Source organism: Glycine soja, chromosome 3 (genome assembly GCF_004193775.1).
Source record: "Glycine soja cultivar W05 chromosome 3, ASM419377v2, whole genome shotgun sequence".
NCBI lineage: Eukaryota > Viridiplantae > Streptophyta > Magnoliopsida > Fabales > Fabaceae > Glycine > Glycine soja.
The window spans coordinates 25,308,669-25,380,757 of NC_041004.1; the positions used below are offsets into that span (position 1 = coordinate 25,308,669).

The 72,089-nt window shown below is 33.1% G+C and overlaps 2 protein-coding genes across 2 annotated transcripts; one reads left to right on the forward strand and one right to left on the reverse strand.

Moving 5' to 3' along the window:
- The first annotated feature begins 32,222 nt into the window (after positions 1 to 32,222).
- On the forward strand, positions 32,223 to 35,354 carry LOC114406333. Its single transcript, XM_028369021.1, has 2 exons — positions 32,223 to 32,868; positions 34,976 to 35,354. The coding sequence occupies exons 1-2, from the start codon at positions 32,648 to 32,650 to the stop codon at positions 35,064 to 35,066; spliced, it is 312 nt and encodes a 103-aa protein (XP_028224822.1). The 5' UTR covers positions 32,223 to 32,647; the 3' UTR covers positions 35,067 to 35,354.
- Positions 35,355 to 36,258: 904 nt separating this feature from the next.
- Positions 36,259 to 44,534, reverse strand: LOC114406332 (membrane protein of ER body 2-like). The gene is made up of 6 exons (XM_028369020.1): positions 44,353 to 44,534; positions 42,544 to 43,026; positions 41,485 to 41,526; positions 39,357 to 39,563; positions 38,886 to 38,947; positions 36,259 to 37,062 (listed from the first exon to the last, which is right to left on the reverse strand). The coding sequence occupies exons 1-6, from the start codon at positions 44,441 to 44,443 to the stop codon at positions 36,589 to 36,591; spliced, it is 1,359 nt and encodes a 452-aa protein (XP_028224821.1). The 5' UTR covers positions 44,444 to 44,534; the 3' UTR covers positions 36,259 to 36,588.
- Between the last annotated feature and the right edge of the window lie 27,555 nt (positions 44,535 to 72,089).

The window sequence follows — 72,089 nt, forward strand, 5'->3', positions numbered from 1 at the left end:
AGCGACCTGCGGTCCTTGAGATTTCTTTTCAACCTTGTAAAATCCTTTACAAGCAAAGATCCACAAGGGATGTACCCTCCCTTGTTCTCTTTGAACAACCTAGTGGATGTACCCTCCACTAGAACTGATCCACAAGAGATGTACCCTCTCTTGTTCTCAGTCACAACAACCCAAGTAGATGTACCCTCTACTTGTACCACAAAGGATGTACCCTCCAATGTGTTAAGACAAAGTTCTTAGGCGGTTAGTCCTTCGAAACTTTGTGAAGGGGTAACAAAAGAATTCTCAGGCGGTTAGTCCTTTAAAATCTTTTGTTTTAGGGAAAGGAAAGAATCAAAAGAATTCTCAGACTGTGTCGTTTTGAATTCTTTGACAAGGGAGAAAGGAGACACAAAAGAATTCAGGCGGTTAGTCCTTCATTCTTTTGGAAAATGGAGAAGAGAGACACAAAAAGAATTTAGGCGGTTAGTCCTTGGCGAATTCTTTTTGGCAAAGGGAGAAGAGAATAAAAGATATAGCACACTTTTGTTTTCAAGGTTTGGAAAACCATAAAACTTTAGAAAGCTTTTGCAAAAGAAAAAGAAGAAGAAGAAGTTCAAGAAAATGTTCAAAGAGATTCAAAGGTTGTAAAGGAATATGTGGAAAAGTTGTTTGTAAAGGTTGTAAGTCTTTTTCAAATGCAAATCAAGGTCCTGCTTTTATAGAATCTTCAAGTCTGGTCAAGAAAACCATTAGAAGAGTTATAACCTTTAAAAAAAACTGAAAACCATTGGAAGAGTTACATCTTTTGATTTTTGTTCAAAACTTGTCACTGGTAATCGATTACCAAATCCTTGTAATCGATTACACAAAGCATTGTGAAAGGATGTGACTCTTCACAATTGAATTTGAATTTCAACGTTCAAGCACACTGGTAATCGATTACCAATATCCTGTAATTGATTACACCATTTTGAAATTAATTGGAATATTGTAAATTTAGTTGAAAGCTTTTGAAAACAAACTTTGCCACTAGTAATCAATTACAGGAATCTGGTAATCGATTACCAGAGAGTAAAAACTCTGGTAACTTAGAAAATTTTGTGAAAACTTCTTTTGAAAAACAAAAACTGTGCTATGTTTGTTTTTTGAAAAATCTTTTCAATACTTCCCTTGTGAAGTCTTCTTGATTTCTTCTCTTGAATCTTGAATTCATCTTTTCTTAAATCTTGAAATCAAATTTCTCTTGATTCTTGAATTGTTCTTGACTCGATCTTGAAATCATTCTCTTGGGCTTTTTGTCATCATCTTTGTTATCATCAATTTGTTATCATCAAAACAACTTGAATCAATCTGGATTCAACATCATGGAGCTTGCTTCTATACTTTAAGCCTATGCTGATCCCATATGGTTGGAGCATTCTCGCAAAACACCGTGACCCTGACTGGTCTCCCTATGATCTTACCTAGTGAGAGTGACCTGACTTGCTAGTGTGTGATTTGTCTTGTCATGTACTCCTAAGCGCCCGACGTGGTTTTTCACTGACATGGTACCACATTGCATATAAGATTGAGTCTTAGTGTATATGTTGCATAACGCTTGTGTATTGATCGATATTGATTGACTTGATGACATTGTGTTTTGATCCTTGAGTACGTGAATGTTGTGAAAATGAATGAAATGTGTTGTGTGATGATGTGATGTTGGATGACAAAGTGGTGAAATGATGTGAGCTATGTTTAAGTAAGTTTTATTTTGCTTTTATGATATTTATACCTACATTTTGTATCGTTACTCTTCAATAGTTAGGAATGTGATAACTGACTCCCAGTGTGTTATTTGTGTTTGGATCCTGTGATGATCTCGAACCTTATGTTCGTGGGAGCAGATGAATAGGTGGATGACTATGAAGAACCTCATGCTAGAGGACACGGGAACACAATGCTTTGATAGGATGTGACATTAGGGTATAGGTTCTATATTAATGGTATGAAGTTTTGGACGGCCTTATTTTGAGCCAAAGTGAATTTATTATTTATTTAAACAAGTTTTATTATGATGTTAGAAAGGTGAATATGAGCCTTTTACCCTTTTGAAAGGCTTGTATTAAAAAAAATGTTTTAAATACTTTTAATTAATATTTGAATTTTTATTCCTTTTATTATTAATACATATATGTATGGGGTAGAGGGTGTCACAACGTCAACCCATTAGGTTCTTAAACTTTAATTTAAATATAGGATAAATATAACCCATTAGTATTTGGCATATAAAAATTACTCATCATATTTATTACATTAGCATCATTTCAAAATAAATCTCTAAATAACTAATTAAATTATATATAACTAAATTAATTGAAAAATCATAAATAGTTAGTCATTACTCTAAATTGGTAAATAATCAAAGTTTATTCTTTGGGCAATCATATATAATTAAGAAATTATAAAGTAAGTAAACAAATCAGAGCTCAAATTAAATTTTTTTACCAAGTGACAGATCCAGAATATTTGTTTAATAGGGGGAAAAATAAATCATAATATTTTCATAAAAAATTTATAAACCTTTACAAAATATATAATCTCGTGAATAAAAATTCTCAAAGTTTCTAAAAATTACTACTTGCTTCTATGCATATCAATGTTTTTTTTTTCTTTCATCTGTTGTAACTCTTTACTTTCATTTTTTAAAAAATAAATAATTTCCTTATGGGGGCAACACCTATTTTTTTGTTGGAGCAAACTTATTTTTTAGTTAATAAATTTTAAGTAAAAAAAAATTGTTTATGGGGGAAATTGTCTCATAACATCAGCTATACTAAAAGAGGGAACAAAGTCTCACCAATTGAACAAATATATTGTGAGATCATGGTTAACTGATTTGTTAGCACGGGAATTACCTTCCCTAAAAATATGAGAAACCCAAATTGCATATGAGAGGTAAAAAAAGGCAATTGAGCCAACAATTCCTGAGCTTCTAAGGGAGAAGAGCATGTTTAGAGGAAGATTGAACAACTATTGTTGATGAGTCTGTGTCAAGCCAAAATCTAATCCAACCTGTTTGCCAAGTAGTGTCAATGACCAAAATAGCTCCTTGAAATTAAAGCAATTTCAATACCAATGTTAAAACATAAACTTCCCAAAGCTTTTCCCCAAATATCTCTAAAAATGCCTCCACTAGCCATAGGACTAAGGTACCCTTTTGTAGCTCCACTAGAATTCCCTTTTATCCAACCACGAAGAGGCGGGTACTAGAGAATTTGATGGATTTAAGATCATTTGGTAGGACAAAAAATAATATGATTTATTAAGGAAAAAAATTCTTCAATTGAAGGTTTCATTGTGCCTTTGGTTGCATTCCTAGTAATTCATATAGCAGCTGAGATGAGAGGGATGATATTCATGGGCGTAATCTTTTTATCTTGAAATCTAGCTTGATTTCTGACATCCATATTCTCCATATAACATTTGATATCCCAACTAGCCAAAGCAACATCAAGAAGTTGTTTGCTAGAGAAATGATCTCAAGCAGCCAAGAAGGATGTGAATGAGAGAAGGTTGAAACTGTAGTGCATATCACTAGCCAACCATCTCCACAAAAATTTCGCAAACGGCCAATCTAAAAAAAGATTATTAACAATTTCAGGAGAGAAGCAAAGGCTACATTGAGACACTCAGAAACAACCACTGGAAGCAAAGACATCCCCCATAGGCATGGTCTTATGCAGCAACCTCTAAAGGAGAAAAATATTATTATAATGCTAATTGAATACCAAAAATATAAAACTATACATTTAACTAAAAATAAAATTTAATTCTTAAATATATTTATGTCATTTATTCTTTATTTATTTCATATATATTATTTGAATTAGAATGTAATTAATAACTTAGTCTATCATTATTTAAAGTATATGAATAAATATTTTTAAAAAAAAATGTGAAATGGATTCCCCATAACTCGATAAAACCAAAGTGAGATGGATTTAGGTTTCATTTTTCTGCATCCCCTTCTATAAACCTAAACCCGAACCCATCTCAGAATTGAAACACCTAATTAATTTGAAGGATTATATAGTAATTTGAGTAGATTTTTAGCACTTAACAAAATTTTAGAATTCTTGATATTTTGTGCTAATGTTGGTCTTCTATTTACAGGCTTGATAAATTTTGATTGTTGTGGAACTCAGTGCCTTTGAAAGTATTTGCTGTCACACAGTTGTAGATTATGCCACATGACAACTTGAGATGGAGAAAGAACGGGAACAAATAATATTATCCTTCCCATGATGTGTTTCATTACTTATACTGCTAACAATTTGGCACAAAATATGGATTTTGTTGAGTTGTTTCTGTGTACACCTGAAAACAATTAAAAACATTTATGCAAGATATTTATCTCTAATAGGACATTCAAAACGACACAACATATATTGAATCCTAGTTTTCACAATGGGTTGGATGCTTGTTCATTTACAAGATGCTAGTTAGTTCATTGATAAAAATAACTTGCAAGTCATGGTTGGATAAGGATCTCAGGAGCATCCTTGATTGGGATGATATAGTTTTGTTATTACTCCTATGAAATTCATTAGTCCGTCAAAATTTAATGCATTTGTTAACATGAAACCAATAAGATTTTTTATGGACCAAATATCATCCAATGTCTTTGGTGCTAACAGTCTCGTGACCATCAATTGAGCTCAAACATCTCTCAAATTAAAGTTTGAGCACGCTAACTCAAAAGTTAATTATTTGTTTATAATTTTTAGCATATATACTTCTCTAAAATGTTTTCCACAAGTATATGACACATGTGTTTTCATTTGTTATTTATCATAGTAAAAATAGTACGTTTGGTATTTGTTAAAACTAATATCAATTTGCATATTTACAATAATAGAACAAAAATTACTAAAAAAAAGATACCAATACAGGTTTACATCCAAGATGTGTGATATAAATGAGAAAGAGATACAATTGAACATCTACATATGAATGTATATTGTATATAACAAAGACACTCGTCATATAGACAAACATAATAGTACAAGTGAGGGATTAGATCTTTCTTAGACAAACCTTAGACTCCACATTAAATCAATCCTTATTAATAATATTTTTATACTTTAAAAAAATAATACAACAGAAAGGAAAAAAAACACATATGTGTTTCGGTAATGCAAAAAGCATTACAAATCTAATATCATTTGGGAAAAGTATGATATAAGTAAAAAATTTAATTAGTTGTGTTTTCCATGTCGACATCTATGTATTATAGAGCAGCCACGTCTATAAGGGTTGGCAGGAATAGGTTTTGTGTCATTATTTTCATTGAAAAGTTTGCGCCCGATTAGCGCATACATTTTGTTGTGTATGTTTTCTTGATCATCTAGTTTGCCATGGTTGAATGCAACCATGCTAAGAAGAAGAAAACACAAGAACCAAATCTTCATGTTGGAATTTGGCTGGCCCATGAAACCTCAAATGTCGTCTTTGATTCTTTAAGACAAGAATATTGTTGGTCTCTTTTGTGTTGTGTAAATGTATTCATTAATTTCCATATATTTATAGTTTCTAGTTTGATGCTCGTGGTTAGTTGGTTACTTACAACTAGGAATATAACCTTAAATTAGAGAAAAAAAAAATGAGTTAATTTTATGGCTATTTATTTTTAGAAGAAAAAGGTAATGATTATGGTTTACTTAGGTGGTTATTGATGATAAGTAGTTTGAATGTACTCATCTAAATCTATTCTAACATTCTAATATTAATTTGAAATTTTTTTATTTTATCTTCTAACTAGTCATATATGCTTTTTTTTAGCAAATAACTAAACACATATTATCGACTTTTAAAATTGTTATATTTAAGAAATCTTATAAATTTAATAAACATTAAACACATAAATAACCAAACCTAATTTATTTGCCTTGTTCAACCCTAAAAGTAGTTTATATTGGGAAATTATTGTTTAATACTAGTCAAAGAATTATAACGTCCTTATATGAATATATTATAGTAGTTATTTCTTACCAGATATTTCTTATATATAATATGTGTAGTGCATGATTAATTAAGATTTTAACCGAATAGTTTATTATTTATTCATGACTCTCATTATTTTAATTGAAATTTACTCTATTAAAAAGCAATAATACATATTGAATAAATTCTTTTAAAAATATAAAAATATTAAATTTAACTTTTTTTGTCTCTTTTTTATCTTAGGTCAGAAAGCATGAATGTTCCTCAATCCACTGACTTAGAGACAATTCCCCCTTAAGGCGCGTGACTGTCACCAGGCCAAAGAAATTTTGAACACTTTGGGAATCAAACATGAGTTCTTTCGCTAAAAAAATCATTTTCACTCATACAAATGCAATGAACTCTTACACCACTACATCAACCCTTAGGGTTTTTTAAACTTTAATTTAAATACGGGATAAATATAACTCATTAGTATTTAGCATATAAAAATTACTAAAGTTATTTAGTACATTAGCATCTATTCAAAATAAATCTCTAAATAACTAATTAAATAATATATAACTAAATTAATTGAAAAATCATAAATAGTTAGTCATTATTAAATTTGTAAATAATAAAAGTTTATTATTTGGGAAATCATATATAATTAAGAAATTATAAAGTATGTAAACAAGTCAGAGCTCAAATTAAAAAAATTTACCAAGTGACAGATCCAGAAAGTTTGTTTAATAGCGGAAAAAATAAATCATAATATTTTCAGAAAAAAATTTATAATCTCATGAATAAAAATTCTCAAATGTCTATGTTTCTAAAAATTACTACTTCCTTCTATGCATATCAATGCATTTTTTTTTCTTTCATCGCTTGTAACTCCTAAGTTTCATTTTTTTAAACAAATAATTGCCTTATGGGGGCGACAACTATTTTTTTGTGAGAGCAAACTTAATTTTTGGTTAATGAAGTTTAAGTAAAAAAAAAATTGTTTATGGTGGAAATTGCCTCATAACATTTAGCTATACTGAACCACGGAACAAAGTCCCACCAAGTGAACCAATTTATTGTGCGATCATGGATAACTAATTTGTTAGCACAGGAATTACCTTCCCCAAAAATATGAGAAACACAAATTGCATATCAGAGGTAAAAAAAAAAAAGGCAATTGAGCCAACAATTCCTGAGCTTCTATGGGAGAAGAGCATGTTTAGAGGAAGATTGAAAACCTATTGTTGATGAGTCTGTGTCAAGCCATAATCTAGTCCAACCTGTTTGCCAAGTAGTTTCAATGAACAAAAGAGGTCCTTGAAATTCAAGCAAATTCAATACCAATGTTTAATCATAATTTTCCCAAAGCTTTTCCCCAAATATCTCTAAAAATGCCTCCACTAGCCATAGGACTAAGGTACCCTTTCGTTGCTCCACCAGAATTCCCTTTTATCTAACCACGAAGAGGCGGGTACTAGAGAATTTGATGGATTTAAGATCATTTGGTAGGACAAAAAATAATGATTTATTAAGGAAAAACAGTCTTCAATTGAAGGTTTCATTGTGCATGCCTTTGGTTACATTCCTAGTAATTCATATAGCAGCTGAGATGAGAGGGATGATATTCATGCGCATAATCTTTTTATCATGAAATCTGGCTTGATTTCTGACATCCATATTCTCCAAATAACATTTGCTTTCCCAACTAGCCAAAGTAACATCATGAAGTTGTTTGCTAGAGAAATTATCACAAGCAGCCAAGAAGGATGTGAATGAGCCAAGGTTGGAACTGCAGTGCAGATTACTAGCCAACCATGCATCTCCACAAAATTTCACAAAAGACCAATGTAGAAAAAGATTATTAACAACTTCAGGAGAGAAGCAAAGGCTATATTGAGACGCTCAGAAACAACCACTAGAAGCAAAGACATTCCCCGTAGGCATGGTCTTATGCATCAACTTCCAAAGGAGAAAAATAGTATTATAATACAAATTGAATACCAAAAATATAAAACTATACATTTAACTAAAAATATAATTTTATTTTTAAATATCTTTATGTTATTTATTCTTTTTTATTTCTTATACATTATTTGAATTAAAATGAAATTAGTAACTTAATCTATGATGTATCTATCATGTATTATTGTAAATGAATAAATATTTAAAAAAAACTGTGAAATGGGTTCCCCATAACTCGATAAAACCCAAATGAGATGGATTTAGGTTTCATTTTTCTGCATCCCCTTCAATAAACCTAAACCCGAACCCATCTCAAAATTGCAACAATTAATTAATTTATAGGATTATATAGTAATCTGAGTAGATTTTTAGCACTTATCACATTTTTAGAATTCTTGATATATTTGTACTAAGGTTGGTCTTCTATTTATAGGCTTGATGAATTTTGATTGTTGTGGAACTCAGTGCCTTTGAAAGTATTCGATGTCACACAGTTGTAGTGAATGCCACATGACAACTTAAGATGGAGAAAGAACGGGGACAAATAATATTATCCTTTCCATGATGCGTTTCATTACTTATCCTTCTAAGAATTTTGCAGAGAATATGGATTTTGTTGAGTTGTTTCTATGTACACTTGAAAACTATTCAAAACATTTATGCAAGTTATTTATGTCCAATTGGACATTCAAAATGACACAACATATATTGAATGTTGGTTTTCACAATGGGTTGGATGCTTGTTCATTTATAGGATGCTGGTTAGTTCATCGATAAAAATAACTTGTAGGTCATGTTGGACAATAGGATAATGATTTCAATAGCATCCTTGATTAGGATGATTAATTTTGTTATCACTCCAATGAAATTCATTAGTCCATCAAAATTTGATGCAATTGATACCATGAAAACTATAAGATATTTTATGGACCAAATATCATCCAATGCCTTTGCTGCTAACAGTCTCGTGAACATCAATTGAGCTCAAACATTTCTCAAATTAAAATTTGAGCACGCTAACTGAAAAGTTAATTATTTGTTTATACTTTTTTAGCATATATTCTTCTCTATAATGTTTTCTACAAGTATATGACACATGTGTTTTCATTTGTTATTTATCATAGTACAAACAGTTTGTTTGGTATTTGTTAAAACTAATATCAATTTGCATATTTACAATAATAAAAAAATATTAATAAAAAAAAGATACCCATAAAGACTTATAACCAAGATGTGTGATATAAATGAGAAAGAGATACAATTGAACATCCACATGTGAATGTATATTGTATATAACAAAGACACTCGTCATATAGACAAACATAATAGTACAATTGAGGGATTAGATCTTTCTTAGACAAACCTTAGACTCCACATTAAATCAATCCTTATTAACAATATTTTTATAGTTTAAAAATAATACAATAGAAAGGAAAAAAAATACATAAGTGTTTCGGTAATGCAAAAAGCATTACAAAAATAATATCATTTGGGAAGAGTATGATATAAGTAAAAAATTTAATTAGTTGTGTTTTCCATGTCGACATCTATGTATTCATAATTTCCACATATTTATAGTTTCTAGTTTGATGCTTGTGGTTAGTTGGTTACTTACAACTAGGAATATAACCTTAAATTAGAGATAAAAAATGAGTTAATTTTATAGCTATTTATTTTTAGAAGAAAAAGGTAATGATTATGGTTTACTTAGGTGGTTATTGATGATAAGTAGTTTGAATGTACTCATCTAAATTTATTCTAACACTCTAATATTAATTTGGAATTTTTTTATTTTATCTTCTAACTAGTCTTATATGCTTTTTCTTTTTTTTGCAAATAACTAAGCACAAATTATCTACTTTTAAGATTGTTATATTTGAGAAGTCTTATAAAGTTAATAAACATTAAACACATAAATAACCAAACCTAATTCTTTTGCCTTGTTCAACCCTAAAAGTAGTTTATATTGGGAAATTATTGTTTAATACTAGTCAAAGAATTATAATATCCTTATATGAATATATTATAGTAGCCATTTCTTACCAGATATTTCTCTTATATAATATGTGTAGTGCATGATTAATTAAGATTTTAACCGAACAATTTATTATTTATTCATGACTCTCAATATTTAATTGAAATTTACTGTGCTAAAAAGCCAAAATTAATATTGAATAAATTCTTTTAAAAGTATAAAAATATTAAACTCTAACTTTTTTGTGTGTCTTTTTTTGTCTTAGGTCAGAAAGCACGAATGTTCCCCAATCCACTGGGTTAGAGATCAATCCCCCTTAAGGCACGTGACTGTTGCGAGGCCAAAGAAATTTTGAACACTGTGGGAATCAAACAGGAGTTCTTACACTAAAAAAATCATTTTCACTCATACAAATGCAATGAAACCTTACACCACTACATCAACCCTTTGGGTTTCTTAAACTTTAATTTAAATACAGGATAAATATAACTCATTTGTATTTGGCATATAAAAATTACTAATGTTATTTATTACATTAGCATATTTTCAAAATAAGTATCTATATAACTAATTAAATAATATATAACTAAATTAATTGAAAAATCCTAAATAGTTAGTCATTATTAAATTTTTACATAATCAAAGTTTATTATTTGAGCAATCATATATAATTGAGAAATTATAAACTATGTAAACAAATAAAAGCTCAAATTAAAAAAATTTACCAAGTGACAGATCCAGAAAGTTTGTTTAATAGAGGAAAAAATAAATCATAATATTTTCATAAAAAAAATTAAACCTTTAAAAAATTTATAATATCATGAATAAAAATTCTCAAATGTCTATGTTTCTAAAAATTACTACATCCTTCTATGCATATCAATGTATTTTTTTGTCTTTCATCGCTTGTAACTCTTTCGTTTCATTTTTTTAAATAAATAATTGCCTTATGGGGGCGACAACTATTTTTTTTGTGAGAGCAAACTTAATTTTTGGTTAATGAAGTTTAAGTCAAAAAAAATTGTTTATGGGGGAAATTGCCTCATAACATTTAGCTATACTGAACGACGGAACAAAGTCCCACCAAGTGAACCAATTTATTGTCAGATCATGGATAACTAATCTGTTAGTACAAGAATTACCTTCCCTAAAAATATGAGAAACACAAATTGCATATCAGAGGTAAAAAAAAAAGGCAATTGAGCCAACAATTCTTGAGCTTCTAGGGGAGAAGAGCATGTTTAGAGGAAGATTGAAAACCTATTGTTGATGAGTCTGTGTCAAGCCAAAATCTAATCCAACTTGTTTGCCAAGTAGTTTCAATGAACAAAAGAGCTCCTTGAAATTCAAGCAATTTCGATTCCAATGTTAAATCATAATTTTCCCAAAGCTTTTCCCCAAATATCTCTAAAAATGCCTCCACTAGCCATAGGACCAGGGTGCCCTTGTGTAGCTCCATTATAATTCCCTTTTATCCAACCACAAAGAGGCGAGTACTAGAGGATTTGATGGATTTAAGATCATTTGGTAGGATGAAAAATAATATGATATTTTAAGGAAAAAAAGTCTTCAATTGAAGGTTTCATTGTGCCTGTGATTGCATTCGTAGTCATTCATATAGCTGCTGAGATGAGAGGGATGATATTCATGCGCGCAATCTTTTTATCTTGAAATCTAGCTTGATTTCTGACATCCATATTCTCCAAATAACATTTGCTTTCCCAACTAGCCAAAGTAACATCAAGAAGTGGTTTGCTAGAGAAATTATCACAAGTAGCCAAGAAGGATATGAATGAGCCAAGGTTGGAACTGCAGTGCAGATTACTAGCCAACCATGCATCTCCACAAAATTTCACAAAAGGCCAATGTAGAAAATGATTATTAACAATTTTAGGAGAGAAGCAAAGGTTACATTGAGACGCTCAGAAACAACCACTGGAAGCAAAGACATCCCCCGTAGGCATGGTCTTATGCATCAACTTCCAAAGGAGAAAAATAGTATTATAATACTAATTGAATACCAAAAATATAAAACTATACATTTAACTAAAAATATAATTTTATTCTTAAATATCTTTATGTTATTTATTCTTTTTTATTTCTTATATATTATTTGAATTAAAATGAAATTAGTAACTTAATCTATGATGTATCTATCATGTATTATTGTATATGAATAAATATTTTAAAAAAAAAAAACTATGAAATGGGTTTCCCATAACTCGATAAAACCCAAATGAGATGGATTTAGGTTTCATTTTTCTGCATCCCCTTCAATAAACCTAAACCCGAACCCATCTCAAAATTGCAACAATTAATTAATTTATAGGATTATATAGTAATCTGAGTAGATTTTTAGCACTTATCAAATTTTTAGAATTCTTGATATTTTTGTACTAAGGTTGGTCTTCTATTTATAGGCTTGATGAATTTTGATTGTTGTGGAACTCAGTGCCTTTGAAAGTATTCGCTGTCACACAGTTGTAGAGAATGCCACATGACAACTTAAGATGGAGAAAGAACCGGGATACATAATATTATCCTTTCCATGATGCGTTTCATTACTTATCCTTCTAAGAATTTTGCAGAGAATATGGATTTTGTTGAGTTGTTTCTATGTACACTTGAAAACAATTCAAAACATTTATGCAAGTTATTTATCTCCAATTGGACATTCAAAATGACACAACATATATTGAATGTTGGTTTTCACAATGGGTTGGATGCTTGTTCATTTATAGGATGCTGGTTAGTTCATCGATAAAAATAACTTGTAGGTCATGTTGGACAATAGGATAATGATTTCAATAGCATCCTTGATTAGGATGATTAATTTTGTTATTACTCCAATGAAATTCATTAGTCCATCAAAATTTGATGCATTTGATACCATGAAAACTATAAGATATTTTATGGACCAAATATCATCCAATGTCTTTGCTGCTAACAGTCTCGTGAACATCAATTGAGCTCAAACATCTCTCAAATTAAAATTTGAGCACGCTAACTGAAAAGTTAATTATTTGTTTATACTTTTTTAGCATATATTCTTCTCTATAATGTTTTCTACAAGTATATGACACATGTGTTTTCATTTGTTATTTATCATAGTAAAAACAGTTTGTTTGGTATTTGTTAAAACTAATATCAATTTGCATATTTACAATTATAAAACAAAAATTAATAAAAAAAAGATACCCATAAAGACTTATATCCAAGATGTGTGATATAAATGAGAAAGAGATACAATTGAACATCCACATGTGAATGTATATTGTATATAACAAAGACACTCGTCATATAGACAAACATAATAGTACAATTGAGGGATTAGATCTTTCTTAGACAAACCTTAGACTCCACATTAAATCAATCGTTATTAATAATATTTTTATAGTTTAAAAATAATACAATAGAAAGGAAAAAAAATACATAAGTGTTTCGGTAATGCAAAAAGCATTACAAAAATAATATCATTTGGGAAGAGTATGATATAAGTAAAAATTTTAATTAGTTGTGTTTTCCATGTCGACATCTATGTATTATAGAGCAGCCACGTCTATAAGGGTTGGCAGGAATAGGTTTTGTGTCATTATTTTCATTGAAAAGTTTGCGTCCGATCAGCGCATACATGTTGTTGTGTATGTTTTCTTGATCATCTAGTTTGCCATGGTTGAATGCAAGCATGCTAAGGAGAAGAAAACAAAAGAACCAAATCTTCATGTTGGAATTTGGTTGTGCCATGAAACCTCAAATGCCGTCTTTGATTCTTTAAGACAGGAATATTGTTGGTCTCTTTTTTGTTGTGTAAATGTATTCATAATTTCCACATATTTATAGTTTCTGGTTTGATGCTTGTGGTTAGTTGGTTACTTACAACTAGGAATATAACCTTAAATTAGAGATAAAAAATGAGTTAATTTTATAGCTATTTATTTTTAGAAGAAAAAGGTAATGATTATGGTTTACTTAGGTGGTTATTGATGATAAGTAGTTTGAATGTACTCATCTAAATTTATTCTAACACTCTAATATTAATTTGGAATTTTTTTATTTTATCTTCTAATTAGTCTTATATGCTTTTTTTTTTTTTGCAAATAACTAAGCACAAATTATCTACTTTTAAGATTGTTATATTTGACAAATCTTATAAAGTTAATAAACATTAAACACATAAATAACCAAACCTAATTTTTTTGCCTTGTTCAACCCTAAAAGTAGTTTATACTGGGAAATTATTGTTTAATACTAGTCAAAGAATTATAATATCCTTATATGAATATATTATAGTAGCCATTTCTTACCAGATATTTCTCTTATATAATATGTGTAATGCATGATTAATTAAGATTTTAACCGAACAATTTATTATTTATTCATGACTCTCATTATTTAATTGAAATTTACTGTGCTAAAAAGCAAAAATTAATATTGAATAAATTCTTTTAAAAATATAAAAATATTAAACTTTAACTTTTTTGTCTCTTTTTTTGTCTTAGGTCAGAAAGCACGAATGTTCCCCAATCCACTCGGTTAGAGATCAATCCCCCTTAAGGCGCGTGACTATTGCGAGGCCAAAGAAATTTTGCACACTGTGGGAATCAAACATGAGTTCTTACACTAAAAAAATCATTTTCACTCATAGAAATGCAATGAAACCTTACACCACTGAATCAACCCTTTAGGTTTCTTAAACTTTAATTTAAATACAGGATAAATAACTCATTTGTATTTGGAATATAAAAATTACTAATGTTATTTTTTACATTAGCATATTTTCAAAATAAGTATCTAAATAACTAATTAAATAATATATAAGTAAATTAATTGAAAAATCAAAAATAGTTAGTCATTATTAAATTGGTACATAATCAAAGTTCATTATTTGGGCAATCATACATAATTAAGAAATTATAAAGTATGTAAACAAATCAGAGCTCAAATTAAAAAAATTTACTGAGTGATAGATCCAAAAAGTTTGTTTAATAGCGAAAAAAATAAATCATAATATTTTCATTAAAAAAATTAAACCTTTAAAAAATTTATAATCTCATGAATAAAAATTCTCAAATGTCTATGTTTCTAAAAATTACTACTTCCTTCTATGCATATCAATGTATTTTTTTTGTCTTTCATCGCTTGTAACTCTTTAGTTTCATTTTTTTAAATAAATAATTGCCTTATGGGGGGGACAACTATTTTTTTGTGAGAGCAAACTTAATTTTTGGTTAATGAAGCTTAAGTAAAAAAAATTGTTTATGGGGGAAATTGCCTCATAACATTTAGCTATACTGAACGACGGAACAAAGTCCCACCAAGTGAACCAATTTATTGCGAGATCATGGATAACTAATTTGTTAGTACAGAAATTACCTTCCCTAAAAATATGAGAAACACAAATTGCATATCAGAGGTAAAAAAAAAAAAGGCAATTGAGCCAACAATTCTTGAGCTTCTAGGGGAGAAGAGCATGTTTAGAGGAAGATTGAAAACCTATTATTGATGAGTCTGTGTCAAGCCAAAATCTAATCCAACCTATTTGCCAAGTAGTTTCAATGAACAAAAGAGCTCCTTGAAATTCAAGCAATTTCAATTCCAATGTTAAATCATAATTTTCCCAAAGCTTTTCCCCAAATATCTCTAAAAATGCCTCCACTAGCCATAGGACCAGGGTGCCCTTGTGTAGCTCCATTATAATTCCCTTTTATCCAACCACAAAGAGACGGGTACTAGAGGATTTGATGGATTTAAGATCATTTGGTAGGATGAAAAATAATATGATATTTAAAGGGAAAAAAGTCTTCAATTGAAGGTTTCATTGTGCCTTTGATTGCATTCCTAGTCATTCATATAGCTGCTGAGATGAGAGGGATGATATTCATGCGCGTAATCTTTTTATCTTGAAATCTAGCTTGATTTCTGACATCCATATTCTCCAAATAACATTTGCTTTCCCAACTAGCCAAAGTAACATCAAGAAGTGGTTTGCTAGAGAAATTATCACAAGCAGCCAAGAAGGATGTGAATGAGCCAAGGTTGGAACTGCAGTGCAGATTACTAGCCAACCATGCATCTCCACAAAATTTCACAAAAGGCCAATGTAGAAAAAGATTATTAACAATTTCAGGAGAGAAGCCAAGGCTACATTGAGACGCTCAGAAACAACAACCGGAAGCAAAGACATCCCCCGTAGGCATGGTCTTATGCAACAACTTCCAAAGGAGAAACATAGTATTATAATACTAATTGAATACCAAAAATATAAAACTATACATTTAACTAAAAATATAATTTAATTCTTAAATATCTTTATGTTATTTATTCTTTTTTATTTCTTATATATTATTTGAATTAAAATGAAATTAGTAACTTAATCTATGATGTATCTATCATGTATTATTGTATATGAATAAATATTTTTAAAAAAATGTGAAATGGGTTCCCCATAAAACCCAAATGAGATGGATTTAGGTTTCATTTTTCTGCATCCCCTTCTATAAACCTAAACCCGAACCCATCTCAGAATTGCAACAATTAATTAATTTATAGGATTATATAGTAATCTGAGTAGATTTTTAGCACTTAACAAATTTTTAGAATTCTTGACATTTTTGTACTAAGGTTGGTCTTCTATTTATAGGCTTGATGAATTTTGATTGTTGTGGAACTCAATGCCTTTGAAAGTATTCGCTATCACACAATTGTAGAGAATGCCACATGACAACTTGAGATGGAGAAAGAACGGGGATACATAATATTATCCTTTCCATGATGCGTTTCATTACTTATCCTGCGAAGAATTTTGCAAAGAATATAGATTTTGTTGAGTTGTTTCAGTGTACACTTGAAAACAATTCAAAACATTTATGCAAGTTATTTATCTCCAATTGGACATTCAAAACGACACAACATATATTGAATGTTGGTTTTCACAATGGGTTGGATGCTTGTTCATTTATTGGATGTTGGTTAATTCATCGATAAAAATAACTTGTAGGTCATGTTGGACAATAGGATAATGATTTCAATAGCATCCTTGATTGGGATGATTAATTTTGTTATTACTCCAATGAAATTCATTAGTCCATCAAAATTTGAACCATTTGTTACCATGAAAACTATAAGATATTTTATGGACCAAATATCATCCAATGTCTTTGGTGCAAACAGTCTCGTGAAAATTAATTGAGCTCAAACATCTCTCGAATTAAAGTTTGAGCACGCTAACTCAAAAGTTAATTATTTGTTTATACTTTTTTTTGCTTATATTATTCTCTATAATGTTTTCCACAAGTATATGACACATGTGTTTTCATTTGTTATTTACCATAGTAAAAACAGTAAGTTTGGTAATTGTTAAAACTAATATCAATTTGCATATTTACAATTATAAAACAAAAATTAATAAAAAAAAAGATACCCATAAAGACTTATATCCAAGATGTGTGATATAAATGAGAAAGAGATACAATTGAACATCCACATGTGAATGTATATTGTATATAACAAAGACACTCGTCATATAGACAAACATAATAGTACAATTGAGGGATTAGATCTTTCTTAGACAAACCTTAGACTCCACATTAAATCAATCGTTATTAATAATATTTTTATAGTTTAAAAATAATACAATAGAAAGGAAAAAAAATACATAAGTGTTTCGGTAATGCAAAAAGCATTACAAAAATAATATCATTTGGGAAGAGTATGATATAAGTAAAAATTTTAATTAGTTGTGTTTTCCATGTCGACATCTATGTATTATAGAGCAGCCACGTCTATAAGGGTTGGCAGGAATAGGTTTTGTGTCATTAGTTTCATTGAAAAGTTTGCGTCCGATCAGCGCATACATGTTGTTGTGTATGTTTTCTTGATCATCTAGTTTGCCATGGTTGAATGCAAGCATGCTAAGGAGAAGAAAACAAAAGAACCAAATCTTCATGTTGGAATTTGGTTGTGCCATGAAACCTCAAATGTCGTCTTTGATTCTTTAAGACAAGAATATTGTTGGCCTCTTTTGTGCAGTGTAAATGTATTCATTAATTTCCACATATTTATAGTTTCTAGTTTGATGCTCGTGGTTAGTTGGTTACTTACAACTAGGAATAGAACCTTAAATTAGAGATAAAAAATGAGTTAATTTTATAGCTGTTTATTTTTAGAAGAAAAAGGTCATGATTATGGTTTACTTAGGTGGTTATTGATGATAAGTAGTTTGAATGTACTCATCTAAATTTATTCTAACATTATAATATTAATTTGGAATTTTTTTATTTTATCTTCTAACTAGTCTTATATGCTTTTTTTTAGCAAATAACTAAACACATATTATCTACTTTTAAGATTGTTATATTTGAGAAATCTTATAAAGTTAATAAACATTAAACACATAAATAACCAAACCTAATTTTTTTTGCCTTTTTCAACCCTAAAAGTAGTTTATATTGGGAAATTATTGTTTAATACTAGTTAAAGAATTATAATTTCTTTATATGAATATATTATAGCAGCCATTTCTTACCAGATATTTCTCTTATATAATATGTGTAGTGCATGATTAATTAAGATTTTAACCGAACAATTTATTATTTATTCATGGCTCTCATTATTTTCATTGAAATTTACTGTGTTAAAAAGCAAAAGTTCATATTGAATAAATTATTTTAAAAATATAAAAATATTAAACTTTAACATTTTTTAGTCTCTTTTTTTGTCTTAGGTTAAAAAGCACGAATGTTCCCCAATCCATTGGGTTAGAGATCAATCCCCCTTAAGGCGCGTGAATGTCGCGAGGCCAAAAAAATTTTGCACACTGTGGGAATGAAAGATGAGTTCTTTGACTAAAAAAATCATTTTCACTCATACAAATGCAATGAAACCTTACACCACCACGTCAACCCTTTGGGTTTCTTAAACTTTAATTTAAATACAGGATAAATATAACTCATTAGTATTTTGCATATAAAAATTACTACTGTTTTTTATTACATTAGCATATTTTCAAAATAAGTATCTAAATATCTAAATAAATAATATATAACTAAATTAATTGAAAAATCATAAATAGTTAGTCATTATTAAATTGGTAAATAATCAAAGTTTATTATTTGGGCAATCATATATAATTAAGAAATTATAAAGTATGTAAACAAATCAGAGCTCAAATTAAAAAAATTTACCAAGTGACATCCAGAAAATTTGTTTAATAGCAGAAAAAATAAATCATAATATTTTCATAAAAAAAATTATAAACCTTTAAAAAATATATAATATCATGAATAAAAATTCTCAAATGTCTAAGTTTCTAAAAATTACTACTTCCTTCTATGCATATCAATGTATTTTTTTTTTCTTTCATCTCTTGTAACTCTTTAGTTTCATTTTTTTAAAATAAATAATTGCCTTGTGAGGGAAACAACTATTTTTTTGTGGGACCAAACTTAATTTTTGGTTAATGAAGTTTAAGTAAAAAAAAATTGTTTATTGGGGAAATTGTCTCATAACATCAGCTATACTTAAAGGGGAACATAGTCTCACCAATTGAACAAATTTATTGTGAGATCATGGTTAACTGATTTGTTAGCACGGGAACTACCTTCCCTAAAAATATAAGAAACCCAAATTGCATATGAGAGGTAAAAAAAAAGGCAATTGAGCCAACAATTCCTGAGCTTCTAGGGGAGAAGAGCATGTTTAGAGGAAGATTGAACAACTATTGTTGATGAGTCTGTGTCAAGCCAAAATCTAATCCAGCCTATTTGCCAAGTAGTGTCAATGACCAAAATAGCTCCTTGAAATTAAAGCAATTTCAATACCAATGTTAAAACATAAACTTCCCAAAGCTTTTCCCCAAATATCTCTAAAAATGCCTCCACTAGCCATAGGACTAAGGTACCCTTTCGTAGCTCCACCAGAATTCCCTTTTATCCAACCACGAAGAGGCGGGTTCTAGAGAATTTGATGGAAAATAATATGATTTATTAAGGAAAAAAAGTATTCAATTGAAAGACATTCATGGGCGTAATCTTTTTATCTTGAAATCTAGCTTGATTTTTGACATCTTGAAATCTAGCCTTGGCAATTAGGCAAATTGTGCTTTCAGCATAAATTGTATAGTGATAAATTATACAGTCAAGGGCAGACTTAATTCAATGGCCAAGGGCAACATAAATTATACAGTCATGCCCTGCCTAAGTAGTCATCTCAACACATAGACCGTTGGTGCCTGAAAACATTGCAAAATCTGATGATAAGGGTATTCCTCATCGCACTTTTCCTATGATGCATATGAAATACTCTTCCTTTGAGCCTCAGCTGCTGCTAGTTTTGCTCCAAAACACTCATTGTCTTTTGTTATTAATAACATCTTTTATAGATTAGATAAATGATTAAAGATGTAATTTTGATATCAAGCTAGTTAAAAAATAAACTCGTAACTTGAGTCGCATAGCATCTCAAATTAAAGAAAAAAAATAATGAAAGTGGAAAACACACACACACACACACTGTTCTTCAACAAGCCTCAGTTCACCCTCAACTGCAACCTTTGCAGAATCTGCCATCTCTTCATTCCTTAGAGCTATATCAGTTGCAGCTTTTATTTCCTCAATTGCTTTAAGGTTTGCCTCCACCTTTCTGTCCACTTCATTCCTTCTTTTGTTGATTGGTTGAACCTGAGCCATTGTCGTTGTTTTTGTTCTGTCAATCATGTCTTCATCTTCATCTCCTCAATGGCTCTTTGTTATGATGCTTTTGCACCTTCAGTTTGCTTTAGATAAAGCTCTATTTTCTTCTCTAGTTCTTCTGCCACTGCTTTGGATTTTTCAGCTTCTTGCTTCAGCTCTTGTGTTTTGGATCTCATTTCTTCCTCTTCCCTTCTTGCGGTTTCTATCTCAAATGAAAGCTGCTTGATCTTCAATTCTATCTCAATAATTTTATCAGATTCTTTTCCTAAAGGGTTTTTATGGCTTCTTTGATCTCCAAAGTTATTCATCTCACTGAATCCATCTCAGAAGCATGTGCTTCTTTCATTTGCTCTTGGAGAACCTGAATCTCTTCACTTGCTGCTTTCCCAAAGTTAAGAGCTCTTTGGCCAGATATCAGTTCAAGAAGAAGAATTCCAAACCCAAACACATTTGTTTTCTCAGAAGATTGGCCTGTAGAGAGATACTCAGGGGCTATGTTCCCCACAGTGCCTCTCACTACTATTGTCACATGTGAATCCCTATGGTCTAATAGCTTTGCCAACCCAAAATCTCCCACCATAGCCTCACAATAATCATCAAGCAAGATATTTTCTGCCTTCACATCCCTATGAATAATCTTTGGATCACATTGTTCGTGCAAATATAGCAAGCCTCTTCTAGTTCCTAAAGCTATTGTTTTCCTTGTTGGCTAGTCCAAAGCTGGCTTGGTTGTATCATCAAAAGATAAATGAATACCCCTTCTTCATAAACTAAAGGCTTTATTGGGAAACTCAAAACATTTCTTTACTTAGGTTTTATGGAAATTAGAAGTGCATCCAAGTTTGGGATATGTATTAAAAAGTTTCATGTCTATGACAACAGACCCAAGATGGATACATATACAAGCTAACATGCAATTTAGTCCTAGAAAGTGACTATTTTTGGTCCTTGAACGATTTTGTATAGATAAATTAGCCCTCTAAGAGATAAAATTGTTTAGTTCACAAACACACACACACACACACAAAATTTTAGGTTGAAATATGTTGATGAGATGTTTACTTTTCTGAAACTTGGTCAGGTGTGACAATATTTTGTTACTTGTCACAAGATCCAACAAGTTCTTGTGACAGTATTTTGTTAGTTTTCCTGTGAAGTTTCAGAAGATCCAGAAAGTTCTTGTCTCCCGTTAAAATCTTCAATAGGTATGTCTCTTTGTTCAGAATTAACTTGTTGCATGTTATCCATGTTTAGTCCACTGTTTATATCTTCAAGAGGAAGCTGGATTCATAGAACTTTGTTGCCTATTTGCATGTTATGCATGTTCAAAAATTCGCCATATACTTCAAATGGAAACAAGTTGCATGGAATGAGCACAACTAAACAATTCCCAAGCATCCAATAGTTGCTATCAAACTAAATAAACTACAAGTATATTGATCCTCAAAGTACAGGCACTTTAACAAGTCACAAGATTAAAATATAAGCAAAATGTCAAACAACCAAACAATGCACCAAGGCCAAGTGATCAAACATGAAATCATTGCTTAGGTACAGAGCTGGTTCCAAGAGCTAGCCTAACAATCTTTGAATTTGAAATTTTTTTGATCATCTGGATTACCAAAAACAAGTATTGAAACATGAAGAGAAGTTCCATGGTCTATATTGCCTAAGATATCTACAGCTGTATCATCTTCTTCTAATATTGTGTACACTAAATGAAATTAATTGCCCATATTTTCTTCTTATTGATAATTTTTGCAGGCCATACTGATTTTGTTAGTAGGTTTAAATAAATTTGTCATTTCCAAAATTTCATATCCGGTTTTGTGAAAGTTTTGATCCTTGGCTATTTTCTCTCCTTAATCTGAAGCTTCTAAACTGTAGTCCCTTTAATTTAACAACTTTGTGGATGTGCTGTATTTAAGCTGCTTGAACATCTCACAATAACATAAAACATATCCAAGAAGTAAAGCTTATTCCATGTTTGCCCATATCTAAGAAGCTTTAGGATATCTAATTTTATTTTAGAATATCTAAGTTATTTGTTTGTTTTTCCCTTTTATTGCCTTAGTACCATCCTTTTGCATTATCTCATATTTTTTTTTTGTTCCTTCATTTTGTATCAGATTTGACCATGACTGGAAAAAGATTGAAGCATTTGTTGTATCAAAGACAATCATCCAAGTAATTTCAAATGCAAGTTGTGACTGGATATTTACATTAGCTGTTGTTTCTGGGTTGTTAGCCATAAATGTTATGGATTGAATTAGGCATGTTATAGTTTTTGAAGTGTGTTTGATTATGTTACATTAAGGATTTTGGCACTTTCCAAATAAAGAATTGGTTATTGGACATGAAATGCCAAAAAAGAAGAAGATTTCAGGACATGAAGTGCTTCCATTTGTCAATTCACCTATTTTGGTGTCTCTAGGTGGCTATTTTTGTCCCTCTCCTTCTCAACTACAATTTCCACCTTAAAATATCTCTTTTTGGAGCTTTATTATTATGCTCAACACTTAGGTTTCAACCAATTCTTCCCTTTAAGCAAACTTTGCTCCAAGCAATTTTGAAAACTCTTCCTTCCTTTTCCCAATTCTTCCCTTTAAAATTTAAAGAAACTTCAATTACTCTCCTTCTATGGCAATGATCTGCACTAGAATTTATAGGACAGCCACAGGATCTGACAATGCCCCAGTCCAAAGAGCAAAGAAAACAAGGGGTTCGAAATCAGTAATACACAATTTTCAGCTGATAAGCTATTTTTCTTCACCATTTTTGTTCCTCAGGGAAGCAGATATAAAGCTTTCAAGCCACTGTTTGACAAACAAAAATAATAATCAGATGAAACATGAGATGCCATCCTTCAAATTCTGTTAAAAAAAATTTCACTATAATATGAGGAAAAGAAATAAGGTCCTAATGGAGTTCTAAACATCTGACTCACAGAAAATAATAACTTCTTGTAGAGTCGTAAACTACTCTTTCAAGTTGAGAAGCAAACCCAAATGGACCTTTCACCAATTCTGTTGTGATCCATCGATTAGTGAGCTAATCAAACAGGATAAGCTCATCCTATGCCATTCATTAGCTTAAATGTATATAGAAAAGGGAGTTAGGTTAGGAAGAATTATGACAGGATAAACATTTTTTTTCCATATAGATGCACATAGCCAGGCTAGCCCTCTCCAACCCCACTACTAAAAAGCATCCACTCCCCACCACCTCCTCCTAAGAATCCCTACAAGTACCCATCTCCCCCACCTCCAGTGTACACTCACCCTCACCGCCATCCTCATCCACACCCACACCCACTCCCTCCCTATGTCTACCACTCACCACCACCCCCACCAAAGAAAAAACCATACTATTACCACTCTCCACAACCACCTCCTCCAAAAAAGGGTCAAACCAACTAATAATATCAACTTATTTACCATCGATATAAAGAGACAAAGACATGTCTGTTAGGAGCTATTCCCAGCACAACCAGACTTGTCCTGACAAATCAGCCCTCCAAACACCAATCCCACACCAAGTTGGAGGAGAATCACAGAATAAGACATGGATTTGGGGTTTTGGAAGAGAGGGTTCGACTCAACAAACTCCATTGAATCAACAATTTCCAAACAAGATAGTTGCTTCAAGACCGTCCCTCTCTAATCCAAAAGCCTCAGATAACAATGAATCACAGATAAAATGAATCTGTCATACCTCTAACATATTCACCAAAGAAGACACATACCCAACTACAATAATAAAGCATAAGCACCCCTCTAAACCCAGAATTCTAAATTAGTTACATAAAGAACTGTTGATGTCGATATTTGTCTGTAATCGAAATTTACATTTTGTATGTTCTTGTATGTCATGAATGTAATATGCTATACAAACAACTGTTGATGTCGATATTTGTCTGTAATCGAAATTTAGATTTTGTATGTTCTTGCACGTCATCAATGTAATTTTCTATATAAACAATTGTTGTTCATGCTGAGTGAACCTTAGATTCCCGTTTGAGACTGAATGCAATGATTCTTGCGGACAGTTTGCATTAGTCATTGCATTTAGTCTTGAATTGTCCGTTTGGACAGTTTGGGGAGACTGGTATTTTTATGTTAGATTCATTTGTTAAGGTTATTATTATTTTGATTAATTTGATGAAATTTTGGTACAATGCATTTCAAGTTGTTCTCCGAGTGCATACTTGATTATTAGGAAATTAATTTCACCGATGTCATGTCGTGTACTTGGAGACCAATGTGAAATGTTACCGAAATTTAGTCAAAATTTTCAAAATAATGCTAACCCTAACGTATGAAGCTAACATAAAAGATAGTCTTCCTAAATGGGATAAGGCCACACCTATAAATAAAAAAAGTGAGATTTTCGTGCATGGAATTGCTTAGATGGATCGAAGTTGGATGAATCAAAGTCGCATGAGCCTAGAATGAGGATGGCGTCGAGCAGTTCTTGCAATTTGCTTCAGAAAAAGGTCAACCGAATGAAGAAGGAAAATATTATTGTCCTTGCATCAACTATTTGAACGGAAGACGGCAACTACTGGACGACATACGGAAGCATCTATTGGCTGATGGGATTAAGAAGAATTACACGACGTGGATATGGCATGGTGAAGTGACAGACATACAGAGCGGGTCCCAATCTGAACCGTTTGATGTAGAAATGGGAGATTGCTTGGAGGATATGATTTGTGACCTTAGACAAGAGTCTTTTCAGCAAGCACACACCCCTGTGTATGAAGGATTGCAGAGTGATTCAAAGAAGCCTTTGTATACAGGGTACAAGAATTCCTTAACCCTGTTGTCTGCGGTGTTAAGTCTGGTTAATGTGAAGGCCATGTATGGGTGGAGTGACAAAAGTTTTACCTCACTGCTTGAGGTAGTGCACAATCTTCTTCCAGAGGACAACACGCTGCCTAAAAATTACTAAAGGCGAAAAAGATACTGTGTTCAATGGGTATGGAGTATCAGAAGATTCATGCTTGTCCCAATGATTGCATATTGTACAGGCATGAATTCCAAGAAATGTCCAAATTCCCTATATGTGGGACTTCACGGTACAAAGTGAAGGATTAAGAGGAAAGCAGTTCTGATGAAAACTCAAAGAAGGGCCCTCCAGCGAAGGTTTTGTGGTATCTTCCAATCATTCCAAGGTTTAAGTGTCTTTTTGCTAACAAGGATGACACAAAAGACCTTACATGGCATGCAAATGGAAGGATTTCTAATGGAATGGTCTGTCATCCGGCTGATTTCTTGCAGTGGAAGAAGTTGATGGTTTGTATCCGGATTTCGGGAAAGAGCCAAGAAATCTTAGACTTGGACTAGCCAGTGATGGAATGAATCCATATGGCACCTTAAGCACTCAACACAGTTCATGGCTAGTTCTGCTAGTAATTTACAATTTGCCTCCTTGGTTATGCATGAAGCAAAAATACATGATATTGTCTGTGATGATATCGGGCCCGAGACAGCCAGGAAATGACATTGATGTTTATCTAAGTTTTTTGATTGAAGACCTGAGAAAGTTTTGGGACGAGGGGGTTTTAGTGTTTGATGTGTTTCGCAAGGAGACGTTTGAAATGCGTGCAATGCTTTTTTGTACCATTAATGACTTTCCAGCATATGGGAATCTCAGCGGTTACAGTGTTAAGAGTCATCATGCATGCCCCATCTATGAAGAAAACACAAGCTACATACAACTAAAACATGGAAGAAAAATAGTCTACAGTAGGCATCGCCGTTTTCTAACACCTAATCATCCTTACAGTCAAGAGCACGATATTGCGCTGATACCATTGACTGGTGAGCAGGTATACCAGCGGATTCAACACCTGAATACTGTATTTGGAAAGACCTAAAAGAAGGATAAAAGTAAGCCTTACATATGGAAGAAGAGGTCCATTTTCTTTGATCTTTCGTACTGGTCTGATCTGGACATTAGACATTGTATTGATGTTATGCATGTGGAGAAAAATGTATGTGACAGTGTGATTGGGACACTCCTTAACATTTAAGGAAAGACGAAGGATGGCTTGAATACCTGTCAAGATTTAGCTGACATAGGGATACGATCACAGTTGCATCCAAGGTCTGATGGGAAGAAAATTTACTTGCCCCCAGCTTGTCATACTTTGTCCAAAAAGGAGAAGATAAGTTTTTGGTCAGTGTCTTCGTCGGGTGAAGGTTCCAAAGGATACTCTTCAAATATTAAGAGCCTTGTGCAGTTGAAGGAGCTTAAGCTTGTAGGGTTAAAGTCTCACGATTGTCACATGTTGATGCAAAAATTGTTAGCCGTGGCTATACGAGACATCTTGCCAAACAAAGTCAGGTTAGCCTTAACTCGCCTGTGCTTTTTCTTCCATGCCATATGTAGCAAAGTCGTTGATCCTGTCAAGTTTGATGAGCGGGAAAATGATGCCCTAATTATACTGTGCTAGTTAGAGATGTATTTTCCCCCTGTTTTCTTTGACATCATGATTCACTTGATTGTGCATCTAGTTAGAGAAATCAAATGTTGTGGTCCTGTTTATTTGCGGTGGATGTACCCGATTGAGTGATACATGAAGATCTTAAAAGCGTATACAAAGAATCTATATAGTCTAGAAGCATCTATTGTTGAAAGGTACATTGTAGAAGAAACCATTGAATTTTGTTCAGAATACATTGAGAAGGCTAAACCTATTGGTCTCCCTAAGTATCGGCATGATGATAGAGTGGGTGGTAAGGGTTCAAGAGGACTGCATGTGATCACTCCAAGTCTAGAAAATTTGTTACAAGCTCACTTGTATGTCTTGAACAACAGTAATGAAGTTTTGCCATACATACTTAAGCATGAAGCTTTAGTCAAACAGAATAATCCAAAAATGCAAAGAATTGGGTGTTGAAAAAGCATAACAAGACTTTTTGTGATTGGTTTAAAGATACAATCTTTGTAGATGAAAATGCTTCAGAAACATTAAGAAAGCTAGCAAATGGGCCTAAAAGAAATGTTATAACTTGGCAAGGATACGACATAAACAAGTATTCATTTTACACAAAAGCACAAGACGACAAAAGTACAATGCAGAACAACGGGGTCACCCTAAGGGCAGAATCTCAACACTTCGTAAGTGTGCATGATGTCAATCCCTGTGTAGCTTCCATCCCTTACTTTGGGTTCACTGATGAAATTTGGGAGCTTAACTATGTGAAATTTACTGTTTATGCTTTCAAATGTAAATGGGTTGACAGCAACACCGGTGTGTGCACCAATGATATAAGATTTATGTTGGTAGACCTAAAGAAACTTGGTTACCACAATGACCTTTTCATCATGGCAAATTAAGCTAGACAAGTATTTTATGTGCAAGACCCTTGTGATGAAAGGTGGTGCATGGTTCTACAGGGCAAAACAATTGGTGTTAATGTAGAAGATGATGATTCATACATAGACACCTATGTTAGTCCTTTGTCCACACAAATCACTCCTAACTTTGTCGAAGAAGAAGAAGATGACGACGTTCATGCTAATCGTAATGATCATGATGAAGGAGAATTAATTAACATTGTTTAATGTAATTTTCTATTTATATATTTGATTTTGCTAGATTGATTTACATAAGTCATACAATTATTTTTTGTAGTGTTTATTAACCCTGGTTTTTTGTATAAAGGATCATGGCTTTGCCACCTAGCTCGCCTCCTCCTCCTCCTCCTCATTCAGACGCATCAACTTCATCGTCTGCCATGAAGCGGACATGCAAAGCCACACGTCTATGATCGTTGTCTACTAGAACACCTGGTGCTGAGAGACCAGTGGTCCACGTTGATCATGCTACCGGCAAGGACAACGGTCCCCACAGGAAGAAATTAAGAACATATTTGAGGGTTATGATGCGTGATAAGGTGGGCGTCACGTATGAGAACTGGAAGGAGTTCCATATTGCTCAGAAGGACTTGATTTGGGAGGATATTCAGGTATTTTTCTTTTCTTATTTGATGTACTTTAGTTAATAGCCAAAAAATACATTATTGTAACAAATAAACCTTATTTGTTATTGTCAGGCAGAATTTGAAATCCCATAGGCTTCTGACAGTAGGATGAAAAAGAAGTTACTTAAGACTGTCAGCGAGAGATGGAGGCAGTTTAAATCAGACCTCACGAGGAAATGGGCCCTTGCAGCCGATAATGGCGGTGTGGACGACACTGTTTGGGAGAAATACGGCATAAGCCAGTTTTTCCAGACTCGCAGAGACCCTTCTTGGGAGGTATGTACCTTGCCATTTAAGTTGTTTTTCAAAAAACATTAACTTGTTATAGTTCATTCTAGCAATTTGAAAGATTATTGTTTTACTTTTGCAAGATGTGCGGAAAAAGGCACAGGCCATCTAGAAACAGAACATTGCCCCCCACGTTTTGTCTCGTGGGGGTTATGAATATTTGGAGTAGAAGCTCCTGGCTGAGAAGACCAAGAATAAGCTGGAGGAAGCTGCACAGTTAGGAAGCGTGGATGGCATCATCGACCCTCCATCCCCCGTCAGACGCCACGTGAAGTGGAAGATGGCCCGCACAAAGAAAACAGGGGAGATGACGACCGAGGCCGCAAAGAAAATCGTTGACAAGATCATAATTCATTTTCAACTAACCATTAGAATTATATTTCTTTATTTTGTGAATGCCATGTACAAATGTGTCTTTTCTGTGCAGGATTCCTTTGAGAAGTAGGCGTCACAGGGATCCTTCGTCCCCCATAAACGTCAGGATGTTCTCACCGTTGCTATTGGACGTCCAGAGCACCCTGGACGTGTCTATGCTGCTAGAGCCGGTGTCACCATCAAGTAATACTTCGGATCGGCTCCACGGACGTCCCGCGGCTCTTCCTCGCTGTCTCCTGAAGAATTGCAGCAGTTGACCCAGCAAATCAAGGACCAGCTAGAGGAGTCAATCACGGAAAAAGTGACTCAGTAGCTCATGGCATCATTCAGCCAGATGCAGTCCCAGTTGCAGTTGCAGATGCAATCTCAGGGACTTGCACTGCCTCCAGAGCCTTTGGTTGGTCCCTTAGGTCCTCGAGTAAGCACAAAGGAGAGTTGTGTTGATCCCTTAAGAAACGATCCTAAGACGGGTGACTCAGACAGGTGCGGCTTGTACATCGAAGCAAATCCTGCCCGCCTGGTTGCCCTGGGAAGATTTTATGAGGGATCCACTGTTGTTCATAACACTCCTTTGTTGCCTGGCCAAGTAAAGGTGGGTGTGGAGGAGGTTAAAGATCTAGATGCTCCTGTTCCTGTACCCACTGATGAGGTTTCCTTAGTAGGGCAGGCAATTCACACCTTTCTTGCTTGGCTGACACATCTGGTCAAACCTTTATCACAACAAGTACTTTACTCTTACTATATGTTTCTTCTTCTTGAATTAATTCATTCACCGTGCCTCAAATTAGGCCATTTAACTTTGTTTCATGAACAGGCAGTTGTGTCTTTGGCAAAACCAACTCAAACGCTAGATCCGGAGGCCGATGATCCGCTTTATCTGATGACATTGACCATCCCGTAGCTTTTATTGAGGCCTTACCAGGTTACATGGGATGCCACCATGTTCGGGGTCTTTAATCTAGACTTCCCGCTCTACATAAAGCACGAAGACCTCTCCGAAATCGCACACGGTGGTCAATGTCTCAACATATCAGTGTTACAGTTGTGGATTATGTAATTCATTTTAGATTAATTTTAATTACCTAAGTTATTGCTTTCAATTCATAAATATTTAACTTTGACTTAACATAAACAGGCATCTGACTGAAACAAGTATGCGAGTGGAGAATTCTGATCTGTATGGATTCCTTGAGCCATAGTCCATTTAGAGGTCTGGGCAATCGCAGTTTGAGTCTAAAAGTTACATAAAGAGTTGGATGCAGAGTTCAAAACGCGATTTCTACCTTGGAGCCTACCTGAATGGGTAAGTCACACAAAATAATTGAATTTAATTAATGTTTACTAATATACTGACCCAAATTTGTCTCCACTGCAATGGACACTGGCAGATGGTGGTCATCCTGTCCAAGGAATACCTAGTTGTCTGGTTTTGTTCATTGCATAACAGGTCAGACAACTACCTTAAGGGGATAATTAACAGGTCATTGTTCTTTTCAATACATTTGCATTGAAATACCTCAACAACACCAGCTTTTAATTGTTACTTGTCTAGAATAGTGCTTTAAAAGGTCTTGATGATGCTCCACAGCCTAAATCAAAGGCTGCTGCTAGGTGGATTGTCGTCAAGGTACGTCATTTACATAAAACTTCCACTTATATATACTTTTTATCTGTGTACACTAATTGTTTAATTAATATCCAAATTTCATTATGTATTTAGTGTAATAGACAAAAAGGAAGCACTGAGTGCAACTATTATGTCATGCACTGGATGTCCACCATCATATTAGGAAGTTTCAGGAATAACTAGGAAGTGGTACGTTTATTTCAAACAAATTCAATTTCTTTATAATTTGTATTACATTATTAACTTATCATTTATTTCATCATGCAGTATTTTAACGATCCTAGACCATTGGAGCTAGATAGATTAAAGGCACTTCGGATCCAGTGGGCACAGTATTATCTCTGAGTTAGAGCTCAGAGCTATGATTTAGGGACATTAAGTTTAGCTTAGCTTACTTTGGTTTAACATTTTTGCCATTTCCTATGTTATTTGAACATTGAATTCATTTGTTGATAGTTGTTAATAATAAATCAATTATTCACTGTTTATTGTGATTAAAACTGCTTGAAAGCAGAATAAAATATTTATTTGCTGTGAATTAGGTCTGAAATTGCATTTTACATGTACAATTTTGGGTTTATTGTAAAAACAAAAAGTTTATATAAAAAAACTTGAAAACAACATCGATTATTAATAAAAACTAATGTTAATATAGTAAACAACATCGGTTATTTAGAAAAACCGATGTCAACATACACCTTAACATCAGTTTTTCAAAAAACCGATGTTGGTTATTTCTAATAACATCGATTATTTATACATAACCGATGTTAATATACAAATGTTAACATTGATTATTTATAAATAGCCGATGTTATATATAAAGAACTACAACAAAATAAGTGTATAGATGATGGACGTTCACGATGTCAACATTCATCATGTATACACTTATTTTGCTGTAGTTCTTTATATATAACATCGGTTATTTAAAAAACCGATGTTAGCATTTTTATGTTAACATCGATCTTTGAAAACCGATATTAACAATAATACATTCAATATCGGTGCTTTCAACATCGGTTTTAAAACCAATGTAGAATGCCGTAAATAACCAATGTTGAAAATGTATTTTCTAATAGTGTATAAGAACCCTAGCAAATAATTACTAGCTTATAGATAATTCGTGACTTATAATTTGATACCAATCACTTGATAAAGAAGTTGTAACATTATCATAAATATTCAAATATTGAAGTATTAGAAATAACATGATGGCCTAGTAGCTCGAATGTCAAGGACGAGACATCCGTGCTTGATTCAAAAGGGAATAACCTGACCCGTGAGACATAAGAATGATCGTGATTCTACCTTCTAAAGAAAGATCAATAAAAAAGAAACCCACATGAACTTTTTCCTTTTAAAATAATATTGTTTGCATGCGCAAAGGTGTCGTATCGATGCAAATGTCCATCATCATCATCATCAATTAACTTATCTAATGGCCAACATTCCTATCGCGCTCCTATTGCATGGTACAAGACCTATAACCTCTTGCATGTTAGCCTGTGTCACCGGAAACCAAACATACTCTAAAAGGTAAAAAGACGGGCACTTATTGAAAAGATGCATTCTTGAGGGGTCAAAATGCGATCCCATAAAAGGATTTCATTAATCCCGCGGCCTCCATCTTTATTCGTCTTTCTCATACCTCTTCAACGACGCTCTCTCCCATTCCTTGCGCACAATAACATCGTGAACGCTCCTTCTCCGACCAGAGATCAATGTTGTCTTGTTCTTGTACATCGTGAAGTGCCTTTCTTGCCCTTATTGCTCACGAAAGAAGATGATGACTAGAGTTAGTTTGAAGAATGTGTTAAGTGCAGTGATCAATCAAGGAGCGGCGGAAGCGCGAGCTTGGATCTTCGGCCACCAATTGAACCCCGCAGGCAACAAAACTCCTCACAAGATTCTTCGCATGAAGCTCTTCGGTGAAAAAGTCGCTCAGTGGTACCCTCACGACATCAAGAAAGACGACCCTCTTGTCATGGCTCGTCAAGAACAAGAGTACTGTAGCTTTCTTTTTACGTCCTTATTCGCTCGCTACCTGTTTGTGTTTATGCCTCTGTGACCGTGTTCAATTAGTCCTTAGTATCAGGACTTGGTTGAACTACAAATGAGGCGTAAAGTAAATTTGAAGAGAAATATTTTACTTTAAAATGACATAATTATATATTAGGCCTTTTTGTCAACATTTAGGACATTTTTTCTATTAAATGTGACCTTTTACTCTTTATAAAAACTATAAAAAGAAATTATTGGTGGACCTAAAGCTTGATTTTTAGTTGTTTTACCCTTGGCTTTGCTTATTATTGTCATTTACCTTTTCATTTGCAAATTGCAGCTTGGTAGTATAATGTTTCCAGGAGCTTTCTTGCCATGTCTTTGCTGATGAATTCTGGGGATTGTGTCATCAGAGTGACTTAGTTCTTAGGCCAATTATCAGGGACTTGACCTCACTTATCTGTCATCCAACAAACTTCTATGTTCATGTTTCAGACCTTTGATACACATTGAATAAGCTTTCTTTAGCCTTAATAAAGGCTGTGGTTTAAAGTTAGTTCTCTGAAACTTAAGTTTGGTAAACTAATAGAGATAGTTGAATTGGTTTGTGTTTCAAGTTTGCCATGCTTTTTACTTCTAACATCTGCTTATGTTGTTACTGATATACTGTCAAAGGTTGGTCTTCACATTTGGGTTTGTCCTTTGGTTACTGATGTATATGTAATGCCTGGTACTATTTATTCGTCAATATCTTTGATACTTTGACAGGCATTGCAAAAAGAACATCTTTCTTCAGCTTTCATAACAATGGTTTAGTGCCCTACACTTAGGTACTTTAGCAATTTGTAGAAGCTGATTCCTCGAGTGTATGTTGATTTGCTATCATAAAAATAGATTTTTTTTTTTTTTGTTTCCTTGTCACAGCAATGTCTTCTCTTTTGGCAAAAGTACTTTTTTCCTGAAACATTACACTATATTTAATTTTGTTTTTAAAGTACCTTTTTTTTCTACTTTGTATTGTTATCACTTGTGCCCTGCTTGAAGGTGATTTGACAGAGTCACTGAGAGGATCATTAACTTGGAACAAAACAAGTTTTTAAACCCTGTTGAAAAAAATTAGATGGCATTATTACAATTGAAAAATGAATTCGTGTTTTAATTTGGTTTCAACTTTTGATGTAGATATGTTTCTTCATTTACTGCAAAAAAAACGCTGGGGATATTTATGTAGATATTGATGTTTCTTCATTAGCACAGATACCATGTTAGTGAAATCCATGTGATGAAACAGAGATACCATGTTAGTGAAGTCCATGTGATGAAACAGAGATATCATGTTAGCGAAGTCCATGTGTTACCAATAGTTATAGTATTCCTGTTCTTATATATACCACAAAAATTTGGTTTATGTCCTATTTTTATTTTTCTGTTTATGCGAATTCAATTTGGTGATTTTGGTTGCTTGTGAGTTCCTTTTTTTGGTTGCTGCCAAGACTTTGAAGTTTGATTCCATTTGCACTTTGAAGTTTGAGCACGGTTCCAATCTTACCAGATGTATGACCCGATGAGGGCTGTAACATGGGCACTGTTTGCTAGTAAAAAGCTCTCAATTCAATGACTTTCAAACACATGAATGGATTTGTCCAAGCATTTCATAGAGACCTGAAGGATAATAACACCTTTTACATTTATTATGTTCTTGCAAACTACTCCATGGCTGCCAGAGGCTACAATGAGATCAATTCACGCTTATTCTAGTCTAATATTTCCCATTGCTCTCTGGCAGATTATGGAAGTTACTATTCATTATATAAAAGATGCAGAGAAAAATCATTTAAAAAAAAACAGTTTGAAAACCAGGTCGGAATTGGTTTGGTTTTAAAAACTGGTTTGAAACTAGTTATGTTCAGAACCCGTTTTTAAAAACTAGTTCAGTTTCGAATTGATTTATCAGACCAGTTCTTATATTTGGTTTAAAAACCGAACCAATTTGGTTCGGTTTCATGATGTTCTTTATGTTAGTCAGAAAATAATCTGTGGTAGCTTCTACAAGTTTATCTTACATTGACTTCCTCTCATTCAACAACATTTGTTATATTGTACTTTCTAGACGTCTATCAAAGCTTGAAATGTTGAAGCGGCGAGGAAAAGGACCACCTAAGAAGGGCCAAGGAAGGCGTGCGGCCAAACGCAACAAATAAATTATACTTTCGCCTCTCTCTCTGGAATTATTTTGAGGGTACTCTTTTAAGGCAAGTACTTGTTTATGTGATAACACTTTGAATTTGATTATCAGAATGTAAACGCATGCATTTTAGAGTTGAAACCACTAGCCTAATTTGGTTGAGGTCTCTGTCCTCTATGTGCAATTAATTTTTCTGAAATTGATTCAGTCTATCTTGGAAGTAGGTATGCAACCCCAAGGTTATAAATTATAAATTGGCCATTTTCTTATTGATTTTGTTATTATAGTCGGATTGTTGGATGAAGTGGACTCTGTACTTCATAATATTTAATTTAAATGTTTTAATTTTAAATCATATTCATAATATATTGCCACGTAACCACTCTTTTGTTTGATCATCATTTCCAAATTGTATGAATTACGAAAGCTTGTTGCTGGTGGTTGTGATTTTCTAACAAGTTGGGTAGTGTTGCAATACTGTGGAATTTTTCTCAAGTAATAGACATGCTGTCACTGATTTTCTAGCACCAAATAAAGATAAACTGTCCCATTTCTTAGCTCAATTTTAGATTAGTGGTCCTATAAGTTGGATTATCATTGACTCCCTTGAAAGACACATGTGATCATTAAAAAGAAAATGTCCAAAAAAAACGATTGAGACTGGAACCAAGAAATTTAGGTTGTCTTTAATACTGCATCAAGATTTTAGACATATATTAAGGGTTCGATACACATTCTAAATCCTCCTTTAATCTGTGTGATATGTCACATAATTGTACATTATTATATTTTGGCAAATGCTAAGTAGTATCATTGGACATTGGTTAAGAAATCAAAAAAGAGAAAGATTTTTGTCGGGATGTACAAAATTACATTATTCATGACTTTTACGCTCTCTTATGATCTCTACTACAAATATTTTCTTATTTTAGTTCCTTAATCAATGCTCTAAGAGCATTAGTTAGCAACACCCAACATCCAAGTTCATCACCTACTATTACTAAAATTTTCCAAGGTCCACTTCATGACACATCCAAATTCAGAAATAACTTACAAATATGATTCTACTCTGTTTTGAAAGAACTTATTTATAGACATATCTAGATTAAAACCTTATTTACCGAAAAAGAATACTTCATTAAATTATCCAAATACTGGACTTGGTTTGGTTGCAGTAAGGCTTCATGCATTCAATTACTCAATCAAGATCCGGTCACTAAAGATTTTTCTTTTTTATTTTATTAATTGTATAGAAGTTGAGGAGAAAAAAATTGAAGACTAAGATTGATGAGTGTATGATTGCGTGAATGCAGGAATCCAATTCCCCAGATACTTCCATGCTTAACCGGAACAACTTAAATTGTCACCAAACTTACAGAATGAAACGAAAAAAATGTCCCAAACCAACATAACTAACCAAATATTAAAAAGTAGTACAAACTCCGCATTTAAAATTGACTATCAATGTTGAAGCATGACAAGATAATTACTCAATGGATACATGATGATTGTCCAAAACATCGCCAACACCTTTACTTTTAGTACGAACCCCATCCTGATTTCTTTATACTCATCATCTCAGGAAGAGTCAAGCCAAAGTTTGATTTTGTTTCAAACCATCCAAGCTGTTCTACAAGTTTCTTCATTAGGGCTCCAGCTTCATAAGTAAGTAGTGAGGCCAATACTCCAGAGGTAACATAAAACGTCACCGTTTTAAAGTATGTCATAAAAGTATTGGATCTTTGGATATGAGCTTTTGCCATGCCAAGCAATGTGATGCAAATTAGAGAAGCTACCGCAACAGCTGCAAGCTTGAGATCCTTGTCATTACTCTCACGGAATGAGAAGCCGTATGCTATTGGAGGCACTAACCCAAATATGAGGAATGATAAGATAGCAAAAAAGGCATGTAGATAGAAATTCTCCCGCTTTCCCAATAGTTCATAATATTTGTCCTCTTGTGCTTGTGTTTCACTTCCCTGTCTTGGTTGCGAAGCTTTCAGGTCCCTAAGCTGTGCGCATATAGAGGAATTAGTTTTAATGGGGAAAAAAATAGAGAATATTATGTGTACAGTAAATATTTTTTTCTTTTTAATTTCTTAATCAAAATGTTAGGCCTCGTCCCTATGAGTTATCCAAGTAATGCTCCTTATCTTAGATTTAATAATATGAGGCATGATCTAGCCCCTTGAAGGGTTTTTTTTTTTTTTAACGAAAGAAAAGCTTCATGAAAAATATATGTTTCTAATTTTATACTTTCTATCAAATGTGGTTAAGGTCTTTATATTTTTATATTGATGGATAAATTCGGTCTTTAAACTTTAAAAAAATTATGTAAACTTAGGTTTTTTTTCTCTAATATTTCATCATATTTTTTAAAGTTAGGAAGAACTAAATGCACATGTTTTCAAAATTTGAGAACCAAGTTTATCATATTAAAATATTGGGACCTTAATCATGTTTTATTGAAAATATAACAATTAATATAAAACACGTTTTTTCTCAAATTTTTATTTATGTAAAGTGCTAACCTTCAGCACAAAATGAAAAGATTAAAAATATAAATTACCAACCAATACAAAATCAAAGGATGTTGACATAAGTACATAGACCCAAACACCCACGGACATATATGTAAGGATATCTTATTCTTACGTCACTACATAGTCATCAACATTTTGTCAATACTCTCAAGAAGTACTGTTTTTCTATTTTTGGGTTCCCTACTCTAAGAAACAAAGTCATATAAAACCACTTATCAATTACGTCACTTTCTACTCGCAGAAAGTAGTAATCTACTTGCAGTGAGTAGTGATCCACTTCCAATATAAGTCATTATAAAACCAAAATATGTGATGTTCACACCAACGAAAATGTCTATCAATTATAGAACCGAGTAGTCCAATAATTTGTTTGTCAATTTCCACAATATAGTCATAAATGCATCAAATCGATGAGGGGCTATAGAATTGGAATGAATAGGAGGGGACGACTCCCACTTGGATAATGTGAAAGCTGGATTGAAGATATCTGTTTATAATAATCCCCCCAACGAATGGAAGTCCTTGATAATGACTAATTAGGGTTCATTAAAACATTGTTGGCACATAAATGATATAAAAAAACATGTGTTATACTGTTATAATATGGAGGAAAAAAGGATGAAAAGTAAACGAAAAAAGGATACTTTTAATCAATGTATTAAGAACATTAAAGGATTAAAATTAAATTGGTTTTTTAGTTTTTTAATTTATTATTTAGTTTCGATTTATTCTTCTATTTTTTTAGGTTTAATTTAATTTTTTAATTTTAAAATCGATTTAATTTTGTTCTTTAGTTTTTCTTTTATTTGGTCCTCTAATTTTTAATGTCAATTATTTTTTGGAAAATGTACATTTTATGATAGTTTAAAACTATTTAATAACGATTTTTAACAATCCAAAATTTGATTTCTTACGATTTAGTTTGAAGAACTAAATTGAATTTATTTAAAAAATTTGAGGATCAAATTAAATAAAAATATTAAATAATTAAATTAAATCTAAAAAATAAATTAAAAGACTAATAAACTGATTTAATAAAAAAATTAATAACTAAAAAGTTCTTATTGAACATTATAGTACTGAAAATGCATTGATAATATTATGTGTTAAACTTCTAAAAAATTTGTACTTTGACAAGCGTTTTTGCTGGTTTGCATTCTTTATATTATTTAAAGTTTTAAGTGGAACATAAATACCTAAACGATTAATGTTCAGCCACAAATTAATTAATTAAGAATATTAGGGGAAGCAAGATCCGAAATGCATCAATCATCCATTGAACAAAAACTCACATTGTGACCCAAGACCGAAAGTCCACCGATCAGATTTGCAACACCCAGAGCAACAATACTCACTGCAAACACAATTTGAGAAATAATGTAAGTCAATAAATTTGCGCGCACTACTTATGATCCACAGGATACAATTTAACTTGTGCAATTTTTTAAACTATTTCTGACTGCCTGTCCTATTATTAATAATATATAAATTACCTTTTCCATTAAAATAATGTAAAGAAAAATTGGATTGTTAAATTTAAGTTATCCATCAATATATGTTGTTCTGTACATTCTAGTGGACTACTTACATTGCTTGTTATTATACCTTTTGCTTCAAAACAACATAATTATTTCAAGCAAAATGGATGAGATATTGAGATCCAACCTATGATGTATTGGTGTTGTTCAACAATAATTTAAAAAGCAAAAGTGAATGCAAAAAGGAAAACAAAAAAAGAGAATTGAACTTAATTAGTTACATACATGTGGTAGCATCAACACTTGCTGCAGATGTCACAACACTAAGGCTTGCTAATAATTCAGCAAGACCACCATAGACAATACTCTTAAGAATTTCCCAACCCTTGGTACTTTCTGGCCTGGTGATGGTAAATGGTGGACCTTGTGGCATTATAGGAGATGAATCTGGTATAGGAACTACGTGCTGATCTCCCTGGCCTGACTCTAACTCTGTTCAACGAAAACATAGCATAATTAATGGTAGCAAATTAGGGTAAATATATTATAAGATAGCATATAGAGTTATTCTTCATGAACATAGTGTAGAATAATTTTATATTGTTATTTAATTATTAATATTTTTTAAATTATTTTAAAATAATTATTTTAAAAGAAAAAAAGTTACATAATTATGATGAAATGATTATATAAAACTTTTTATATAATAATGTGTTGGTGTATAATATTTTTTTCTATAATATGTTTATCACATATGTGGAAGATTCAGAATTTAATCGAGGAAATGTTTCAAATCAATGACAGATGACAAATGGAGTAGTCCACTACTAACAACAACACATCGTTTGCCATATCTTATATAACCGTCAATTTGTTAGATCCAAAACATAACTTAATCATAATGCAAACATACCGATTTTGACGAGTTGTAAAAGAAATTAAAATTATATTTGACTAATAATTTTAGCTAATTTATTTTTTAATTGACCAAATTTTTTTGTAAATAAATTAATATTACTAATTTATAGTGTTTTACACACACACAATGTAGCTTATACAAAGAGGTGTTTGTATATATAAATAAAATATATTTAGAATAATAAAAATTTTAAATAGTTTTGGATTATCTTTTTAATATTAAAATAATACTTTTTGTTTTTTTTCAAATATTTAATTTACAATAAAAATAAAAGTTCAAAATTAATTGTAAAAATTATAATTACTGGAAAAAAACTGCTTAAAAATGTAAGTTTAACAAAAATATATAAATACATTTTGATATCATTTTATATTCATCAATTAATTTAATAATTTGTTTTATCAAATACTTATAATTTATTAAATTTAAATTAATGTTTTTAAACTAAAAATAAATTTTTATCTTTTAATTAATTTAATACTTTTTTCTTATATTATCCATTATTTTTTGTCATACTTGAACAAATTCCTCGCATCTGTCGCTTTAGTAGGGAAATCTGAGTAATTTATATGAAATTTTAAATTGAACCTTGTGGCTGTCTATTGAATAAAAAAAAAGTGTGTAATACTCCATCTTTCAGGAATATAATTAATTTTCTCAAATTCGTTTGTCCTTTTTATAAAATTCTTTTAAATCTTTATTTTATATTAATTATTTTTTGACAAAAATATCTTTAGTTATTTTACAATGTTATGAGTTAAGAAAATAAATATATTATCTCTCTATGGATTGAAGAATAAGACTATATAACATACAATTATTAATTAAACAGAGACTAATTGAGTGAAAAAGAAAGATGATGAGTCCTTTTAAGAATAGTTTTGAAAAAATAATAAAAATTGTTAATAGGTTTAACGTTATTAATCAAATTAATCAACATTATTAAACATGTAAATTAGTGAAAAATAGTATTATATTTAATAACGGGAGAAAAGTAATAAGGTCAAGGAGTGCATTTCATTTGTATGGAAATTTTGGTAAGGGTGTCAAAATTATTTTTTTAAATTCTGAATTGATGTCTTCCCGTCGTATATGTGATATATTATTCTGGCAAGAAACACCTCTTTATAATATGATAAGCATTTTGAATGTTATTCATGCATCGTTTTCTCCAGCGCAACTAGTCCTAGCTTCAAGAATAAAAAACTATTTATTTGCCATCTCGTTCAATTGACATTTTTTTTAAGACTAAAACATATTTAAAGGTGTACTCCCAATTCTTAACAATTTATATATTTTTCAAATTTAATCGGGACTAAGGCAATATATCATTTGTTTAATTGATTAGTAAGAAATTGATTGAATTCATGTGCGTAATCCGTGAGTTAACCCATCAAGAAGTCAATTAATTTTGATGGTTAGCTTATTCCAGAAGTCAACGGTTTGTGTCTAATTGCTCAATTTATTAAAAACAGGGCCCAGGATAGACATTACCTTGTGGAGCTCGTGATACCAACCCAGTAAAAAACTCTTTGCCTGTTCCAAAAAATGAAAAGAAAAAAAAAAGAGTAAGTCTACGTCATTTATAATATTTTTTTATCAATTAAGGACTCAAATTCTTCATTATTAGGTTCACCTTAGCTTTTATTTTATCTTTTGTGCATCGATGCATGATTAAGCTTAAATGATTTTTTTTATTTAAAATAGTCAGATAGAGACATTGAATGTGTAGGTTGTTTTCCGCAGTATATAATATCATCTTAATTACATTTTAAAGTATAATATAGAATATAGAGACACCAATCATAATCGCCAGCATCACGAGACATGTACAGCACTAAATAAAATATGAATTACTCACTTCATTTTATTTATATATCAAAATTTAAAATAATGTATGTTCTTTTCTATTTATAAGATTCAGATATTATGTTCAAGTAATATATTTTAATTAATTTTTAATTAGTTGAAAATTCCATTTAATTATTTGATAAATAAATTATTTTTAATATCTTTTTAATAACTTTTAACGTTCATAACTTAAACTAATATTTTTTAAATGTTAATTTTGAATTTCTAATTTTTTTTATATTTTTATTTTTATACTCGATATATTTATGTACTTTCCTTCTTATCTTTTTTTGAATAAATTGTTGTTTTATTAATTTTTTGTTATTTTAAAATTTTCGAATATTTCAATAACTAATTTTATTAAGTATTTCTAATTTAATAAATTAATTTTTAAACTTTCAATTGTCAACTAACATTTTAACTTTCAGATTAACTTTTTAATTAGTTTTATCAAAAATAACTTAAATATATAATATTCATTGTATTAATTATTTTTATAATAGAAATACCTCTCATTAAAAGAAGAAAAAAATATATTGATAAATCATTAAACGAGAAAAATATTAATAACAATGATAATTTTAAATAAAATTATAAATTTAAAATGATTTTTTTATGAATTAAATTATCTCTTTTTTTAATTTTGATAAATTAGGTAAGTGAGTATTTTAATATATATATATATATATTAACAAGTGTTACCTTTTTGAATGAGTAAACTGAAGCATGTTGAGCATCGTACTAGGCATTCATTATCTTGCTCAGGTTCGATAAGTGTAGGTGTAGTAACCGTAGGCTCAGTAGTAACCGGGGGCTGGGTAAATGTAGGCAAAATAGGTGGACCCTTGAGTAACATTCCAGGAGATTTAATTTCAAACTCATCTTGTTGCCGCGTTGTGCAAAACAACACCTTGTTGATATCAATGTGACAATTGGGGCAATAGAATCCATGGTTTGGTGGCATCATGAACATGTTTTTCAAATACACTTCACGCACTTCCTCCGTGGGTGACATGGCTATGCCAATAGCTGGTCCATTTTTCATGTACACCAAAGAATTAGAAGGATTTAAGTAAAGCCTAGCTGGACCAGAATTTTCTTCCTTCACTTCATCATGATGTTGACCGTTTCCAACACTCCCTTGTTCTATAACCATCGTTTTACAAACGGGTTCTACAAAAGGAACTGTAAAGTAGAGTATATTAGAAAATTTGGATTAGCCCCTTTTCTTAATTTCTAAAAATGAGCAAGTAACATTATTGGATTTAGAAAAAAAAAGACAAAAAAAAATGTAGATTATATTGAAATCCGTAAAATCTATTTGATAGCATTAATTTAGCCGTGTGTGGGAAGGTGTTTTAGGTTTTAATTTTGCTGTTGAGTTCTTTATTGGTAAGTCATGAAAACATAATTATGTTTCATTCGGTAGTGTTGCACAATTTGTATCTTTCGAAATTAGACAACTTTTTCATGAAAAATTTTCACAGAGAAAACATATAGCCGTACGCGTTTAGGTAAACACTTTAATGAAGTATTAAACACTTTTTCATGAAAAATTTTCAGAGAAAACATATTGAAATAAGTTTGAACGTGAAAATTATTAAAATAGGTTTAAGAGAATTTATTTTGATAATGTTTTTTGTAAAATTATTGAAATGTCTTCCAATCTCAAGTCCATGCCCTAGATTGTTAGGCTGTTTTGTCCCTAAATCCAAAGATGAGTGTCTATAAACTATTCTCAACCTCTATCCTTAACCTCTATTTTTAAAAAACTTAGACTTATTTAATTAAGCAATTATATTTGAACACTTCTATTTTTAAAACATCACATAATTTATTATTTATTTCTTTCAATCACATCAAATTACTTATCATATTTGTATATTTCTTCTCTGGTTTTATTCTCTCACTAAGTTTTGTACAACATTGAATGTTCAAAGTATAATTTTCCTTTTTAGTTTACTGGGTAGCTCCCTAGTTGAGGTTAAGGAGCTAGATCAAAGGGCCTGTGACGAGTTGTGACTCATACATGTTGCCTATATGCTCACCTTCTAACACTTATGGTTAGACTTCAATTCTATTATATTATGTAAAATTCAGCTAGTTGAATAAGAATGTGTAAGTTGTTCTAAATTTTTTAACATTCTCTTTGATTTTCACAAATAAAAAAAAAATTCTACTATATTGTTAGGCTCATCACTTAAGTGAAAGTGAACAATTAAATGAACTTGTTTGGATACACTAAACCTTATCATACAACGGACTGGAGTTTGGAACAAAATGATTTAAACAAAAACACAACCATAAACATAAAACACAACAAAAACAACATGAATGGTTGAATAAGCCTAATAAGAAGCATATATTTTTGTTAGTCGACATTATTATTTTTAGAAAACTCAAGTTTATAGGTTAAACCAATAACTGAAGAAAGTAGACCGTTTATGGAGTGGATGAATCTTTTGCGTCAAAGAAAAATGCTAAATAAAAGTGATGTTCCTTAGTTGTTACCTTTTGCGTCATCATCAGAGGAAGCCATGACTTGCTTTGAAGTCTGGTTAAAAACCACTTCCTTTTGCAATGTCAGCGTTTCAGCATCCATGTTCTTGAGGCACTCAGCTTATTTAATTGGTCGCTGCCAAAGTCAAGCAAAATGAGAATGCTTACTTAGCTTGCTCTTTGAACAAAAGGCATAGTGCAAAGTTCATTTATATAATGCATGATTAAATGGTTGTCATTCAAGGCATTTTCAAGGTGTGAACGCAACGGATGGTGGAAAAAATATAATAGTTTGAGGAATGTACTCTTTTAACATATTTATTCTATTACACATTTTTTTATTAGTTAAAATTTATTAAAAATTATAAGTCAGGAGAAAGTTATTAAATAAAAGATGAAACTCATAAAAATATATGATTTTTAATAAATTTTAATCAATAATAAAAAATATGTTCGAATAAGTCTATTAAAGAATATATTATTAATATTTTTTTTAATAGTTTTAACTTAAAAGTGAAAGTGGACGTGCAGCATATGAGGTATTTTAGGGTGTGACGTTCAGGGTTAAATTTATGTTGAAAAAGAGAGAAGTGAAGTGGAAGAGAAAAAGTAATTTTATGTTGTTTAGTTAATGAGAGAATAGAAATGAACAAAAAAAAGTGTGGACTTCACCTCAAAATAAAATCTCCCTTTTCATGAGAAGAAAATGAAGGAACGAGAGACAAAAGAAATGTAGGACTCATCCAAAATTACAATTTTAATCATGTTACTTAATTTCTTCTTTATTTTACAAGATCTATATATATTAAAGATAAATATGTCTTTACATGAAAACTCATTTTCGTTTTCTTCATTTTTCTATCTAATCAAATCAGTAAAGAGAAAGCTTAACTTTTCTTTTTCTTTGGCTTCTCCCTCACTTTTTTCAATGATCTAAACACCTTATAAAAAATATCATTTTCTCCTACTTCTTTCTTTATACCAACACATGTAACATTAGAGAGAGAAATAGATAGGATAATAAGAAGTATACATACAATAATCAATAAGTAATATGATTTAATAAAAAGATGGAGAGACAGAGAGAAATATAAAGCTAGTCAATTTGGTCCTTAAAGTGTATTGATGTTTCAAGTTAATCGCTAAATGTTAATAAACTAATTTTTTTTTTTGAAAAGTAGTGCCATATTTCACATTCGTCTTTCATCTTAGATAGATAGATCATGTTATTATTAAAAAGTAATTAAGTTCTTGCGCGCATATAAAGACTAAATTGTATTTTAATGATAATAAATATGGACATATCTGAAACAAATTATGAATGTGAAAGACAAAAGTTACTTTCAGATTTTTTATTTTTTTTATAGATTATTAGGATTTAAGGACTAACTTGAAATTGCCGTACGTATACTTTTCAGGAACCAAATTAATCATACAGACGAAATATAATGTGTTGATGTAGTGCTCACTTATTCCGTGTTCACGTTAATTTTTCATATCAAATTAATATCCACCTGTGGTTTTCAAATGCTGAACCAAATAGGTATAATCAGTATTAATGAACCTGTGTCATTATATATAGAGAGGATGAATTCACTTATTCCAACAATAATTCTTTTAGAGTTATTCTTCATCTTCATCATTTGTTTCTTTTTGAAATCTAATAGTTAAGATAGATTAGTTACTTATTATAATCATTAGATCTTAAGAAAATTAGTAGTAATCCATTACTAGAAAATATAGATTTAACATCGTTAGGTGTAATTGGTTTTCGATAAAACTGATGTTAACATAAACACGGTGACATAATTGTAAATAACGTGTATTCGTTCACATCGATTTTCTAATATTGGAATAAATGGTGAAGATGAAGAATAATATTGTAGAGGTATTCTTCATCTTCATACACTATAATATTTAGCTCTAGTTCTTAACTACACGGATAAGATGGGCACGTGCACATCCTCAGGACCCCTACTCAATCATTTATTATTGGATCCTTTAAGGTCTTTTAACTTTCTTTAGTTCATGAACCCTGTAATGGACCCTCAACAAGACATTCTCCTACCCAAATATGAGTATTTTACACCGATGCTGGATGTTCTTGATCTATTATCACATGGTTTTTGATCCATCCTATCCCATATTAACCGACATTGAAATCACCAAACCACCCTTGGTATCCACTCAAGAGGGTTACTTACCTATAGGGACAACATGGGAACTGAAAATTCTTTTCCACTTTATATATATATATATGTATGTATGTATGTATGTATGCTTTTTTTTCTTTAGATAGGAGCAATTTAAGCTGTGTCCCGTGAGTTGGTTGCTCCCACTCCAACTCAGCTTGACACTAGTTTGTTAGTGCAATTGTTGGTAAGTTTGATTCATTATGTGTTAAGTTGTTGAATTTTGTCCAAAGGAGGAGACTCCCTGTTGCAGCTAAGGCCTTTGTTAGTGTTTTGTACTACAAATTCTATATTATTGGTACTTACAATGTGCAATTTGTTGAAATGAGTTTTGTTAAGTTACATAGTAACTGGTTCCCACAAATTTTGTATGTTACTGCTGATCTCTCCAATTTCTCTGTGTAGAGTTCAAACTCATTTTAGTCTAGCATAAGTTGAAGCCATCTTGTTTACTGCTTGCTTTTGGGAAGCCCTTTCCACCATTTTGAAAGCTTAAACCAGGTTTGAATGTGTATAATTTTGACTATTAAATAGTAATTATGTAATGTTCTCCTTATGAAGATTATGTAATTGAGTTAGTGATAACAAAGTGGCTAAGATACTTTTTATGCAAGATTTCAGTTTCTTGTAGCTTAAAATTTGAATTTCAATACATTCCACTGTACAAAATAGATTCTGTGGGTAACATGGACATGGTATGATAGTAAACAAATTGTAGATTACTTAGGATGATTAGTAGAAGAGGAAGTTGACACTCTAACCAATCTTTATGCCTCTTACATTGTTTTATGTGATTAATGAGTATTGCTTTGTATATAATTATTGTTCATGATGAGTGAACCTCAAAACCCCGTTTGAGATTGAATACAATGATTCTTGTGGATAGTTTGCATTAATCATTGTATTCAATCTTGAATTGTCCGTTTGGACAATTTGGAAAGAGACATATTTTTATGGTAGATTCATGCGATAAGGTTAAGATTATTTTGTTGAATTTGATGAAATTTCGGTACAATGCATTTCTAGTCATTCTCTAAGTGCATACTTGATTGTTGGGGAATTAATCTTACCGCTTTCATGTCGTGTACTTGGAGATCAATGCGAAATGCTGCTAAAATTTCATCAAATTTAACAAAAGAGACTTAACCTTGACGTACAAATCTACCATAAAAATATGTATTCTTGAATGGGATAGGTACACACCTTTAATGAAACAAGTGAGATCTTCATGAGGGGTCAAATAACTTTGTTAGTATCACGGAGTTATTAATTAGATGGATCAAAGTTGGATGAACAAAAGTCGCATGAGCCCTGCGTATGAGGAAGGCGTGGAGTAGTTCTTGCAATTTGCTTTCGAAACAAGTCAATCAGATGAGGACAATTTTTTTTTTGTCCTTGTATAAATTGTTTGAATGGGAGACAACAAATACTCAATGACATACAGGAACATCATTTGTGTGATAGGATTAAGAAGAATTATACAATGTTGATATGGCATAGTGAATTGACAAACATGCAGAGAAGGTCCCAATCTAAATCGTTTGATGTAGAAATGGGAGATTACCTAGAGGATATGATTCATGATCTTGGACAAGAGTCTTTTCAGCAAGCACATGCCCCTATGTATGATACATTGCAAACTGTTTCAAGGAAGCCATTGTATTCGGGGTGCAACAATTCATTGACATTGTTTTCAACAGTGTTAAGTCTGGTTAATGTCAAGGTCAGATATGGGTGGAGTGACAAAAGCTTCAGTTCACTACTTCAAGTAATGCACTATATGCTTCCAAAGGAAAACACGTTGCCAAAAAGTTACTTTCAGACGAAGAAGATACTTGCCCGATGGGTATGAAGTAACAAAAGATTCTTGCTTGCCCTGCATATTGTACAAACATGAGTTTGAAGAAATGCACAAATTCCCCCCAGTGAATGTAGTAGTGACGAAATCTCAAAGAAAGGCCCCAAGTGAAGGTGTTGTGGTATCTTTTGATCATTCCAAGGTTTAAGCGTCTATTTGCTAATGGAGACAACACAAAAGACCTTACATGGCATGCAAATGGAAGAAACTGCAACGAAATGCTTTGTCATCCTGGTGATTCCTCCTAGTGGAAGAAGATTGATCATTTGTATCTGGATTTTGGCAAAGAGGCAAGAAATCTTAGGCTCAAACTTGCCACTGATGGAATGAATCCATATGGCAGTTTAAGCACTCAACACAGTTTATGGCCAGTTTTGCTAGTAATTTATAACTTGCCTCCTTGGTTGTGGATGAAGCGAAAATACATGATGTTGTATATGATGATATCGGGCCTAAGACAACTAAGAAATGACATTGATGTTTATCTCAGTCCCTTGATTGAAGACTTGACAAAGTTATAGGACGAGGGGGTTTTAGTGTTTGATGGGTTTCAAAATAAGACTTTTGATTTGTGTGCAATGCTTTTTGTACAATGAATGACTTTCCAGCATATGGGAATTTGAGTGGCTACAGTGTTAAGGGTCATCGTGCATGCCTTATCTGTGAAGAAGACATAAGCTACGTACATGGAAGAAAAATAGTATACACTCGACATCGATGTTTTCTGAAAGCTTATCACCTTTGTCGGTGATTGAGAAAAGCATTTAATGGAAGTTAAGAGCATGAAAGTGCGTCGATACCATTAACTGGTCAGCAGGTTTTTCAATGGGTTCAACACTTGAATACTATATTTGAAAAGACCCCAAATAATTAAGACATGCATATGGAAGAAAAGGTCGATTTTGTTTGATCTTTCGTACTGGTCCGATCTAGATGTTAGACATTGTATTGATGTTATGCATGTAGAAAAAAATGTTTGTGATAGTATCATTGGGACGCTCCTTAACATTCAAGGCAAGACGAAAGATGGTTTGAATACTTGTCAACATCTAGCTGAGATGGGTATACGAGCCAAGTTACATCCATGGTCTAATGGTAAAAAAATATACTTGACTCCAGCTTGTCATACTTTGTCCAGAAAGGAAAAGATAAGTTTTTGTTAGTGTCTGTGCTGTGTGAAAGTCCCACAAGAATACTCTTCAAATATTAAGAGCCTTATGCAGTTGAAAGATCAAAAGTTAGTAGGCTTAAAGTCTCATGATTGTCAGTTCTTGATGAACAATTGTTGGTCGTGGCCATATGAGACATTTTGCCTAACAAAGACAGGTATGCCATAACTCGGTTGTGTTTTTTCTTCAATGCCACATGTAGCAAAGTCCTTGATCTTGCCAACTTAGATGAGTTGGAAAACAAGGATGTCATTATATTGTGTCAGTTGGAGATGTATTTTCCTCCCGTGTTCTTCAACATCATGGTTCACTTAATTGTTCATCTGGTGAGGGAAATTAAATGTTATGGTCCTATTTATTTGCGATGGATGTACCTGATTGAGCGATACACGAAGATTTTAAAAGGGTATACAAAGAATTTACACCATCCTGAAATATCTATTGTTGAAAGGTACATTGCAGAAGAAACTATTGAGTTTTGTTCAGAGTACATTGAAAAGGAAAAACCTATTGACCTTTCCCGAGTATCGGCATGACGAAAGAGTGGGAGGTAAGGGTTAAAGAGGACTGCATGTGATCACTCCAAATTTAGAAGATTTACAACATGCTCATTTGTATCTACTGAATAAAAATAATGAAGTTTTTCCATACATAGTATGTCACGAAGGTTTAGTAAAGGAAAGTAATCCAAAAATGTTGAAAAATAGGGTGTTGAAAGAGCATAACAAGACTTTCCTAGATTGGTTTAAAGATACAATCTTTGGTGACGATAATGCTTCTGTAACATTAAGAAAACTAGCAGATGGGCCTAAAAGAAATGTTATAACTTGGCAAGGATACCATATAAACAAGTATTCATTCTATACGAAAGCACAAGATGACAAGAGTACAATGCAAAACAGTGGGGTTACTCTAAGGGATGAATCTCAACATTTTGTGAGTGTACATGATGACAACCCCCGTCTGGCTTCCATCCCTTACTTTGGTGTCATTGAAGAAATCCGGGAGCTTAATTATGTCAAATTCACTGTATGTGTTTTCAAGTGTAAATGGGTAAACAATATTGGAGTGCGTTTCGACGATTGAGGATTTATGTTGGTAGATCTAAAGAAACTCGCTTACTAGAGTGACCCTTTCATCATGACAGAACAAGCTAAATAGGTATTTTATGTTCAAGACCCTTGTGATGAAAGGTGGTCAGTGGTTCTACATGGTAAAACAATTGGTGTTAATGTTGAAGATGATGATTCACTCGTAGATACTTATGTCATTCCTTTGTCCACACAAATCTTGCCTAATATCATCAGAGAAGAAGTTGATGACGTGCATGCAAATCGTAATGATCATGATGAAGGAAAATTAATTAACATCGTATAATGTAATTTATTTTATGCTAACTTGTTTTCAATCCATTAAGTTATATAACATAATATAGTTTTTACACATTGTTTAATTAATGTTTCTTTTTGGACACAGGCACATGGCTACACCACCTAGCTCTCCTCGTCCTCCTCCTCTTCCTATTGATTCAGCCACATATTCCAAATCGACCTTGAAGCGAACAAGAAAAGTGACACGTCTGAGATCATTGGCAACTAGACCAATTGGGGGAGGAGGGGAGAGACCACTGGTCCACGTAGATCCTGTGACTGGGAAAGCTAACGGTTCTCACAGAAAGAAGTTAAGGACATATTTGGGGATCGTCGCTCACGATAAGGTGGATGTCACATATGAGAATTGGAAACAAGTCCCTGTAGCTCAGAAGGATTTGATATGAGAGGATATTCAAGTATTTCAATGATATGTTGCATGTTGTAATTATTGGTACTAATATTATTAAATTGTAATTGACTAAAAATAAAATGTATATTTCTTTTGTTAGGCTGAATTTGATATCCCTGAAGCATCACATTTGAGGATGAAGAAAACAAATACTTCAAACCATCTGCGAGAGGTGGAGACAGTTTAAGTCTAATTTAACATCGAAATGGGCAGTTGCAGACGACAAGTAGGGTGTCGATGACACTATATGTGAAAAGTATGACATTAGCAAGGAGAAATAGACCCAATTTTTTCAGAGCCGTAGAGACCCTTCATGGGAGGTAAGTTTGTGATTTTCATTGTTTTAAGCTTTATATTTACGTATTATTGTCAAACATAATAAGTTAGAATAATGTGTAACTTTTAAAGGATGTGTGAAAGAAGGCACATGACATTCGAAAACAAAACACTACCCCTCACGTGTTGTCTCGTAGGGGTTGTGAATATCTAGAAAAAAAAGTTGATGGAGGAGAAGAAAAAGAAACCAATGGAGGAAGCAACCTAATCCATAAGCATTGACACCATCATTGATCCTAAATTTCCCATCAGACGACACATGAAGTGGAAGATGGCCCGCACCAAGAAAACTGGTCAAATGACGTTTGAGGCAGCAAAGGAAATTGCTGACAAGATTGTAAGTCACTTTCATTTGTCAATTTTCGTTATTTATAATTATTGTTTGATTGAGTAAACTAATAAATCTTTTCATTATAGGATTTCTTGGAGGATCAGACCTCACAGGGAAGTTTTGTTGCCCATGGATGTCAGGATGTACTAATTGCTGCCATTGGGCGACCAGAACACCCTGGTTGTGTCCGTGCGGCTAGAGTCGGTGTCACAATCAAACAATACTTTGGACCTGCTCCAAGGACCTTCCGCACGTCTTCGTCCATGGCTCCTGAAGACCTAGAGCAACTGATGCAAAAAATCAGGGACCAGCTGGAGGAGTCAATCACAGAAAAAGTGACTCAACAACTAATGTTGTCCTTCAGCTAGATGTAGTCCTAGTTTCAATCGCAAACGCAATCACAGGAACTCGCACTGCCTCCTAAGCCTGAGGTTGGTCCTTCTGCTACTTGTGTCAACACAAAGAAGAGTTGTGTTGATCCCTCAGGGAACGACCCAAACAAGGGTGAGTTAGAGAAATGTGGATTGGACGTCGAAGAAAATCCTCCCCACCTGGTTGCCCTTGGAAGACTTTATGATGAGTCAACCACCGTTCACAACATCCCTTTGGGCAATGATCAAGTGAAGGTTGGTGTTGGAGAAGTTTGAGATGCTAATGATCACATTCCTATACCCTCTCAAGAGGTTCAGTTAGTGGGGCAGGCAATTAACACCTTCCTTGCTTGGCTGACACATCTTGTCAAACGTTTCTCAGAACAAGTATTTCATTGTCATTAAATGATTGTTTCCAATTAAAGTGTTCATTGTCATTAAATTATGTTTATTAATCGTATTAGATAAACAAGGAGTTGTGGGACCGACAAAACATATAGATAGGTCGGATCATGATGTTGATTATCCCCTATATATGATAACATTGACTATCCCACAACTTTTTCTAAAGCCGTTACAGGTTATGTGGGATGCTACCATGTTTGGGGTGTATAATGACAACTCCCCTTATATATAAAGCATGAAGATCTGTCTAAAATAGCACACGGTGGTCAATGTCTCATCATCTCTATTATACAATTGTGGATTTTGTAAATCACTTTACATTATATTTATTAGTTAACTTATTGTTTTAAATTCATACATAATTTACTTTATTTTAACAACAATAAGCATATGACTGAGACAAGTATGCGAGCGAGGAATGCCAATATGTATGGATTCCTCGAGCCACATTCCATTACATTTACATTAACGTTACTCAGGAACATCAATATTTTAATTGTACAATGGGCATGCATGTTTCTATTGAACAATGCTTTGAAAGGATTTGACGATAGTCCACGAAGTAAATCCAAGACTGCTACTAGATGGATTGTTGTTAAATTATGTCATTTAAACAATGCTTCTTGCCTTCAAAATTATATTCTATTACCGTGTAGACTAATTTGTACTTAACATTGAATATCTAAATTTTATAATGTATTTAGTGTAATAAACAAAAAAAAAAGCATTGAGTGTGGATACTACGTAATGCATTGGATGTCAATGATAATCTTAGGAAGTTTCAAGCATAATTGGGAAATGATAATTTTTTAATTCAAACGAAACTCAATTTGTTATAATTGATATTATATATTATTAACTTATGTTTTATTATATCATGCAGTATTTCAATGATGCTAAACCATTGGAACCAGAGAGAATGAAGACGTTGTGTATCCAGTGGGCAACATATTATTTGAAATTTAAAAATGAAACAATTAGTGTTTAAGTAATTTTAGAATTGTAGTTTAGTTAATTTACATTTTTTACAATTCATTTCATGTATGGACATTAAATATTATTTTTAATTCATAGTAAATATTCAATTTTTATGGAATTTCTGCTAAAATTTGTCTAAAAATAGACTGAAAATTATCTGGATTGGTTCTGATTTTAAATTTGCAGGTTAATTTGGGGTAATTAAAAAACAAACAACATATTAGAAAAATCCAGTAAATAACATTGGTTTTTTAGATCAAACTGATGATGTTGTTAAAAAACATTGATTTTTACAAAAACCAATGTTAAGTTGGACTCACAACATCGGTTTTCACTAAAAACCGATGCTGGTTACACTTGCGTGCTCTACCCAAGCTTGACTTAATTAAGACTAATATTCTTTGTTCTACCAAGTCACTGTCGGCTCTAAACAAATCAACAAGATTTGTTGGAAGTTTGCACACTGACTAAAATTAGTGATCGTCTTAATGGATATATCATTCAGCCCCTTTAGTCTTTTCTCTCAAGATATACAAGGTGTTTTAAGAGTTTAGTATCTTTACAAGAATTTACCAAAATCTTTACAAGAAATAATGAAAAAATGATTCCCATAGATTGTTCGTGTGTTTTCTTTAAAGTTTCTTCTATATATATAGCCTTTATCTCTAAGTATTCATTGTCTTGCAATGATTGGATCCTTCACTCTATTCTTCGTCTGAGGTCTTGAGTTTATTGAAGCATTTAATGCATGTCCCTTCTTCATACAAAGTCCATGCTGATATGATAACATGTCTTGTACTTCAACAAGGAAGTCATTTCTTTCATATAGCATGTCTGCAACAACAGAGTGTGCCTTTTGATGAGGATCAACACCATCCAGACTGTGGAATTCTTTTATTCTTCATATATAGGACTTTGGAAAATCCTAGGAGAATATTCTCTGCTTGAAAGAATCCCAGACATAAAGTATTAAATGAAGGTTTTAAATACATTACTTAAATGTTGTACTTACCAAATCTGAAGTTGAGACATGTCAGGGTGGACATGGCCAAAGTGGGCTCCTGGACTTTCGCACGTCGGCTTTGAGAGTGGCCTTTGTTAAGAGGACAAGAGGGGGGACCTGCAAAACAAAGGACTTCGATGCTCAAGTAAGTATATGAGTTAGGAGAATAAGAAAGAGAAAGTATAAGAGTGTATTATTAGGCATGTTTGCTCGTGTGCTGGTGTGTTCGGGATGTGTTGAGGGCTTGATGGAACTTGGTATTTATAGGAATGGGATGGAGCTGCAGGTTCTTGTTTATAGAGGTTGTTATAGCCTTTTTAGATAATTATCGGTTTTTAGATAATAACCGGTAGCTTATAGATAATTTTAGAGATAATACATAACTTAAAGATAAAAGCTAGTAGAAAATTATGCCTTATAGATAATGTGTGGCCTTGTAAATAATTGAATATCTTTCAAGAGATAAAGAGGTAAAAATATATTCAAATATTAAGAAGTTAGAGATAACTTGTTTGTTGGGGAACCTGGCTACTAAGGACTAGACATCTGTGCTCCTATTCCAAGACTAACATGGAGGGTTAACATGTGTTTCTGAGTGCCACATGCATTTTATAGACCCTGGACAGTACATAAGCCCCCCAAGCTTTGAGCTGGCTTACAAGCAAAAAAGGTTGTTCATTTTTGAAGATTGTCTGATGTCCAGGGTGGTGACAAGTAGAGGGGTGACAAGTTTGTCGAGCCCTTGAGTATGGACAAGCATTGTCCGGTGTCGAGAGTGGTAACCTCAACAGGTGTGAGAATTGTAGGTCTGTCAAGCTTGTCAAGCCCTTGTGCTTGGCAAGTGTTGTCTAGGCTACATCTATCAAGTTGTCCAGGGTGGACATGCATTCAGTTTTCCATGCTAGGTCTAACATATCAGGTGAGGGGAATCTCTATATTTGACAACCCTGCCCTTTTCTGACCATTGGAGGTTGTATTGAAAATAAATATTACGTTATGTCTGTTGTCCCTGGTGTGTGCGGCGCACGTGCAATACTCTTGCATATGTGTCACTCATGCAGTGGACATGTATTGGAGTCGTGATTCATGGGTGAGTGGGACTACGCTGTGGTGTGAAATTTTAGGGCACCACTTCAGCTCTCGCTAGTTACCGAAGAGTTTGTCTTCTCTTTAAATGGAGTTGATGTTTGATTTGAGATCACCATCTCTACTCTTTCTCTAAACTTCCTTGCTTCCTTTCTTACGGTTTCTCCTTTCTTCTTCGTTTGTCTCTTTAGTCTTCAAGATACATTTTCGATTGATCATGTCTTTGTTCCTTTTTGATTCTGCCATTGGCATGAAGGGTAGCAATTCTGGGGTTCGACTCAGTAACCCCTGATGGACCGAGAGGTTATTTCTATTAATGATTCCTCCTTGAAGGATACTCATCCTGGTGCCTCCGACAGCAAATTATACTCCTCAGAGGGGGTGAGGGCTTCACACTGTACTGGTGGAGGCACCTCTTGCCTCCACGGGATGGCACGACCTTCTACTACTTCCGAGGAGCCTATCTCGATTACTATGATCCTCCCCTCTTCCACTTCTGGGGAGTGAGGAGAGGTAGTGGCAGTTGAGATGTTAGGGTGTCTCCCCGCGTGTGATGTAGCCATAGTGTTGGGTCGCCATCATCCCCCCACTTGCCGATGCTGGCTATGAGTAGGTAAGAGATGATGTTCTGAAGTATAAGTCCTCTCTTACCTCTACGGCAAGCATCACTGCTCTACAACACTAGGTGAAGTTGGCAAGCCTTGAGGACTCCTATAAGATAGTCATTCAGGCTTGCGAGAGTGATGACTTTCCTTTCTTAAGGGTGGTGTTGAGTAGCCCATCCTTCTTCTTTATCTATAGGTGCTTGTTTAAGGTCTTGGGACTTGTTTTCCTCTTGACCTTCTTCGAATGTGCTATGCTTCAGCACTTGAATGTGGCTCCTTCTGAGCTCCACCCAAATAGTTGGGCAATGGTGAAAGCTTTTGAAATTTTGTGCCCCTTCTTCAACATCCGACCCAGTGTGTCGATCTTCTTGTATTTCTTCCAGATGAAACTGACAGGAAAGATTGGTTGGGTCTCATTGAACAACGTGTCTAAGAAGTTGTTCGAGTTTGACTCGAATGTCTTTTGTTGTTTCAAGGATCGTTTCTTCAAGGTCCTAGACACGGGTGACGTGCAGGTTGATCCCACCAGGTTTAAGTCTTTCGATGAAGACCTGTTGACCCTTGTAGAGAGGGTGGACAAGGCCATCTTAGAGCAGCTGCTAGCCTCGCTGGATGTGCAGGCCATGTAGAAGCATATGTTATATGAAGTTTTCATGATGCCAAAGATAAGCGCTTCTCAAGTTTAATCCAAGATAAGAACTCAGAAATTCAAGAAAAATGATAAACTTAGTCCCTAGAATCATAGAAAACACTCCTTAATTGATGATGCACAGGTTTAGCCAAAGGCTATTTTACAAAATCTTTTTGTGATTTCAAATATATGGTATTTTTTTCTCTGGTAATCGATTACCAGTGGCCAAATTTATTTATGAAACAAATTTGCAAATTTTGAATTTAAAATTTAAAGCCCATAATCGATTACACAAGGCTTGTAATCGATTACCAAAAGTTTTAAACGTTTTATAATAGCCGTTAGAAATTTGAATTTAAATTTTTAAGCCTGTAATCGATTACAACTTATGTGTAATCGATTACCAAACATGAAAATTCAAATTTCAAGTTTGAAGAGTCACAACTCTTCAGAAACTAACTGTGTAATCGATTACAGCAGTTATGTAATCGATTACCTGTCAGGAATTTTTGAAAATAACTACCAAGAGTCACAACTGTTCAAGAATTTTTTGAATGGCCATCAAAGGCCTATAAATAGGTGACTTGGAACACGAAATTCCTTAGAGTTTTTCTGAACAACATTGTCTTATCCTCTCAAAACAAAATTGTCTTATAACTCTCAAACTATTCCTTGGCCAAAACAATTGCAAATTCAATAAGGAATCTTGATCGATCTTCAATTGTAATATTCTTTTCTTAAAGAGAGAATTATTCTTCTTCTTATTCTTATTCAAAGAGAGTTGTTTAAGAGACTGAGGGTCTTTTAAGTATTAAGGTTATCTGAACACAAGGGAAGGGTTGTCCCTGTGTGGTTCAGACTTTGTAAAAGGCTTTTTACACGATAGTGGAAATCTCAAGCGGGTTGCCTGGGGACTGGACGTAAGCACAGGGCTTGGCCGAACCAGTATGAAAACTGAGTTTGCATGCTCTCTTCCCTTAAACTTATTTTATTTATTATTGTTTATATTTTGCTTTAAAGAAGTTTTTTTTAATTGTTCTTAGAGTAATTCATAATAAGGGCTCAATTGTTAAAAAAAATTAATTAAGAGATAGTTTTTGTATCTTAATTCAACCTCCCTTCTTAAGATAACTGAGGCCACTTGTTTAAAAGGCCATTATGTCTCTTCCCTCAGCAAGCGATCCCCTCACTGCCTTGGACGGTAAATGTTTTGTCTTGTCTTGCTTTCTTATGTCTATACTAGATTAAGGCTTGAGCTAGCACTTGCTTGTTGTTGTTGCTCATTTTGCAGGAATTATTGGTGACTTCGCCTGGAGGCCACTCGTGAAGCAGGTTGGACCTGCTAGTGGTGTTGTGCCACCATCTACTGCTACTCCTGTTGTTGGAGAAGGGGGTCAACCTGCTACTAAGGTTGACCCTGTTGCTACTGAGATTGCTCCCAATGCCCCTTTCTCTGTATTAGCTAAGAGGAAGCAGGATGATGGTGTTGGGCCGTCGGGCCATGAGAAGTCGAGAGCCTCTTCGAGTTTTCATACCCTGAGGCAAGCTGCAAGGTTGACGCTCGATTCAGGTCGCCCTTCAAGTGTGCAAGATCTTCCTCCAACTCCTCTAGCCATCGAGTCTCATACTGCTGTTGTTGTTACTCTTTCTCCTCCACCTCCTTCTCATTTCCTTGTTCAGGAGGCCACTCCTATTGCTATTGAAGCGATTGCGCCAGGTGCTTTGGTTGGTTCTGCTGTGGTGCCCTTGTCCACCGTCACTGCAACTTTACTGTGTTATTACTCTATGGCACCTCCTCCTTCCTCTTTGGCTCCAATGGTCTGTCCCTTCACTGCTTTGGTTTCGACTTCCACCTTCTCTCACCTCCGTATTTCCCTGGATCACATCTACACTTCCAATGATGTTGACTCCTTGTGAGGCATGGGGTATAAACCCAAACAGAAACCTCTGTCTGGCTTTGTATCGGCCTTGGGTAAGAATCTTATCAAGTTAGTCAGGTTCCAGCATACTACAGATTTTGCCAAGGTCTTCCTTTAGCAGAGTCTTGCAATTCTTGAAGAAAATGGGTAGTGACACCAAGAGGCGCTGAACAAAATGGTGTCCTTGGAGGCTAAAGCTACCAAATAGGGGGTGGCTGCTCGCACTATTTGTAGAGCGGAGTGCCCTAAGGTAGCTAGTGCCACCATTTCTCTAGTTGAGGCTATGAGTTCGAACCACCAATTGTCTTTTAAAGTTGGTAGTGTATTGGCCAAGTTGCTACTCTCCAGGTTAGACAATGATGAATTGTTCAAACATTGTAATGTCTTGCAGGAAGAGAGAAAGAACTTGGCTGGCAGGGTGGAGGATGTTGTGGCGAAGAGGGACGAGCTTGCCATGAAGGTGGCAGATCTCGAGGCCCTACTAAAAGAGTCAAAGTCAATGCTGAAGGAGTTCGAGCTGCGGGTTGCTAGGGAGAGGGAGGCCAACAAGGAGCTTGAGGAGGGACTGCTTATTTTCAAGAAGAAGGTCGTGGAGTAGGACGAGAAGGGCAGCAAAAAGGCCATCAGGCAGGTCGGGTTCTTTGCCAAGGGCCTTGACTTGGGTCTCTTTGACCCTTTCAAGGACGTGAAGGACAGTGTTTTACTTAACGAAGATGATATTGCTACTAAAGAGGAGGCCGACGAGGAAGAGCAGGGTACTGAGGAGAAAGATGATGTTGCCATTGTTTAGGTTGCCTTTTGTTTATTTTCTTCTTTTCTTCATTATTGGGATTTGGCCACGTAGGCCTTATAATTATAAAAAAATTTCTTCGATGCATAAGCTTTCCTTCGATGACGAATTTTGCACTGTTTATGTATGTCTTGTGTGTTTGCCTTTGTCTATGCAACGCTCCATACTTGTGGTAGTATGAATAGGTCATCATGATGATAAGTGTGGAATCTTTGATGGCACAGGAAGCAAGACCTTGTCGAAGTAGAGGTAGGACCATGGTGGTCTGGTAAAAAGTGGATGACATGAAATCATCTCAGGTTTTATTTCAACCTAGTTAAAGGTCTTGTCATCCATTTGGTAGGGCTTCCTTCTGCTTTGTGGAGCTTGTCCCCTAATGTTTGTGAGCAATATGTTTGACTTGCCCCTAGATAGAGGTCTTGCCAACCAGTCTGGGGGTAGGTCACTTGACCTGTGGAGTTTCTCCGCTGATTGTTATAAAGAGTAAGTATGAAATGCACCTGATTGAAGGTCTTGCCATTCAATCTGGTGATAGGTCATTTTGACCTGTGAAGCTTCTCCTCTGAGGGTTATCATGAGTAAGTATGACTTCCAACCGATTGAAGGTCTTGCCAAATAGTCTAGTGGTAGTTTGTTTTGTTAAACTTAGACCCTTGACAGTGGTCGTCGTAGTTATGAGTGCGCAAAACAAGGGGATACCTTGGGTTTTGTAAGAGTGTGTATCAAGGGTGAACCTTGGGACTTGTAAGAGTGTATACCAAGGGCAGACCTTGGGATTTTTTTTATTCCTGCAAAGGTAAAAGTTAGGAATAGAAAATATTGTCAAGGGTAGACCTTGCATACCTTGACATCCTTGCGTACCTTGACATCCTTGCGTACCTTGGGTTTTGTAAGAGTGTGTACCAAGGGTGAACCTTAGGTTTAACGAGCCTTGGATCGAGGATGTATTTGTCTCGGGTTTTGACAAGCCTGTAGAGCTACATCGGGGCTTACCAAGGACGGACCTTGGGTTTTATGAGCCTTGTATGTGCAGCATGTGTGTCGTGCTCTTACATACATGCCTTTCGAGGAGTGGCGTGTACTGGCATTATAGTTTTGTGCTCTTTCGTACATGTTACTCGCAGAGTGGTACATACTGGAGACATGGTGCTCTTGCATACATGACACTTATAAAGTGACACATACTAGAGGCTTGTTGTTGTGCTCTTGCATATGTGGCACTCATGAGGTGGCACATACTGGAGGCGTAATGTTGTGCTCTTGCAAACGTGTCACTTATCATAAGTGGCACATACTGGAGACATGGTGTCGTGCTCGTGTATACATGTCACTCACTGTGGGTGGCACATACTAGAGACTTAGTGGTGTGCTCTTGCATACATGTAACTCACTATGGGTGGCATGTACTAGAGATTTAGTGGTGTGCTCTTGCATACATGTTACTCGTTGTGGGTGACACACACTGGAGACTTAGTGGCACGCTCTTGCATACATGTCACTCGTTGTGGGTCTAGAGACTTAGTGCTAGAAGGAGGGCTCACCAAGTGTGCTCCTTGGGTTGTAAGAGTCTTAGAGCTACGATTATGGATGTTCCTGTCTTGATAAGAAAATTATGAAAAGGAAGGGGTGTAGGATTTTTATTCAATGTATTTGATTGAGTACAAATTCCCTTCACTATCCCAGATGTGCCTCGTTAAAACCACTCAATCCAAAACCCTGATTTTTCTATTTTTAGGACAAAAGACTTGAGTAGGAAAAAGAGTAAAACATTTGGGCTTGCATTAGGTCAACTGAGGGAAAACTTTAGGTGGGTGGTGTTCCATGTTCTTGGAATTGCTTTGCCATCTAATTCTTGTAGTTTGTATGCTTTGCTGTTTAGGCTTGTTGTGACCCTAAATGGGCCTTCCCAATTGGGACCAATCTTTCTCGCTCGGGGATCCTTTCTGGCTTTACCTCAGACTTGCCATATGAGGTCATCACCAGGTTGAAAGGCTAGTTGTTGAACCTTTGTATTGTATTTCCTCGCTGCTCAGAGTTTGGTGCCTTCTTCTCTGATCCTAGCCATGTCTTAGACTTTGTCTATTGTTTCGAGTTCTACCCTCATATTTTCTTCATTTTGTTGTTGTTGGAAAAACAGTCTCATTGTTGATGGTTCCCCGACTTCAACGAGGATCATGGCATTTGTGCGTGCCATATGTGAGTCGGTAAGGAGCCTTATTGGTTATTTGTCTGGGTGAATAGTGGTAAGCCTAGAGTATACTAGGGAGCTCCCTTTTCCATAGACCCTTAGACTTGTCAAGTCTAGTATGCATGGCCCTAAGGATGACTCTATTAGTTACCTCTATCTAATAGTTGGTTTGAGGATGTTCGACAGAGGTGACTAGGTGCTTAACGCCTAGTCCTGTCGAGAAGTCTTTGTAAGTCCGAACTTTGAATTGGGGGTCATTGTCAGTGAAAATGGCATATGGGAGGTCATACCTGCATATGAGGTGTTTCCAGGTGAATTCCTTCACCTCACTGGTCGTAATTTCCCGCAGTGGTCTTGCTTTTATCCATTTGGTGAAGTAGTTAATGGTGACTAGTAAGTATTTGATTGCTCCTAGGGCCTTTGGAAGTGGTCCCAGTACATGGTGAAGGACCAAAGGGAGCTTAGACTATGGAGATTATCAAGAGGGTTCATGGAATCACTACTATAAAATAAGGTTTCAACATCGGTTATTTAAGACTTTCAACATCGGTTATTAATTGATATTGAAAGTACCGATGTGAAAAGTAGTATCGTTAACATCGATTTTTCAAAACCGATGTTAACTAATAAATACAACATCGGTTATTTAAATAGGCGATGTTATATGATAAGAATTATGAAAAAAAAGTTATAAATCTATATATCAACATCGGTTTTTAAAAAAACCAATGTTGTAAGTCACATTTAACATCGATTTTTTAAATAACCGATGTTAAATGTGACATTTGACATCGGTTTTTAAAAAAAAATGATGTTATAAGTAACATTTCACATTGATTTTTTAAAAAACTGATGTTGTAAGTAACATTTCACATCAAATGTCACTTACAACATCAGTTTTTAAAGATGTTAAATGTCACTTACAACATCAATTTTTTAAAAAATCGATGTTAAAAAATGTTGAGGTAAGTGACATTTAACATCGGTTTTTAAAAAATTGATATTGTAAGTGACATTTCACATCAGTTTTTAAAAAAATCGATGTTGTTTTAGAACTTTTTTTTAACATGATGTCTGTTTTTTCAATAAATCCCAAAAATAACCTGCAAATTTTAAAATCAGACCACACAACATATAATTTTCATTCCGTTTTGAAACAGTTTTTACCAGAAAATTCAATGAGAAATTTACTAATTACTATGAATTTAAAGGATATTTAATGTTGAGACATCAATTGTAAATTAAGTAAGTAAATATAAACTACAATTACAAAATTGTCTAAACATCCTAAGTTTCATTTTTAACTTTCAAATAGTACTTTGCCCCCTGGTTGCGAAGCGCCTTCAATCTTTCTGGTTCCAATGATCTAGGATCAGTGAAATACTGCATGATATGATAAAACATGAGTTAATAATATATTAGCAATCATAATAATATGAAATTTGGTGAATTAAAAATTACCATTTCCCAATTATTCTGGAAATTTCCTAAGATTATAGTTGACATCCAGTGCATGACGTAATACCCACACTCAGTGCTTCCTTTTTGTCTATTACACTAAATACATTATGAAATTTAGATATGCAACGTTCAGTACAAATTAGTCTACATAATACTAAAATATAAGTAAAAATATATTGTTTAAATAACTTACTTTAACAACAATCCACCTAGCAGGAGGCTTGGATTTACTTGTATCGTCAAGTCCTTTCAAAGCACTATTGAATACAAACATAGATTCTTATTGTACATTTAAAATTTTGATTTACTTGACTAATGCTAATGCAAATGTATTGAAAAATAACACTGACCTATTAATGCAGACGCTTAAACCTTGGAATGATCAGAAGATACCACAACACCTTCGCTGGGGGGCCCTTGTTTGAGTTTTCATCACTACTACACTCCTCATCATCCTTGAGTTTGTACCGTGATACCCCATACCTAGGGCATTTTGACATTTCTTGAAATTGATGTCTGTATAATATGCAGTCATTTGGGCAAGCATGAATCTTCTGATACTCCATACCCATGGGACACGATATTTTCTTTGCTTGATAGTAACTTTTAGGCAATGTGTTTTCCTATGGAAACATGTCGTGCACTACTTGAAGCAGTGAACTAAAGCTTTTGTCACTCTACCCATATCTGGCTTTGATATTAACCAAACTTAAACCACCAACAACAGCGTCAACGAATTCTTGCACCCTGGATACAAAGGTTTCTTTGAATCAATTTGTAATGTATCATACATAGGGGCATGTGCTTGCTGAAGAGACTCTTGTCCAAGGTCACGAATCATATCCTCCAAGTGATCTCCCATTTCTACATCAAACGGTTTGGATTGCTGCCCACTCTGCATGTCTGTCATTTCACCATGACATATCCACGTCGTATAATTCCTCTTAATTCCATCACACAACAGATGCTCTCATATGTCATCCAGTATTTGTCGTCTTCCGTTCAAACAATTGATGCAAGGACAATAATGTTTTCCATCTTCATCTGATTGACCTCTTTCTGAAGCAAATTGTAAGAATTGCTCGACGTCTTCCTCATATTCTGGGCTGATGCGACTTTCATTCATCCAACTTTGATCCATCTAAGTAATAACTCGGTCATACTCTCAAAGTTATTCGATGCATGAAAATCTCACTTTTTTATTATAGGTGTGACCTTATCCCATTTGGGAAGACCGTCTTTTATGGTAGCTTCATACATCAGGGTTAATTCTATTTTGTTAAATTTGACAAAATTTTGGTAGCATTTCGCATTGGTCTCCAAGTACACGACATGAAATTGGTGAAATTAATTTTCCTATAATCAAGTATGCACTCAGAGAACAACTAGAAATGCATTACCGAAATTTCATCAAATTAAACAAAATAATTTTAACCTTAACACATGAATCTACCATAAAAATATCAGTCTCCCCAAACTGTCCAAATAGACAATTCAATATTGAATACAATGATTAATGCAAACTGTCCGCAAGAATCATTGCATCCAGTCTCAAACGGGAATCTAAGGTTCACTCATCATGAAAACAATTTATATAGCATATATCAATTATCATTAATGGTAGTGAACACGTAATAAAAATATTCATTGGTAACAAACATTTGTACCTGTGATGATGAGCAGCACGGTCCAAAATGAAAGCAAGAATCAAAGAAATAACTAAATGAACACCTACATCAATCATCATTCCGAAAAACATATATCAATATGAATGCTACACTCAGAAGCAAAACTAATAAACAGGTGCTAATCAAAATAAATTTTATTTATTTTTTTACTTATATCAATATAAATGTTACACTCAGAAGAATTCCTATTTTTTACTCATTATTCTATCATTATTCACGTAATATTCACGTAATAATGCAAAAAAGATAGCTCATTATCTTGGGTGGCCAATTTAGAAGGAAAAAAATCATTAAAATGTTTTAGCACGAGAAGCTCTCCACAATTTAAGCCCCAAACAATAGTCAACACTGAAGAAGAATAAAGGATAATATGGCGGAAAGGATACAGTGTTGTTTGCACCTAAACTCTTACTAACATGGCTGACATAATTTATGGAAAAATCATTTATGGAAAAATCCACAAATAGAGCAACATAATTTCAGGATCACTGTAATGTATTTTATAAGCTTCTTTGTCAAACTCAAGGAATCAGCATTCCAGGATCACTATAATGTAATTTACTTGGCCTCTCAAAACATGTCAATTCGTCACATTACATAGAAATAGTTTCAGTCAACTATTTTTTATTCTGGAACAATAAATATAAAGTATCACATTTAACAATGGATTGTGAGTAAATATGATTCTAAAGCATGGCTTTAGCACATGTTTAGTTTAAAATATTACATGTAACAAGTCATGTTTAGACTTTAAATTTTTTAAATAAGTCAAACTTATTTAGGCAAAGTCTTGTTAGGCCAACTATTCGGTTATATTTTTTCTTTTATATGTATATTTCATTATTTTGTAAGAAAGATAAAGGATGACTTATTTTCTGATTGTGTATATGGAATATACATCTTAGAGTCTTACGTTACTTCAACGTGTTTAATAATTGAATAGATGAAAGGAAATTGCTAAAGTTGATAATATATATGTATCATATTTAGTTAATTAGAGAAGATGGGACGTTGTACTCTACTCAGAAGTAACAAATCATTTAACCCATAACTTCATGTGATTCATGTCATATGGGAGTCAAAATTAATGGGCAATTTGTAGCAGACTATGATGCATGCATGTAGCCCATGGATTATGGATAGCAATGAGCAGCTAGTATTTTCCAAAACAGGGGAAAGAAAAATATGCAGCTACACAGTGTCCCTTTTAATCACTTTTGAACTTGGACTCTCATTTCTTTCAAGTGATATAGATGTGCATTGTTCAGCTCAAACGATAAAAATTAATCTAAACATAGTCTTAATAAGCTTAGCTAGTATCTATCCCTTTCCCAAAGTTAATTCGATGGGTTGCTATGATCATAAGTTATTCTTATTTTTTTAAAAAGCCAAAAATAAACTTTAAGTTTATTGCAACCAGCCCACAAGAGATGTGTGACGCAAGATTACACCGAAAGGCTTACAAAAAATAAACTGCTAGATAAAACTTGCAACAATTCTACAAATCAAAGCCTCATAAATTACTCTTATAAAGATTTTATTTTCTCTACAAAGATTTTTTTTTAAAAATAAAATGTTCTGCTTTGAAAAATTAATTAATCCATATTAACCTCGTAGTTCTAGTTTTTGCTGGAAGTGACTAAAAATGAGAGAAATCCTCCCTTTCATTGTCAGGCATACGAGGTGATGAGTGATGATAATGTGGTACTTCAACACCATTCACCCACTAGACAAACCCATGAATATGGATGATGAAGCATTTTAGTTTTTAAATAATTAGATTACATGGCGAGTTATGCACAATATACAAATATATTTTTTATTTTTTAAATGAATAAATTTGATTTCATCAATTTTATGTATTATCAGCATTTCAGGATCACTGCAATGTAATTTACTTGGCCTCTCAAAACATGTCAATTCGTCACATTACATAGAAACAGAAACACAAATAAATATAAAAAAAGAATAAGATCAACAAAAAAGAATAACACATTATTAGCATTTCAGCATTGATTAAGATCAAAAACACTAGCAGCAATTCATCAAGTGACCAACAAAAAAGAATAACACATTTTCTTTTGAAAAGCGAGAAAATTAAAAAGCAATAAAATGAACTATGATAGGTTTAGGTTTAGGGCTTACCTTGAGAAAACACAGAAATTGGTGCGAGCAATTGCAAGAATGGATCAACACTTCGCTCGTCGAAAGGGGGTTTAGGGTTTATATGACGTTAAAGACAAATGCTCGTCGAAAGGGGTTATCCAGTACACTTCTCATTTGGTAAACGAATATAAATCTAATGCACTTTTAATTTTGATAGGAAATATAATGTTATTTTAACCAACCAGCAGGCTACAATTAATAATTCCATCTAAATGAATGTAAGAAAGTGGGCCCTGGACAAAATGTATCTTGTTTATATTGTTATTCCAATGTTGTTTTATTGATAATTGGATATTAAAACTGCTTTTATTTTAAAAAAAAAAATTGTTCCATTATAGTCGTTTTAAAAAGCCAAAAAGAGATTGAGTATATTTTGCAAATAAAGATACATGAAACTTAAAAAATGCATTTGGCATAATTTAATTTTTATAAAGATGCACTCTTCTTATTTTTATAAATCCATAATTTAATTTTTATTTTTTAATTAAGATATTTTATTTTTTAAAAATTTGTAATTTTAGATCATTTCATTTAATTAAGATAGTTCGTCTTTTACTTCTAAAAAATTAAAATTAAAATTAAATTTTTTTATTAAAATAAAAAATGAAATATCTCAATTAAAGAATAAAAGAGTTAAAATTATGAATTTTTAAAAATAAAAGATAAAATATATTAATTAAATAAAAAAAACTAAAATCATGAATTTTAAAAAATAGATGAACGAAAAATACGTTTTAATCAAATAAATAATGTATGCATACATTCTATGACTTTTTTTACAGTAAGTTATAGTATCGTAAATTTCTGTAATAATTATATTAAAAATTATATCAAAATATTTTTCAATTAACTGATATTATAAAAAAATTGTAACAATTTTTGTTTGCTACTAAGTATATAAATCAATTGATAAGATTGTTTTAATTTAACTAGTGATTTTAAATTTAAGTTTTAATACAATATTAAATATTAATAAGGATGACTTTTTTATAATAAGAACTCGGTGATAATCATTTCATAAATGATAATCATACTAAATTTGAGTGTGTCGTGGTTACCAGACCTAATATGCTCTTCCTGTTCTCAAACTTAGTTCGTGAATTAAAATTTCAAGTTTTATTAAGTAAATCTAAAAAACTATATTTAATTGAGTATTAAAATAACTTTTGACAAAAAAAATTCATCACTATTTAAATATAATTCTTTTTCTTTGTTTCTTCTTTCCTAAATAATTTTTTTATTAAATTTATTAACAAAAAATTCACAAAATTAACAAATGAGGTTAAAAATAATAATAAAAATGACAAATATAATAAAAATAAATTATATGTGGATTATAATTAACTCTATATTTAAAGACTTAAAACATAATTTTCGTGTCTCATGAAAATATTTTTATTTTAGTTCTGAAAAATTTGTTTAAAAATAATAAAAATATCATTTTTTTAAATCCTACAAATATATGAGATAACTATAATTATTTAAATTAAACCACTGTAACATATATTTTTAATAAATCAAATTAATATATACAAATATTTTAATTTACTTTAAATTTAAAGATAATACGATAATATAAATATAGTAGGATTTCATAGAATTTTTAAACAATATTCTCCATTTACCTTTTTAAGAAGAAAAAAACTATTTTCTTATTTTTATAATAATTAAATAAAAATATATTAATAATAAATTTTAATTTTTTTTCGATATAATTATTTTTACCAACATTCTATAAAAATTCTATAAAAGTTAAACTCTATTATTAAAAACAATTTTTTTTTTCAAATTATCTAATATCAAATAATTTATATAAATCTGTGTTATATTTAAATGATAATCATGAAATAATAAAACTAAAATTACGAAATTCATTTTAAAAATTTAGTTTAATTTTTAAATGCTTACCTTTTGAATTTATTATTGTTTATTAATTATTATATTTTTTAATTAAAATATAATTAATAACACAATATATGATTTTTTTAAAAAAATATATAAATAATTAAAAAAAAGAGTTTATATTAACATCGGTTATTTGAAAACTGATGTCGTTAAGCACTTACAACATCGATTTTCAAATAACAGATGTTAAAACTGAATTTAGTGTGATTTTAACATCGATTATTTGAAAATCGGTGTTGTAAATGTTTAACGACATCGGTTTTTGAATAACTGATGTTAATTTAACATCGGTTATTTGAAAACCGATGTCGTTAAGCACTTACAACATCGGTTTTCAAATAGTCGATGTTAAAATCACACTAAATTCAGTTTTAACATCTGTTATTTGAAAATCGATGTTGTAAGTGCTTAACGAAATCGGTTTTCAAATAACTGATGTTAATAGGAAGATGTTAAAACTCATTTTTTTAGTAGTGAATGTCTGTAAACTATTGGCATTGTCTGCATCTGTTTGTGAAGTCAACAACGTCTACCCTGAGTGTTAGCCAGTAGTGGCCAGCACACACCACCTTTGTAGCATAGGAACGTCCTCCTGTATGGAGACCACAAATTCCTTCATGGAGTTCTCTTATGAAATAATCTTCCTATTGGTTATTTAGGCATTTGAGTAGGGGTGTTGTCAACCCTCTTTTGAATAGCACGCCATCGAGGATGACATAGTAGTTAGCCTTCTGTTTTAGGCTTCAAACTTCATTCTCATCTAACGACAACACCCCCAAGATTAGGAAATTCCTATAAAGGGTAATCTAGTCTAGTTCCTCCTCTTCTCCGACCATAACTTCTTCAGTGTCTATGGTGGGAGTTTGGAGTGTCTTCTGGATGATAATCTTGAGGTGCTCGGTCTTTTTAGTGCTGGTCAGCTTGGAGAGCAGGTCTGCTCTGGTGTTGCACTCTGATGCAATCCTATCCCGCAAGGGCATTGGGTAGAAGACTCCAAGTAGATTGGGCTAGAGATCCAAGGGAAGGCCCTAGGATTCTCATGAGCCTTAGGGTAGATTTCGAGCTCATGGGCTAAGTATGAGCCCGCTTATCTTTGTAAATATTAGAATAAGTTTTTCCTTCGTTTGGGCCTTGTATTTTGGCCATTCTAGTAGTATAGGGTTTTAGCCTTGTATTTCGGGACATTTTGAGTAGTCTTTGTAGTAAGGACTTTTTTTTTGTATTTTCATGTTTTTTGTCATGGGGGTGAGCTTAGCTATTATAGGGGGTGTGTAGCTAAGTTCTAGCTTCTCATCTCCAGGAGGTGAGCTTAGCTATTAGAGAGGTATGTGTAGCTAAGCTCTAGCTTCTTTAGGAATCTTCTTAAGGAAGCTTCTCAAGGAGGTGAGCTTAGTTATGAGAGGGGTGTGTGTAGCTAAGCTCTAGCTTCTTAAGGAAGTTTTCTCAAAGAAGCTTCTCAAGGAAGTTTTCTCAAGAAAGCTTCTCAAGGAAGCTACCTAGTCTATAAATAGAAGCATGTGCAACACTTGTTGTAACTTTGATGAATGAGAGTCTTGTGAGACATACTTCAAAGTTCCACTTCTCTCCCTCTTTTATTCCTTCAATTTCGTGCTCCCCCCTCTCTCTTTCTCTCCCTCTTTCTTTTCCTCCATTGAAGCATCCTTCCAAGCTTCTTATCTAAGGCTCATCTTGGTGGTGAAGCTCATTCTTCCATGGCTTATTCCCTAGTGGATGGTGCCTCCTCTCACCTCTTCTCCTTTGTCTTCTGCTGCATCTCCATGGTGGAAAATCACCATTAAAGGACCTCATTGAAGCTCAAAGATCCAGCCTCCATAGAAGCCCCACAAGCAAGCTTCCATCACACTCCCTGGGTATGTAGTATATTTTGAAACATTCAAAATTTTCAATGAGAGTTTTGGCAATGTGGTAGTACTTGAGTAGCATTGTCTCCTTGGTCTTGTATTTGTTGGTAACCTATCCCTAGACAAGCTGTGAGTTTGTGTACCATCGTTGCTTCTTGGCCCTGACTTTTGCTGCTAGTTTCAGACCTACAATGAGCGCCTCATACTCTGCCTAGTTGTTTGAGGCTTTGAAGTTAAGCTTGAGGGCTTGCTCTAAAGTGACATTGTTAGGACCTTCGAGGATGATTTATGCCCCACTTCCCTTTACGTTGGACACATCTGCATATAGAGGTTCCACCAGTCTGGGGTGATTTTTTCGTTTCCAGCGAATTCTACCAGAAAGTCAACGATGAATTATGTCTTCATGGGGCCATGAGGTTTGTAATGAAGGTCAAATTTTGAAATTTTGACGGACCATGCCACCATTCTCCTTGCAAGTTCTAGCTTTCACAAAACCTGTTTGATGGGTTAGTTCATCTTGACTATTACCTGGTGATTCTGAAAGTATGGCTTTAGGCGTCGAGCCAAGGTAATGAGTGCTAGCGCCACCTTTTCTATCATTTGGTAGCACTTCTCATCGTCATGAAGTATACGACTAGTGAAATAGATAGGGAGTTGGTGCTTCCCTTCCTCTTGTACAAGGGGTAAGCTAACGGCTTCATCAGCTACTAAAAGATATATGAGTAAGGGTACTCCTAACCTGGACTAACTCAAGATCGGCAGTGTAGAGATGGTCTTCTTAAAGGTTAAGAAGGCTTATTTGTAGGTTTCTTCCTAGAGGAAATGCTCGATTTTCTTGAGTAATTTGTAGAATGGCTTCACTTTTTCAGCGAGCTTAGGGAGAAACCTGGATAGAGATGCTAGTCTTCTATTCAATTTTTGGACTTCCTCGACATTAGTCGGACTGTGCATCTCCAAAATAGCATTTCATTTTCCGGGGTTGGCTTTTATTCCCCGGTGTGTGATTATAAAGCCCAAGAACTT

Excerpts from the sequence above, each read along its gene's own strand:
- LOC114406333 (XM_028369021.1), top strand. The coding sequence starts at position 32,648 with ATGATGACTAGAGTTAGTTTGAAGAATGTGTTAAGTGCAGTGATCAAT. Across the intron at positions 32,869-34,975 it reads ATGGCTCGTCAAGAACAAGA|ACGTCTATCAAAGCTTGAAA; the intron begins GTACTGTAGCTT and ends TGTACTTTCTAG.
- LOC114406332 (XM_028369020.1), bottom strand. The coding sequence starts at position 44,443 with ATGGATGCTGAAACGCTGACATTGCAAAAGGAAGTGGTTTTTAACCAG. Across the intron at positions 43,027-44,352 it reads CTCTGATGATGACGCAAAAG|TTCCTTTTGTAGAACCCGTT; the intron begins GTAACAACTAAG and ends TCTACTTTACAG. Across the intron at positions 41,527-42,543 it reads CAGTTTACTCATTCAAAAAG|GCAAAGAGTTTTTTACTGGG; the intron begins GTAACACTTGTT and ends TTTTTGGAACAG.